At 53.5% G+C, this 69,935-nt stretch overlaps 3 protein-coding genes across 3 annotated transcripts; 2 read left to right on the top strand and 1 right to left on the bottom strand.

Moving 5' to 3' along the window:
• Positions 1-15,651: 15,651 nt before the first annotated feature.
• LOC148592458 (olfactory receptor 14C36-like) lies at positions 15,652-29,931 on the bottom strand. Its single transcript, XM_088534695.1, has 3 exons — positions 29,615-29,931; positions 27,767-27,774; positions 15,652-16,286 (listed from the first exon to the last, which is right to left on the bottom strand). Exons 1-3 carry the CDS (start codon positions 29,929-29,931, stop codon positions 15,652-15,654), a joined length of 960 nt encoding a protein of 319 aa, XP_088390821.1.
• LOC148592459 (uncharacterized) lies at positions 19,908-26,713 on the top strand. Its single transcript, XM_088534694.1, has 3 exons — positions 19,908-19,952; positions 25,609-26,304; positions 26,708-26,713. Exons 1-3 carry the CDS (start codon positions 19,908-19,910, stop codon positions 26,711-26,713), a joined length of 747 nt encoding a protein of 248 aa, XP_088390820.1.
• A 22,254-nt stretch (positions 29,932-52,185) lies between the features above and the next one.
• Positions 52,186-53,121, top strand: LOC148592457 (olfactory receptor 14C36-like). Its single transcript, XM_088534693.1, has one exon. The coding sequence runs from the start codon at positions 52,186-52,188 to the stop codon at positions 53,119-53,121; it is 936 nt and encodes a 311-aa protein (XP_088390819.1).
• Positions 53,122-69,935: the final 16,814 nt, after the last annotated feature.

The following is a 69,935-nucleotide window of genomic DNA, read 5'->3' as shown; positions in this document are numbered from 1 at the left end:
ATTAACGGCCATGGGGGCGTGGCTTCAGTGTGGGCGTGGCCTGGGATCGGATCACAATGGGGGGCGTGGTCTCCTGGTGGCGTGTCCTCATTGGGGTGTGTCCTGGGGGGGCGTGGCCTCATTGTGGGCGTGTCCCGGGATTGGGTCATAATGGGGGGGCGTGGCTTCAGTGGGGGAGTGTCCTGGTGGGCGTGTCCTCATTGGGGGCGTGTCCTGGGCATGTGTCATTATGGGAGGCGGGTCCTGGGGGGCGTGGCCTCAATGTGGGCGTGTCCTCACGTCATCACGGGGGGGGGCGTGTCCTGGGCACGTGTCATTGCAGGGGGCGTGGCCTCACGTCACCATGGGGGTGTGGCCCCGGGGGGGCGTGGCCTAATTGTGGGCGTGTCCCGGGAAGATTGGGTCATAATGGGGGGCGTGGTCTCCCGGGGGGCGTGTCCTGGGAATTGGCTCATAATGGGGGGCGTGGCTTCGGTGTGGGCGTGTCCTGAGGGCGTGGCCTCATTGTGGGCGTGCCCACGTCACCATGGGGGGGCGTGTCCTCACAATGGGCGTGTCCTGGGCATGAGCCATCATGGGGGGCGTGGCCTCATTGTGGGCGTGTCCGGAGGGGGGCGTGGCCTCGCTGACGCAGGCCCCGCCCCCCAGTGGCCTCGGCCGGGCTCCGTCGCCCTCCCGCTCCGACTCCGCCTCCAGCGGCGGCTCCGCCCCCCGGGGGAGGAGCCTCTCGCGGGGCTCCGACGCCTCCACCCCCCCCCGCTGAGCGCCGCCCCCAAAATCCCCCCGATTCGCCCCAAAACGGCCCCCGAGACCCCCAAATCCCCCCGATTCGCCCCAAAACCCCCTCCCAGGCCTCCCCAAATCCCCATTTTCCACCCCAAATCCCAAGTTTTCCCCCAAAATCCCCATTTTTCACCCCAAATCCCCATTTTTCACCCCAAATCCATTTTCCACCCCAAAACCCCGATCTTTTGCCCCAAATCACCATTTTCTGCCCCCAAATCCCGAGCTTTCACCACCGAATCCCAATTTTTCCCCCAAACCCCGATTTTCCACCCCAGAATCCCAAACGTTTGCCAAAAATCCCCATTTTCTCCCGAACCTCCATGTTTTCCCGCAAATCCCAATTTTGCCCTCCAAAATCCCCATTTTTCTGCCCCAAACCCCAATTTTTCACCCCCAAAACCGGAATTTTCACCCCCAAGCCCCGATTTGCCCCCCGATCCCGATTTTCACCCAAAACCCCGATTCCTCCCCAAATCCCTGTTTATCTCCCAAATCCCGAGTTTTCACGCCAAAAACCCCGATTTTTCACTCCAAAACCCCGATTTTTCACACCAAACCCCGATTTTTCACTTCAAAACCCGATTTTTCACGCCAAAACCCGATTTTGCACCCCCAAAACTCCGTTTTTTCACTCCAAATGCGATTTTTCACCCCAAACCCCATTTTTGCCCCAGAATTCCAATTTTCCACCCCAAACCCCGGATTTTCCTCCCCAACCCGCATTTTCCACCCCAATTCCCGCTGTTTCCGGGGGGACAATAAAAGCGGCGGCGCAACCGGCTCCGCTGTCTCCATGGCGATCGCGCCCCCCCCCCGCCCGGGAGAACAGCGCATGCGCAATGAGCTGCCGCGCTCCCCCCCGCCGCTCCAGCCCCTCCCGCCGCGCGTGCGCAGTGCCCCTAGAGCCCCCCCCCCGGCCCGGGAGAACAGCGCATGCGCAGTGCGCCGCGGCGCTCCCCCCGCCCGGAGAACCGCACATGCGCAGTGAGCAGGAGCCGCTCCCCCCCCACGCCGCGCGTGCGCAGTGCCCCTAGCGCTCCCCCACCCGGAGAACAGCGCATGCGCAGTGCGAAGGGGTCGCGCACCCCCCCCCGCCGCGCGTGCGCAGTGTCCCGCGCGCTCTCCCGCCCGGAGAACAGCGCATGCGCAGTGCCAAGGGGTCGCGCGCCCCCCCGCCGCGCGTGCGCAGTGCCGCGCGCCCCCGCAGAACCGCGCATGCGCACTGCCCTGCCGCGCTCCCCCCCACCCTCCCGCGCACGCGCAGTGCGCAGGAGCCGCTCCAGCCCCCCCCGCCGCGCGTGCGCAGTCCGCCGCCGCGCTCCGCCCCCCCCTCCCGCGCATGCGCAGTGCCGCCATTTGCCGTGAGGCGGCGGCCGCGCAGCCACGAGCCGAGAAGCGGCCCCTGAAAACGGCCGAAAAACGACCGAAAAACAGCCAAAAAACGGCCGAAAATGGCCGAAAATGGCCGAAAATGACCTCTTGAGGTCGTGAAACGCGTCGGAGGTGGCGCTGGCATCGGAGGTGGCGCTTTTGGTGCTTCAGTTTGCGGTCGTTTCCTCCTGACCTGATTGAGAAAGAATGAGAAGAGAGGGAGAAAGAGAGAAAAGGGGGAAGAGCCTTGATTGACCCCCTTTGGCTCCCCAGACCCCATTGAGCCCCATTGGCCCCGCTAGACCCCATTGGTCCCCATTGGCCCCCTAGACCCATTGATCCCCCATTGGCCCTGATCGACCCTCTTTGGCCCCCGTAGACCCCATTGACCCCCTTTGGCCTCTCCAGACCCCATTGCACCCCCATTGGCCCCCCTAGGGACCCATAGGGACCCATAGAGACCCATAGGGACCCATAGAGACCCATAGAGACCCATAGAGACCCATAGGGACCCATAGGGACCCATAGAGACCCATAGAGACCCATAGAGACCCATAGGGACCCATAGGGACCCATAGCGACCATAGAGACCCATAGGGACCCATAGAGACCATAGGGACCCATAGAGACCCATAGGGACCCATAGAGACCCATGGAGACCATAGGGACCATAGGGACCCATAGCGACCATAGAGACCCATAGGGACCCATAGAGACCATAGGGACCCATAGAGACCCATAGAGACCCATAGGGACCCATAGGGACCCATAGAGACCCATGGAGACCCATAGGGACCCCCAATACTGAGGTGCCCCAATCCCTTCACATCTAATATTGGGGTACCCTAGAGAATTTCACCCATAATTTTGGGGTATCTGGACTCGCCACCCCAGGTTTGGGTGCCCCCAGTCCCTTTTTCCCCAAATGGGGATGCGTAATTTCCCCCCCATATTGGGGTGCCCCAACTGACACTGCCCTAACCCCCCCAGTGACCTTTCCCTGCACAGGCTGCAGGAGGAGGACCATAGAAAGCTCATGGATTCTGGAGGAATCCCCAAAAAGTTGAAGCCCCAAGTGAAAAGCAGCCAAGAGGAGCTGACATCAGCCAGGTAACATAGAGAAACATAGAGAACCGAGGACATGAAGAACGCAGGACATTAGGAACACAGCAGGACCTCGAGGGGACAGGGGCATAGAATTCACATAAGACTTTGGGTGTGGGAATATATAGGATAAAAGGTTCATGAAGGGAACCTGTTGAAGATTGCAACTTGTACTTCTGCATGTTGAATGCCATTTTCTAATCAGAGGGGTGATACTGGGCATAGATGCACGACACTCCTGTTTGGTGGTAGCTGGGGGGGATTGACCATTGGGTTGAGTGTTGGGTTGGGTTGAGCGTTGGGTTAGGGTTGGGTTGGGTTGAGCGTTGGGTTGGGTTGAGAGTTGGGTTAGGGTTGGGTTGAGTGTTGGGTTGGGTTGAGAGTTGGGTTAGGGTTGGGTTGAGGGTTGAGTGTTGGGTTGACCATTGGGTTGAGTGTTGGGTTGAGTTGAGGATGGGGTTGGGTTGGGTTGAGGGTTTGGGTTGGCTTGAGCCACCACCAGAAAAACGCCCCAAAACCACCCCAAAAAACCCCAATGCGTCCAAAAAAAAGGAAGATATCCAAGGCTCAAAGGGCTGCTGGAGAGCAGGACCCCAGCTTGGCCAGGAGCACCGGGCTCTCCCAAGCACACACATGGCACGTTGCCTCCCGAGACGCGTCCCGATCCCGCCGGCAATGCCCCCGTGAACATCGTCTTCAACCGCATTGAGGTTGAAGGAAGGTTGAGGTTGAACCGCATTGAGGATTTGGAGGAAATCTCCGAAGAAGAAGCAGAAGAGCCCTGGGATCTGACACCCCCATCTCCTTCAGAAGCACCGGGCTCTCCCAAGCACACAGATGGCTCATGGGCTCACCAAACCGACCCCTTTCCAACAGGCAACAAGCCACTGAACATCCCTTCCTACTGCCATGAGGATTTGCAAGACATCTCCAAGGAAGAATTCAAAGATCCCTTGGAAAAGGAGGAGTTTGTCCAAATCTGCATTACAGATTTGACGCTCGCAACCTCCACCAAGAAGAGACCAACGCTGTTACCCCATGACTGGTGTTGTTTTCAAGTTACCCTCTCGCGTGTGTTCCTTCTCGGCTATCGGCTACGTAAAAACTGCTCCTAAACGAGCTCTTGGGGGAAGAGCTACAGGGAGGTTCTACTACACTCAGAAGTATGGTATTCCAATTGAATAATTAAGCCATTCTTCACGCTATGCTTAAATGACTATGAGGATTAGAGCGAATAATAGGAGAGCATGAATGAGAAGAGAACGCCGTGAAAAGCATTACACAAAATACTAGTTACTAGTGGAGCGGCTAGATTTAATGGATCTTCATTCAACGCTACTCCATCTGCCAAGGACAAAAATGCACTCTTAGTAGAAGGGGTAGAACTGTAATATCAGAATTGTTTTCTAAATGTCAAGATTAAATTAATTAGAATTATATTAATTTTCAAAATTAAGGTGCGGATTTTTAAATAACAGCTTAGTTTGATAAAAAGAACACTGTGCAATGATGCTTGGGTATAGGTAGGATTTCTACAAGCTTGGTATTCCCATATCTTCTAACCCCAATTTACAATCCTGATGCAATTAACTCATCCTAGATGTTCCCCTATTGGTTGGCCTCGGAAAAACCTTTATCCATCAAGCGATCAGGCCACTGTTTTCAGTGCTTTCGTGGCCAAAATCCAGCCTTGCTGTGGCAGCCGGACACAGGCTTTGCCCTCACCGCTTCTTTGGCTTCTCTTTTGCTTTTTCTCTTTCACACATCTCACCTACCTTTCTTCTCAGAGTGTCTAGGCACCCTACACACACCAACAGATACAGAAATCAAGAGCTTCTTCGTGGCCAAGGGACATCTGCATCCTCTTCCAAGTGCAATGGAAACAGGTTGCTTTGATGGAGATGCTCCTCTGTCTTTACTGCTCCTTTCACTTTACTCTTGTTACTTTACTTGATATTTTAGGAAGTATTAGACCAGTAATAAAATAATTCCAAGGGAGAATGCTCTCTTTAGCCTCGCTCCCTCACAAACAGGAGTTGCTGCCTGGCCTTGGCCTGCAGGGCCTGGCTGCCCTCGGGGGTTCCTTTTGAACAGACAGGAGAATAAGAGGAGCAGGGTCAGTACTCAGATACCTGCCCTGTTAAGAAGTTACCCAGAGAACCTTTTGACTTCTTCCCCTGTCATGAGCTGCTTCTAGACCCAGTACTCATGACAGCTGCTCCAGCCCTTCCGGAGCTCATATGGATTCTGAGTGCTGGGGAAACCTCTCCCGCACACAACAGAAAACCCCAGAATCACCCCAAAGCACTTCTGCGGGGGTTCTCACTTGGAAGAAGGCACTGCTTTCTTGGCCACCTCCCTTGCTTCTTCCTGGATGGTTGGCAGCCCAGGAGCTTGTGCCTTCTTTTGAGCATGAAGCCTCCTCTGGGTAATGAGGCACCTGGCAGGACTCCCTGAAAGGATGGATCAGGAGAAAGGGCCATTGCGCAGCTGAAGACAGTCGCACAGGGCTCCCTGCACCAAGGCCCTCTCCTCTGGAGGCTGAACAAACCCACACCTCCCAGCTTCTCCTTGACCAGCACATGTGCCTGTCCCCTGGGGACCTTAGTGGCAGTGCTCCCTTTTGTGGTGGCCTTTACCTTGCGCTGCTGCAGCGTGGAGGAGGCCAGATCTGGAGCCTGCTCTGTTCGGTGCCCTCTCAACCTCACACCTGCAAAGAGGACGCATATAAGGATGCTCAGAAAGGAGAGTCCCCCGGAAAGCTGCTCTGCGTTGCCTGCCCAGCACCAGGAAAAGCCAGGTCATGGTGACAAGGGGGCAACAACCTTCCAGAGCACAGGGAGACTCTGTGTCCCAGCGAAACATCTCAGCCCACGTACAAGCACAGCGTTGTCCAAGGCGCTCACCTCTCAGGAGACTCGTCTCTATAGGCAGTCTTGCCCATTTCCTCTGCCACCGCTCTCGCTCGCCGGGCCAGTTCCTCAGGTGTAATCCGCTTGCGAGCGAGGAGCCGCTTGCAGGCACGGGTTAGAGGGAGGCTCCCTGGCAGGGGGAAAGAAGAACACTCTTCAGAAAGCCAGGCCAGCTTGGACCAGCGTTTTGGGTTCATGTCCTGCCGAGGGTGCTGTGTCACCAAGGATGGCCCTTGCACTGCCTCTCCTGGCACCCTCATTAAGGGCTGAATCACGCCCCCGTGAATTTCCCTTGGAAGGGACCTTTGGAGATCACTGAGTCCAACCCTCCTGCACAGGCAGGGTCAGCTAGAGCACACTGCGCTCGATCGTGTCCACGCGGGTTTTGGTGCTCTTCCTAATGTACCCCAGGACACCACCGGCCGCCTTGGCCACAAGGGCGCATTACTGGCTCCTGGTCTACTTGTCAAGGCAGACAACATCCACTGCTCTCGCCTCATCTACACAGCCAGTCATTCCATCCTAGAAGGTTTGCGGGTTGAGGAAGGATCATTTCCCCTGGGTGAATCCATGCAGACTACTGATCACCTCCTTGTCCCCCACAGGCTTACAGACAACATCCAGGACGAGCTCTTCCATCCCCTTCGAAGGGATGGAGGGGAAATTCACACAAGATGCTGCTAAACACTTGCTATGCACAAGAAAACAGAGGTGGTGCACGGTGGAAGGGGGTAATAAGCTTTCCGAGTCAAGAAGGGCTCTGTGGCCCAGTGACACGTCTCTCTCCCACAGTCAGCCCGCTTGTTGCCTTCTCCCAGGTTCTCACCTCACCGCAGACTTGCTCTCCTCCCTCGCTCTGGACGTCTCCGTGAGCCCAGTTACGCTCCAGGAAGAGCGGCTGTGATGGGGCAAGAGGCGCTTCCCAGGACGGCTCCCTGAAATGGGGATTGGGAGAGAGACCATGGGCTGTTTTAGTCCAGGCATCCTATTTCCCTCTTGCCTACAATTCCCTAGCAAGAAGAACAAAGCGAAAGCGTACCAAATCTAAGGAAGGTCCTGACACGGGTTACTTTACCTTTCTCTAAATTGTCAACACCAGCCTCTTCCTCCACGGTCTTTTTTGGCCTGGGCGTAAGAGGCGGATGGGGCACTCTTGGTGGTGGAGGTCTTGGCACGAGCTTGTATTCGGAGCTGGAAAGAGGAGGAGAAAAATGAGCCTGACGAGAGGCTTGCAATTTCCAGCTACACACTGTTGTGCAGCAAAAAAGCAGCAGGCATGAAGGGAGGAGGGCAACCATCCTTCAGAGGTCACATTTGTGTCCGGGAAAACTATCTCCCTCCCACAAGTACCTGAGCACACGATCAGCCCAACTGCCTTCCCCCAGGCTCTCACCTTGCAGGAAACTTGCTGCTCCCTTCCCCTTCTGCTCGTGCTGCGATGCCACGAACCCTCCGTGCGCAACGTCTTTCACTGGGAAAGAGGCGCTTTTCCCCTGAAAACGGGGACCATGAGAGCTCATCAGCTCTACTAAGCCACACAGAAGCTCTGTGCCTTGGCTAGAATTCCCTAGCAAGAGGAACACAGTGTAGGCCAGCAAAGCTCCAGGAAAATTCCTGTCAGGTGCTTCCCAAGAGGACTCTCTGAAACGGGGAATGGGAGAGAGCTCATCAGCTTTACTGCTCCATACACCACCTTGGAGCTAGCAACAAGCAAAAGGACCAATAGACCTCTACGAAACTTCTGTTGGGTCTTAAATTACCTTTAGTGGTCTTCTCATTGCCACTCTCTTCTTGCCCGGTCACCTTTGGGCTGGGTCTTAGAGGTGCACGTGCCCCTCTTGGTGGGGGCCTCGGATAGAACTTGAACGCACCACTGAGAACAAGAAGAAGAGAAAAATGAGCCTGAGAAGAGGGTCACAAAAACCTGCTCCCTCCTTGCTGTGCAGCAAGGAAGCACAGGGCATGGTAGAAGGGGGCAACCACCATGTCTGAATTCGGAAAGTCTTTGTGTCCAGGAAACACAGCTCCCTCCCACAAGCAGCAGAGCACAGTATTCGCCCACGTGCTCGAACGCCTTCTCCCAGGCTCTCACCTCTCAGGAGACTTGGTCTTCAGGGCAAGAGCAAGTTCTTCCTCCTGGGATGTGGCCCCACTTATGCTGTGGGAAGAATTGCTGTCCTGGGGCAAGAGGCACTTCCCAGGAACACTCCCTGAATGCAGGATAGGAAAAATGTGATCAGAAGAGCAGCCCACGGTGAGTGTGAACACAACCCCCATTTTCATCTGCTCCCGGCTCCTAAAACACTGTGCCAGCAATCTGCGTTTCCCCACAGACATGCTTCCAAAGACGTTGTTGGTCTCCCTTTCACGTTGCCTGTAGTGACTCTGCCTCCTTTCCTCTTAATTTCTCCATGGCACTACTGCTAGAGTGCTATTACGTACCACAAGTATTTCCTGGGGAATGGACCTTTTCTGGAGCTCACATTCCCTGATGGCTCAGTGTGCGCCGGGGCCAGGGGCACCGTGATATCAGGGGCCTTGTGGCTATGACATGTGTGGCTATGACAGTTGCTTCCAATCCCTCCGCACAAGCCTTCCCCTGCATGAGGAGCAATGAGAAGACTTGGGGTGGCAGCTCTTTTTTGGGTTGCCCTTCAGTTGTTAGTTTTTGTCTTAAGTGGTCACAAAAACATATGGAGGAGTCCAAGGAAAGCTGAGATGGTTATGGGGGGCTGAACACCAACTTCCGCTGCCAGGTGCTCGTTTAGTGCAAGCAGGACACGACACTCACTTGCAGCCTCCAAGACACCCCTGGAGGGCTTCAGGACCCACTCCCATCCCACAGTATGGCAACACAGCACAAGAGACCCAAATGACACATGGAAATAACCTGCATGTGGCACATCATCTGATGATGTACAGCTCTCTCTGGGTACCTCTCCGTCACATAGGGGTCTCTAGCCCCAAGGCTCTAACCCGTGCTGCAGTAAGCAGAAGGGGGAAGCATGAAGAGAAAAGATCTCGTTCTCAGAAGTGTTCAGTTATGTGAACACAAGCTCAAGTTTTGCCCACTGTAACTGCAATGACAAGAGCCTGGAGGAGTCCACCTTCCCAGCCGGTGCTTAGCCTTCCCTTTGAACCCTGGTGCCTTAGAAGATGGCACTGCTGGTTGGTACTTAAGAGAATGGTCCCCCTGACAGCAGTCATGTAAGGTGTTTGAAATAAGAGGAAAAGAACTGTTTATTGCAGTCACCTGTTTATTGCTGGCACACAAGCTATGTGCTCATTCCACGTGCTGGGAAGGAAGCACGAGATGACCTTGGTGTCTCTGGGTGCTCTTTGGGTCCCTCTGTCGCTGCTGGGACATCCCAGAGGGATGAGAGGGGATCTAATCAGTGTCTATAAGTACCTCAAGGGAGGGAGTGCAGAGGACGGGGATGGTCTCTTTTCAGTGGTGGCCACTGATAGGACTAGAGGAAACGGCCGGAAACTGAAACACCAAAAATTCCACAGGAACTTAAGGAAAAATTTCTTAACAGTGAGGGTGACAGAGCGCTGGAACAGGCTGCCCAGAGAGGTTGTGGAGTCTCCTTCTCTGGAGATCTTCAAAACCCGCTTGGATGCAGTCCTGTGCCACGTGCTTTAGGTGTCCCTGCGTATGCAGGGGGGTTGGACTAGATGATCTCTAGAGGTCCCTTCCAACCCTAAGCATTCTATGATTCTATGATTCTATGATTCTATGTATCTGAGCGTGGTGACTGCCTCCCTCATCTTCTGCCCCACCAGCTTCTCAGAAAGAATGAACAGATGGAGATTCGCCAGGCATGAGAAGGTCACATCAGGTAAGAAAAAAAAAAAAAAAAGACTCCTACATATATTTTATGAGATGGGAATTGTATTAAAGCAGCTAATTCTGTGCTTGATCTTTAAGGAGGACCGGAGCAGATGGATTGTTATGATGAAGCACATCTCCAGAGCTGCTCTTGCATCTGCGGGGGCAGGAGCCTGCCCAGCCACGAGGGCATATGGCAACTTCTGGGGCCCCAAGAGAGGGCCTTCAGCTGGCACAGGTGGCCATGGCCTCCACACTGCAGAGTCCCCATGGCCTGAAGGGCCACAAGCAGAGCCCAGTCCTGCTGGGGACGGCACAAGAGGGGCACTTGGCGCTCCCCCGTCCCCCTCCCCGCTGCCACCCCACCCCATTGCCAAGGAGCTCCCAGTCACAGAGGAGCTGCTGCAGTCACAATGAAGGGGCTGCTGTGCTGTCGCCCTGGCTTGCGGCGCCTGCCAGTCTGCGTCTCCTGGCCACGGCGGCAGCATGGCGCACATGCGGAGGCCAGGCCGTGCTGCGGGCAGCGGAGCCAGGGATGCGTCCCAGGCGCTCCCCGAGCCCGCCAGGAACGGGCCGCGCACGCTTGCGCGGCGCCCGGCACCTCCCCTGCTGCGTGCGCCCGACTACCAGAGCCTGGAGCAGGGCGGGCAGCGCAGGAGGAAGCTGGGGGCTCCCCAGGACAGGTGAGCGCTGCTCGTGCTGCGCACCCAGCACAGGGCGCTGCCCTCGCGCAGCCTCCCGGCCCCCAGAGCCCCAGACGCCCCGGGCTGAGCGGCCACTTCAGCCTCTGCGGAGGGGCAGCTGCAGCCAGGAGCTGCCTGGGCCACCCCTTGGCCACCAGCTGCCCTTGAGCAGTGTCCCGGGCCCTGCCAAGGGAGCTGCCCGTGCCCGCGTGTGTCTGCCCCGCGCTGACCCTCTCCCCGGAGGGCAAAAAGCCCCTGGCAGCTCTCGCACAGCCCTGCTCCAGGGCCAGCCGCACGCTGCGTCGGGGAGCACTTGCCCGCCCAGCTGGGGCGAGCTCAGCAGGCAGCCGGGAGGCCAATGCCAGCCCAGGCTGCTGCTGCCGCCCAGGGCCTGGCTGCCTCTGGGGCCCTGCCAGGTGCCCGGGGCAGCTCTCAGCAAGGACGCTGCCGCCCAGCTGCACAACCTCGGGGCTCTCTCTGCTCTCTTGCAGCGTGGACACCTTCTCCCGCATCTTCCATCGGGAGAGAGAGCCGCGAAACGTCCTGGAGGCAGAGACACGCACTCCCAAGCCACCAGAAAGGCTCCCCGAGCTGCGCAACAGCCCCCATCCCCGCCACATCCGCAGGATCCCGGCCATTGGGCAGGGCGGCGCGCAGTGCGTTTTCCTAGTGGAAACAGAGGGCACCAAGGAAGAGCAGGTAGGAAGCGCTGCCTCGTGGGGCTGGGAGCGAGCAGGGGCCATGGGGAACAAGAGCCCTGGGCAGGCCACAAAGGGCAAGGAGAAGCAGTGGGCGCTCCGTGGCCTCCCATCCAGACCAGGGGCCCCTGCCTCCTGCACCCCCAAAGCCGCCTGCCCCGCGGAAGCCACACGAGCTCCTTCCGACCCTTCTCTTCCTCGGCAGGCTCGCTGGTGGCAGTGGGCGCGCACCTGCAGCCCCAGGGAGCGCTTCAGGAGGCCGGCGGGTAAGTTGTGTCCTCTGGGGGCCGGGGCTCCACGGTGCCACCTCCTTGCCCTACAGGGCCCCTCGCAGCTTGAACAGCAAGAGGGAAGCAGCCTGAGATGAGCCTGCTCAACAGGCCCCGCAGCGTTTCTCACCGCTTGCCTTCCTCTCTTTACCCAGGGCCACAGGAAGCCTCCGTGGAGGCCGTCAGGTTTCCCAGCCTCTCCTGAGCTGCACGTGTCGTGCAGCCCCTGCCCAGGGGAAGGCAGGAGTTTTGTGTTGTTTCCCAGGGAGCTCAGGCACAAAAGCATCCCCGCTGCAGCGATGTCTGTGCAGAGCCGTCTTCTCGGGCTCCAGGTGCAGGGAAGAGCTTGGCCACATCCTCTTTACATTCTCCCTCAGCTATTTGGGCCTGTCGATAAAACCTCCTCTCAATCTCTTCTCCACCCAAAACAGGCCTGTTTAGTCTTTCCTCATAAGAGGGATAATGTCTCCCTCAATCACAAATGCTCACCATTGGGATGGAACTTGTCGGCTGTATGCTGCTGGCTCCGGAGAGCCCAGGAGAGGTGAAACGGCCTCTCCTATTCTCCTATTCTCTCTCCTATTCTCCTGAATGCAAGAGAGGACAAGCTGATCCTCAGGAGAGCGCACACTGCTCTCTGCATGGGAAGGGAGCTCCCAAGGCCCTGCCTGAAAAGCAACAACGTCACCAGCGTTTCCTTTGTAGCCAAGTGGATCCATCGCACAGAGGGGCAGTAGAAGGACTCGCTGGGGTCGGGAGATGGGATGGGCGTCACTGCGGGCAACGCTGCAGCGACCACCCCTCGGGAACCAGCTGGCCCCGTTCTTGCTGGACTCGTTCAGCCCTCTCTTCAGCTTCCCACAACGAAGCTGCCGTGGTTCTTCGGCCTCTGTGCGTGTCTCTTGCTTATGGATTCAGGCCCAGAGGGCAGCCTGACATCCTCCAAAAGCCACATTGTCCTGATGAGGGGCAGGATGTTCTCTCCTTCCAGCAGCCTGGAACACAGGAATAAGGGGCCAGGGAAAGGAGACAGAGGAGAGGATGGGGGCAGCTTTGGCCCAAAGCACGCTCTCTTGAGATACCCCAGGGCAAGAAAAGGACCCTACGCTCTGCAAAGCTCCAGCCCCAGCTGCGCTTCAGCTGTGGGTGGATTTTGTGCACACTTGTGCTAGTTTGCCCATGGGCTCCAACCTGGGGTTCTATTTCCTTCCCGGTTAAGAGCTTCCCATCCACAAAGCCATTGTGTGGCACCAGCCCAGACAGCCTAGGAGCCTACACAGACAACCTTGCTCCATTTCGTGTAGCTAAAACTACTGCTCTTAACTCTCCTACTTGGGCACTGCCTTCACTTTCTTCTATTACTTCTTCACCAGTGGTAATATTTAATGCAACAGCCTTTTATAGCCATTTACCATTGAAACTTGTGCAATTCCTTCTGGGGGAGCAGTCCCCTTTAGGATTGCTTCTAGTAAATGAAACGGTTCTCTAGTTTGCACAGGTTGTCTTTGATGTGTTTTCTCAACCTCTTTAACTGCTCAGACTAAGGATAAAAGTCCTTTTTCTCCCATTCAGAATGTTGTAGTTCCCTTTCTTTAAACGCAGTCAAGCTAAACAATAAATATCTTTTTGTTCCATCAGGGCTAGCCTCTAAGTAACTTACAGTAAGTAACAGTAAGTTACTGTGCCTCAGTAACAGTAAGTTATTTATTACTTTACTTTATTACTTTATTACTACTATTACTTACAGTAAGTAGCATGTTCAGGGAAACCCCATTCAGCTGTAAGAGGGTTGTGGGGGTGTTCTGGTCGCAGTGACCGAAATGTTTCTAGTTCTCCACTGGGAGTTTTGACTGTCTCTTTGTGTTCTAATTCCCGCTTCCAAGGTTTGTCTTTCCTTAAGAGCGAATATAATGGACGGGCAATGATAGAAAATCCAGGTAGGTGCCTTCTCCACTATCCTAAAGTTCCCATCTATTGTTGTAATTCGCCTCTGGTTAAGAGGTTTTGCCACTCTGGACATTCCGAAAGGAATTCAAGTTGATGCTGGTCCTGCTAATGTTTCACAAACAGTTTCTGTCTTCCTACAAGACTGGAGTATAGAACACATTACAGGTATACCGCATTCCCCCACTGGACAAGCCATTACTGAACGTGTCCATGGGACTCTCAAGGCTATGTTAAATAAACAAAAAAAGAGGAAATCCTATGGACAGTGTTACCCCAGTGCAAGGTCCTGCACCTGGGGAGGAATAACCCCAGACACCAGTACAGGTTGGGGACTGACCTTCTGGAGAGCAGCTCTGCGGAGAAAGACCTGGGTGTCATGGTGGATGACAAGGTGACCATGAGGCAGCAGGGTGCCCTCGTGGCCAAGAAGGCCAATGGGGTCCTGGGCTGCATTAAGAAGAGCATCTCTAGCAGGTCGAGGGAGGTGATCCTGCCCCTCTACTCAGCCCTGGTGAGGCCGCATCTGGAGTATTGTGTCCAGTTCTGGGCTCCACAGTACAAGAGGGATGTGGAGCTGCTGGAGAGAGTCCAGCGCAGGGCCACAAGGATGATCAGGGGCCTGGAACATCTGCCCTATGAGGAGAGGCTGAGGGAGCTGGGCCAGTTCAGCCTGGAGAAGAGAAGGCTGAGAGGGGATCTAATTAGTGTCCATAAGTACCTCAAGGGAGGGAGTGCAGAGGATGGTGCTGGTCTCTTTTCAGTGGTGGCCACTGATAGGACTAGAGGAAATGGCTGGAAACTGAAGCACCAAAAGTTCCACAGGAACTTAAGGAAAAATTTCCTGACAGTGAGGGTGGCAGAGCGCTGGAACAGGCTGCCCAGAGAGGTTGTGGAGTCTCCTTCTCTGGAGATCTTCAAACCCGCTTGGACGCAGTCCTGTGCCACGTGCTCTAGGTGACCCTGCGTGTGCAGGGGGTTGGACTAGGTGACCTCTAGAGGTCCCTTCCAACCTTAAGCATTCTATGATTCTATGATTCTATGATTGGGTCTTGGAGCTTGCTGTAGTGCACCAGTATTATATTGGAGTGATTGTCATCATTTTTCCCTCCAAGGCCCCTTCACATTCAGTTCCACTTCCTTGTCATTTCAGACAATCCCTCCTCTTATTCTGTTGCCTGTTCCCACCATTCCCTTCCCTGTTCTCCCCACAAGACCCTGAGCTCACGGTGCTGCTTCCTGGAGCAAAGGGGCAGTTGAGCACACAGGGATCAGGAGGTGTCTCCACTGTTGCTGTTCTGCTCAGGGAGGGAAGCAGACTCAACCAAAGGGGGTTTGTGGCCTCGATTCCCCCCAGGAGTCTACGGATGTGTCAGGTGCTGGGAGGAACTACGGGCATTTCTGAGGGTACTGGCTGTGTCCAGGTACACCTCTGGATCCTGAGGTCTGCCTTGCCCCCCAGATACCTGGGTTTAGTGTGTTACCTTTAGGTGCCTCCACCTTACAGGACCTCTCCCCTTGTGAGGCTCCACGCCCTGCTCTCCTGGCATCTCCAGCTTCCCCTCCAGAAAGACAGGAATCTCACACTGTGCTTTAACATGTGTCACAGCTCTGGCCATGTAAATGCAGCACCATTCAACCTCTACACTGTTCCTGGACACTGATAAGTGCTTCCCAAATCCACCCCTTGATCTCTGTAGAGATCATTACAAGATGATGAGTTTTTGATGCTGAACCCATGGAGCAAGCAGCTCAGCAGGCCCTCCTGGTATGCAGTTTCTTGAGCTTATTATTGACACCAGCTTTAAAGGAAGTCCAGCCTTCAGGCAGTGCACTGGACAGAACCTTTTCTATTATATAGGAGTCACTGAGGGAGCCTGTCCTGATCCAGCATTCGACACAATTTAATGGATTAGGTGAGCAGTCTCAGACTAAATACCACGAATCCAAGAACTTGTGTAGCAACATGATAACCATTATTATTACAAATGAAAGACACAATAAAATTAACACGACGAAACAGTACTCAATCTGGTTGGGATACAGAAAGAGTCATTTGTGGAGAGATGTGGCAATTTTACCACTGCTGAAAAATGTCCATGAAATCACTTTCCTTAAGGCATTCTTGAGCTCCTTGTTCCTCATGCTGTAGATGAGGGGGTTCACTGCTGGAGGCACCGCTGAGTACAGAACGGCCACCACCAGATCTAGAGTTGGGGACGAGATGGAGGGGGGCTTCAGGTAGGCAAAAAATGCAGTGCTGAGAAACAGGGAGACCACGGCCAGGTGCGGGAGGCACATGGAAAAGGCTTTGTGCCGGCCCTGCTCAGAGGGGATCCTCAGCACAGCTCTCAAGATCTGCACGTAGGACACCACAATGAAAGTGAAACACCCAAACCCTAAACAGACACTAACCACAAGAAGCCCAGCTTCCCTGAGGTAGGAGTGTGAGCAGGAGAGCTTGAGGATCTGGGGGATCTCACAGAAGAACTGCTCCACCACATTGCCTTGGCAGAGTGGGATTGATAATGTGTTCCCAGTGTGCAGGAGAGCATTGAGAAAGCTACTGGCCCACACAGCTGCTGTCATTTTGACACAAGCTCTGCTGCCCAGGAGGGTCCTGTAGTGTAGGGGTCTGCAGATGGCAACGTAGCGGTCACAGGCCATGACTGTGAGGAGATAGTACTCTGCAGATACAAAAAAAAAAGAAGAAAAAGACCTGCCCAGCACATTCCAAGTATGAAATGACCCTGATGTTCCACAGAGAATTGTGCATGGATTTTGGGATAGTTGTGGAGATGGATCCAAGGTCGAGGAGGGAGAGGTTGAGAAGGAAGAAGTACATGGGGGAGTGGAGGCGGTGGTCGCAGGCTACGGCTGTGATGATGAGGCTGTTGACCAGGAGGGCAGCCAGGTAGATGGCCAGGAAGAGCGAGAAGTGCAAGAGCTGCAGCTCCCGCGTGTCTGAGAATGGCAGGAGGAGGAACTCGTTGAGGGAGCTGCTGTTGGACATTTTTCTCCCTCGTGTCATTGGGGACTGTCCAAAAAAGAGAAGACATTGAGAAGTTAGGATTAACTTTTCAAGGAAAAAAAAAAAACTCTCTAGTTGCTCATTTTTCATACATCCTCCCCCCATGCACTCTCACACTGCCTCTGTCTTTACTGAGAGGATCTTTTTCTCAGTCCTTTGCTTGAGTTCTGCTTTGCACTGGCTGAGTGTGCTGCGAGGAGCAGGGACCTCAGCCCCTGAACTCCAGGGGGTCTGCCCTGCTGTGCAGCACTCGGAATCAGGGAACAGAGGTGATGAGCTTGACCATTCACCATTTCTGTCAGGTGAAGTCCACTCAAGACATCAACGAGCCCTTCAGCATCTTCCCTCCCAAATATAAAGAGGGTGGCTTGAGGAACAGAGTTTCATGGAATTGTTCAATATTTTTATTTGATTGGAGCTGTGCTTGTCACCCCTGGGGTGTGTTCCTCAAAATAGACCTCTTTGGCATTTCTACTGAGTCCAGAGATGAAATCATCCACTGTTGCTCTGTGCAGATTAGGGACATCTCATTTGTCTCTTAGACTATTTCCCAGCTGTTCTATGCTGGAGGATGATCACACTCCTCTACTATCCTAACAGGAGATCAGACCTTGCAGAGGGCAGAGGAGTCCCATTTCACAACGCAGATTTTCAATTTCTCGCTCTTTCCCCATACACCTAAGAGAGTCTCCTCACTCCCCTTCTTGCCAAGAGCACACAGGGCTCTCTTCAGCAGCCCGTAGACAGATTCTCCCCACCACTTCCATACCCTCAGCATCTCTGCAGCTTCCTCACGGGTCTCTCTTAGCAGTGAGGATGGGCTCTCCTTAAGGGAGATAAGCTCATTTCCCAGCCCTGTGCACTGCATTTCATGGAGCTGCACAGGACTGAAGGGGGATGGAAAAGCTCCTTCCCTGCAGACCCCTCTGTTCCACAGCTTGCAACATCAGCGCCTGAACTGCAGCGGAAAACATCCAACCCCAGAAAGCTGAGAGCAGGAACAGGAGCATCCTGGACAGGAGGGTAAACAAGGAGCTAGACCATGACACTGCTACCAAGGCAGGCAAGGAGAAGCACAGAGAGACATCCTGGAGAGCCTTCACTGTACGCAGCTGGACATGCAACCTCACAAAGGGTGATATTACAGAGCAGTGACTCTGAGCCCCTTGGTGGGGCAGCAGGAAATGGGCCCGTGGCAGGAGAGATGCCCCTGGATATGGATGGAGATCTGGCTGCAGAGGAGGCAGCTCCTGCCCTGCACTTCCTGCCCCTTCCCTGCCCTTCTCTGCTGCCTGAAGCTGTCCCTGCCGGCAGCTCTTCCCCTGTCCCTGTGTCTTGTCCCTGCCATTGCTCACAGATCCCGTATCACCCTCTATGTGTTCAGCTCTGCCCTGCAGAAACCTCCTGGCTCTGTGGCCGCAGGTTGTAATGACTAGGTCACATAAAGTCCTCCGAAGCCACAATGATGATGGTGATGCTATCTGCAATCTAAGGTGGGGATGAAGTGGCTTGCTGAGGTTTCTCCAGACCTCTTAATCCCTCACTGCCCTAATCCCTGCCAGGTGTCTCTCCTCTCATGCAGAGCTTCTCCCAGGAGGCCCATGGGGAGCTCCCCAGGCAGGCTGAGCGCTGCCCCTCGCAGGCTGCAGAGTCACTGCCCCGGGCACACAGCAGGCGCAGGGACACTGCTCTGAAGAACAGACCTGGCTGCACTCCCTGCCTTCACCCCCTGCAACGTCCCTGCGAGAAGGAAGCAGGATGCTCTGTCCCTGTGACAGTGGCAGGGAACGCCTGCCCTGGAGCATCTCCTCAGCCTGCTCTGCCCTCAATAATCCAGGAGAGAGACTATTAAAAACCCAGTGCATAATGGCATGGACTGAGAGCAGAAGTCCCCTCCAGAAAGCTCAAAAACATTGTCCTGCAGCCAGACACTCACCATGTAAATGGCTGTGAAGATTTTGCCATGCACTGAGTTCTGCTCTGTTCCCCTTGCTCCAAACCACCGTTCATCCCTCGCTGCCTTCTCTCCTCTGCTGTCTGCAGCAGCAGGCAGTGCCCGCAGCCCTGCTGCTCTTGGCACAGGAGCTGCTCCTGCACTCGGCTGTCTCTGGGCAGTGCTGCCAGGCTGCCACGAGCTGCCTCCATCCCAGGAGCCTGGCCCCGCTCAGGAGCAGAGGAACAGCTGAACTCACCAATTTCTCTGTCCCTTGTGCCCCCTCCTCCTGGGAAAAGTGCACTTCAATAAACTGAAATAATCACCTGTTGTCCTTTGCTAATGATTGGAGAGACATTATTCCAACATGGCAATTTATTGCATCAAAGGATGACTATCTATGAAAGTTGGAAATACCCCACTCTGGAAGCCTCATTTCACATCCCTTAACTAGACAGGAGACTGAGGAGTGGACAAATAGGAGTTAATTGGCAGATGGTCCAGGTGCTGATTCAGAAATATCAATCTGGGCAGTACCCGTCTAGGCCTGGACCTGAGCTTGTATTCGGATCCCTCCTCTAAACTCCTCAAATACAGCAATGGTGGGATTCCCCTTGCCAAAACTGAAGTGAGCAGAGCACAGAGATCTGCCCACGAGCTCCTTGTCAAAGCTCCACCACAGTCACTGGAGATGCAGGGTGAGAGTCAGCAGTTCCCACAGAAACACCTGGTGACAGCAGAAGAGACTGAGGAGGTGCAAGGCGTGTGTCAGTGCCTGCTTGCTCTGATGGAGCTACTCGGAGACCTGCATCATCCTACAGCACGAGTTGGGAAATTGGCTGTCTTGGCCATCTGAAATGATCCCAGATGCCAACTACGACAACAGCGACACTCCCTGTGAAGTTGAGGAATGGGAAGATTCCAGGATTAACCAACAGCTCTTGTAATTCAATGCAGAGTCTTGATTTGATGTCACAGAAAAGCGCTGGCAGGGCCTTGTCTGATGCCTGGGGTGTCCAGCACAACCACATGTCTCTAGCAGATACAGCAGGTCACCTACAGGAAAACCATGTCCCTTGGAGTGATTGCTGGGCAAGTGCCCCAGGGCATCCTGGTTTCCATCCTGTACCCAAACACAGACATTCCAGCACTGGCTGTAGGGAAGGCCCATCCTGTCTACACCCAGGGTGATGCATAAATGGGAGGCACTCCGGCCCCACCATGTCTCTCCTCCAGGTTCTGCACTCTCAAACCCTTCTAGCTCTCCTCTCCTGAATTCCTCTTCATCTCATCACTTGACTAATGAGGATCTCTGGGTGGCTTCATCGATGGCTGTCAAGGCCCATGAACATCTTCAGTGGCTCCTTGTTCTTCCTGAACCAGCGTCAGGTACATAGAGAGAGTGCCCGTTGGGCTGCTTTGTGTGAGAGGAAATGCCATGGCATTTCTCTTGCTGGAGAAGCTCCTGCCAGGCTGTCTTGGCCCAGGTCTCCTTTCCTACCATCCTCGTGCTCTCCGTGCAGGTCCCATCCCTGCTGCCGCCTCTCCCTTCAGCCTCACCGCTCACCTGCCTTGTGCGCTCCTGCGCTCCAGGGATCCCGTCCATGGATGGGGAGCAGCCATTCGCCTGCTGCTCCTTCTCCATCTCCAGGACTCGCTCTGGGGACAGCCCTGCATGGCCAGCGCATTTTCGGCCTGTCCTCCTTGCAGACAGACACGTCCTCACAGTCCATGTCACAGCCCCGTCCTCTGATCAGCTCCTCACACTGAGGGGACCTCACAGGCCCTTGGCTGGGGCTGGTTCTGCTGCTGGCCAATCCCGCACAGCGGCAGCAGTGACCTCACAATGTGCCCTGGAACCTTCAGCTGGCTCTGGCCTAACAGCAGCAGGGACAGAGGTGACGTCACAAGAAACCTCAGCAACCCAGAGCCTCTTGATGACGTCAAGTCTACAGAGAAGGATGTGACCTCACAGTCACCCTAAGAGCCACATCCCTGCTTTTGGGCTATCAAGGACTGGCCCAGCAGTGACCTCACTACCAATATCCAGGCCATGTCCCTGCTGCTAACCTATCAGGGACTGGCACAGCAGTGACCTCACTAACAAACATCCAGGCCCTTTCCCTGCTGCTGGCCTACCAGGTCCTGAGGCAGAAAGGCCAACACAACCAACATCCAAACCATGGGCCTTTTCTGCCTTGTCACCACTGGACACTGAGGTAACATCACAACAGCCTGTGGGAGCTAAGAGCCCCCTCTGGACTATCCAGAGCAATAAGTGTCCTCAGAGTCACAAGTTTGGGTCTATCAGCTACTCAGGCAGAAAGGACCTCCGAGTACGAACAGCAGCCATGGCCTTGCTGCTGGCATGTCACGTTCTCACACAGAAGGGACCCTGTCATTGGTCCCAGGGACATCGGCAAGGTTGTTCTCCAGGGTGTGCTTGCTCCTGCAGTGCTTTCCCAGGAGAGGGTCTAGGGAAGAGCAGTGCCCTGGCCCCAGACACAAGTCACCACCTGTGGAGGTCAGCCTAAGGTCAGTAGCAAAGAATGTCCCCTCGGCAGATGGGGGGCTGAGCAGGAGAGGCGGGAGCTGCAGCCACCTGGCCAGCACATGATCAAGGAACTCACTGGACAGCCTCACATGTGATCAGCGCGTGATCATCTGGTTGATGGGTTGGTTGGGTTTGGGGCTTAACGTGCTGCCAGGCAGGGCGGGGGCTGTCTCCGGGGTCAGAAGCTCTATAAATTGTGTTTAAATAAAGGTCTTTGGTTTCACAACACCGAAGACCACGATTGCTTCAGACACTGCAAATGTCGCCCAAAGTTGGGGCAAGAACACAGGGGAAGCTCACAAAGCCCGAACCCGGCAGCGTACCCCAGCTGAACCAGGAACGGAGCAGGAAGAACTCCGGTGTGCACCCGTCGCCTAATTAGAGGACAGCATCCTGGGAACCACGTGAGGTAGAATATCTCAAGGGCAGAAACACAGCCTGGATGCACTGCAGCGCGTGGTGCACGAAGAGAACCGGCAGGTTTCTGGGAAGGATTTAGTCACTCTACTAGAGTGGATTCGGGAGAAGGTACCTACTTTCCCGAAGGAAGGCACACTCCAGCGAGAGGTGTAGGAAGAACTCGGAAAGCGCCTTAAGGAGACGATGGTGGATGGTGATACAGTCATAGTAAAACATGTGAGCATCTGGTGGCAGATCATGGTTGCCCTGAAAACGGCCTGGGATCTTCAGGGGGACAAAAGCAATCAGCCACGTGCAGCAGCACCGTCAGCACCACCGTACGCTGGGGCGGCTGATCCTTCATGCGACCATCCGTTCGACCCAGGCCTCAGGGACCCGGAGAAGGAACATGATTTACAGCCCCAGACCCACATAACGAGACTACAAAAGGGGATCAAGGGTCGAATAGCTGGAAATGTTTAGCAGAGAGGCAGTTCAGCGGGGGAACTTAGAAATATTAACAGCTATGCCAGTCATGTATGCATCGGCGGTGCATTTCACTGAGAAAAAACAAATCCCGCCTTAAAAGGAAGAGGAAGGGAAGTGTTTTCAATGCGAGAGAATGGCCATCTCAAGAAAAACTGCCCCAAAGGCCGAGAGGCGGAGGCAAGCCAGCTCCAGCTCGCTTATTCACGCGCCGTATGGGTCATTGACAGATCCACTTTGAGTGCTGGAATGGATCTTTTTACCTCATGGACAGTCAAAAAGAAATTATCACCCCAACAGAAGAATATGCACAGTTAATTCAGAAAGCAAGAATGCACTTAAGAATATTAAAAAGCAGCGATCCAAGGTTCATTTATCTTCCTGCAACCAAGGAAAATTTGCAATGATTATTAGCAGAACATTTAATCATGCAGATGGCTTTAGCAGACTTTGCAGAACAGATGAACATTCACTATCCCCTGCATATGTTGTGGTCAGAACTTCCTAACATTCCCTTATTAGCAAGGTCTCTTTGGCAGCAAACTCCCCTTTCAGGTATTACTGTCTTCACAGATGGATCAGGACAAACTAAAAAGGCTGCCATTGCCTGGAAAACGTCAGCGGACGCAGAGCGGCAAACTGAGGTTCAAGTACCAGGCTCCACACAGCTGGTGGAGCTGGTAGCTGCAACCGTGGCTTTTTAAAAATTCACAACTCTAAATCTTAATGTTGGAACAGATTCCTTAAATGTCGAAGGCCTGGTGAAGCGCTTGGAGGGAGCTACACTTTGAGAGGTTGCCAATCCTTTGCTGATGGCCCAATTGTGAAATTTATGGACTTTGTTAAATCGCTGAGCCAAACCCTGCTTTATTACTCACGCATGGTCACATACTGGGGAGAAAAGTCGGGATGTGTGTAAGCACTGGTTAAGATGTTTTGCGGTCATGGATGTTCCAAAAATGATAAAAGCAGACAACGAGCCTGTGTATGGCGCTATGCAAACCCAGGACTTCCTTAAACAATGGGGCGTTCAACATATCTTCGATATTCCTCATTCTCCTACTGGGCAGGCAGTTATTGAACACTCGCACCAGACCCTAAAAAATATGTTCATTAAACAGAGAGGGGGAGCTCAGAGAGATGGCCCCCAAGAAAGATTGGATAAAGCTTTATATGTATTTAATTTTTTTAAATCGTAACATAGCAGGTGAGCAGATGAGCAGGTGAGTTACTCAACACTTTGGCCAACCATCAGAAAATTTACAGCCGAGATCACAAGTTACCATAAAAGATCTAGTTACAGGGAAGTGGGAAGGTCCAAAAGACTTAGTAACTTGGGGAAGGGGTTATGATTTTGTTTTGACACACAGGAAACCAAGATGGGTCCCATCACGATGTGTACGGCCCTGGCTTTCCTCAGCAGTTGTGCAGCCTTTGTCCCAAACTGGGTCAAACAGCCAAGAAACATATGGGTAACGTTAGCCATGTCAACACCAGACAATCCCTTTCAAACATGTTTAATAGGAATATTTTCTTGGTTAAGACAGTTTGGGCTTTGGAAGACGCAAATTGTAAAGTTTTTGATTATTGAGTTAATTGTATTTTGCTTGTTGTTAATTGTCTACCTTGTCTGTTATCATGTGTACAATGGTTAATTGTATGATCAATCAATCAAGTGATGACCGCTCAAATAAAAACTAAATAAGGAAGGGGGAGATGTGGAGGTCAGCCCTAAGGTCAGTAGCAAAGAATGTCTTGTGGGCAGGTGGGGGGCTGAGCAGGAAAGAGCGGGAGCTGCAGCCCCATGGCCAGCGCATGATCAAGAAGCTCTCTGGACGGCTCTGTGCATGACCAGTGCGTGATCATCTGGATGGTTTGTCGGGTTTCCGGGCTCCACGTGCTGCCAGGCAGGGATGGCGGGGCTGTCTCTGGAGGTCAGGAGCTTCTACAAGTTGCGTTTAACTCTAAAGGTCTTTGGTTTCACAACACCGGAAGTCTTGTGAATCCTGTCATACGCTGCAGATTTTCCATTGTCCACCCTTTCCCTGCTGTCTCTCCATGCAATTAATGTTGCCTTCCAAGAAAATCCCACTGCTCTGTGCCCTCCACAAAGTATTTGTGCCACAGCATGGACGATCTCTCCTGGCCTACTCTGGTCTAGGCTGAACAAACATCCCTCTTTCAGGTCTCCTACCTCGCCCCATGCTCCAGCCCCTGACCAACTTGTTGTCCCCTGTGGCTGAACTCCCTCCCGTTTGTTCATTTCTTCCAGAATTGGAGAGCTCCAAGTGGGATCGCGGTATAGAGCATGGTGTCCACTGTGCCAAAAAGAGCAGATAGAACACGCATGTGGTCCCCCAAATAAAAATCCGTGAGGATGGCCAAACTATGGCACAGGGACCCAAAAGGCCTCCCCTTGCTGACCACTAAGGCACTGAGATGAGATGTGGGTGCCCTTGGCCACCACCAGGACATACTCCTGGGAGTCCCTATGGCAACGGCCAGGGCTTTGTGATGGGGGTGGCATCATGTCCCCAAGGCCATTGTGATGGGGCAGTGCCCATGGCAACCAAGGCTGTGTTGGGCCAGAGCATCACCCTCGGGGTCGCACTCTGAGGACAGCAGCTCCAGCAGAAGGAGCAGCTCGTGTTGGTCCCAGAGCAGCAAGTCCCCAGGTGCAGCGAGTGCCCTGGAGATGGAGAAGGAGAGGCAGGCGAACGCCTGCTCCCAGCCCAGCAATGGGCGTCCTGCCAGGAGCAAGCGCACAAGGAAGGTGAGTGCTGGGGCTGGAGGGGGAGGCTGGCAGCAGGGATGGGAGCTGCATGGAGAGCACAAGGATGGTGGGCCAAGCCAGCCAGACCTCACCTCCTTTGGCCAGGGGCTGCTTCTTGCTGGCTGTGGGGATTTTCTCGAACACAAAGCATGACTGGGATGCTCCAAAGCCCATATGGATCCTTGGGAGCCCTGTGCGAAGGATCAGAGACCCTCTTTGAATCACGTGTAGCTGGGCTGTGCTTGACCATGAGCTTCCCTTCGACATGGGCCTGGGGCTTCCCAGGCCGCAGCGGCTGCTTGTAGCAACACAACCCTCTCCATCATGTGCCTCCTTCTCCCTGCAGGTGGGCAAGCAGGAGCCGCACGCAGCGAGGCGACGCAGGCGGACCCTGACTTCGTCCCCACAAAAGGACAGGCGGCCTTTGCTGTCTGACACCCAGGCTTTTGAAGATGCTGATCAGGCCATTGCAAAGGTACAGAGCTGAGCAGCGAGGCCAGCAAAGGCCCTGCCTGACTGCGTGGAGCTGCCGGGAAGCAGGCGGGAAGTGGAGGGAAGAGCAGCAGCAGCGCGTGCTCTGCACGGCACTCTGCAAGGCCAAGCTTCACGCTGGGTCATGGTGCTGCTCCATGTGCCCATCTTCTGCCTGCCCCACAGTGACGAGCCCTCTCCAGAGGCCTCTCTCAGCCTTTGGCAACAGGCTCCAGCTGCCCGTGTGCATGGGAGAGCACTGCGGTCATGAAGGGCAGGAGGGGCCACAGGAAGGTTCCATGTGGAAGGCTGGAGAGTGGAGCAAAGGCCATCGGGAATTCTCCTGTGCGCTTTCATTGCAGATGGCAGAGGACACTGTCAATGATGTTCTTTCCACCCTGCAAGCTGTTCATCCCTCTGCTGCCCTTCTGAAGATGACTCCTGTGAGGCTCAGGGAGACCCTGCCCAGCAGAGCTGGGCTAAGAGCGGAGGTGCCACATCTGCCTCCCAAACCACCGCGCACTGCCAGGGCAGCCAGCCAGGCACATGGAGGCCTGGAAGCTCCTGCATGTAAAACACCAGGGTCTACAGGGAAAAAGAAGCTGCCTGCTCCAGAAAAGCCTTGCAGAGCTTCTGCCAGGTGCAAGACCAATGCCATTGATATGGAAGATGTGGCCAGGAGACTGGTGGACGTGGTGATGGAGGGATTAGAGACAGTGGCAATAACTTGCAGGGAAACTGCTGCCAGGGAACCCTCAGGGGCTGTTGGGGGTGCTGTGATGTCTCTGAAGTGCGGGAAGAGACTGGAAGAGTCCATGCCTCTTGATTTGCCTGCCCTTCAAAAAGCCAAGCGAGATGCTGGTGTTCCCCACCGGGCAGTTCCAGAGCATGACCACTGCTTGCTTGAGGCCAGACTTCGGTCTTCTGTGCTGGGAAAACCAAGGATGGTGCCAGAAGATGGTGTCAGGAAGAAAACTCTTCCTATGAAAAGCCAGCAGCTCCCAGGACACTCCTTCTCTGTGCTGGGAACACAGGTTCTGCCTCAGTCCTTAAGTAAGGTATCAGTGGCCCATGCTGGAAACCTGCAGCCTCCTGAATGGCAAGTGGCCACCTCTGAGAATGTCCAAGGAGGAACATCCTCCTCTGGCCTCGAGCAGCTCCTATGCTGGGAGACAATGGCTAGAGGGGGTTCAGAGGCGTTGAAAGATCCAAAGATGAGCAGCCCCCACATTGCAGAGGGACCAGCCAGCTCTGCCAGAGCCATCGCTGTCAGCTCCCAACAGGCAATGGCCTCATTGGAGTCCACATCAGCTTTCCAGCCTCAGCTCGCTGCCCTGGCTGACAACATTCTCGCAGAGGTCTGCACAGAAATGAGTGCCGAGAGACACAGCCCTGCCCTGCACAGCTGTGTATCCCCTGCCGCAGCATGGCTGGACGCACTGCTGGCACTCGTGTCCGCAGCCTTGAGGCCTTCTGAGGACACAAGTGCGGCCCATGGCCGGGAGCTGAGGGGAGCAGTGCTGCAGAGGACACTGGCGCACACCATGGCGCGAGCAGCACTGGCAAGCACAGCCCAGAGGGAGAGCGCAGAGTGTGGTGAGAGCAGTGTCTGCCGTGGAGAAAGGAAGGTCCTGGCGGCCGGTACACAACGTTCCTGGGGCAGTGGCTATGGGCCGGTGCCACTGCGGGGGCAACCTGCATGGCGGGCCTCAAAACAGCAGCCTTTGGGAATCCTCTGCTGCATTCGAGACGCGCCGCAGCGCATACACAGAGACAACCCTGCAAAGTACCTGTCCGTGCTCTCAGTCACAACGGAGCCGCTGGAGGAGCTCGAGAGGAGCTGCCTGGCACGCACTGGACAGAGCTTGGCACAACTGCGAGAAGCCAGCCTTGAAAGGAAGGAGCTGAGCCCAAAGGAGAGCGAGGGCCAGGAACTGGAGGCCAAGGGGAAACGTTTCTCGCTGACAGTGTCAGGATGCCTCAATGTTCGACCTAAGGAGGTGAGTGCAAGGCATGGGCTGGGCACCTGGAAACACTCCCTGTGCTGAGGCCAGCCACTGTGCCCTGCTGCAACAGCCACATTGTCCCAGGGCTGACATGGCCACAGGGGCATTTTCTGGTGGAAAACCAGCTCCCTTCACCAGTCCCCCTCTCTCCCTTCAGCTGTGCGCCAGAAACTCCTTCCACAACCTGTGGCAACCGGAGCTGACGCGAGTGGAGCTCCTCAAGGACGCGAGTTCCAAGTGGGAGGTGCTGGAGCGGCTGTGCGCCCATGCCCCCAAGGGCCATCATGAGGTGGGAGCACAGCAGCATGAGCGAGTGGAGTGGAGCGATGAGGAAGAGGAGGCTGAGGAAGAGCTCTTGCAATGGGACCAGACGGAGAGTAACAACCGCATGTGCATGCACTGGGTCACACCGAGCCTCAGGAGCCTTTTGGCAGACCCGCCAATGTGCCACACGGAGCTGTCTGGCTCCAACAGCATCCAGGAACAAGATGCTGCCAGGGAGGCAGCCGGTGACCTGCAGAGCTCGCCTCTCACCCCAGCACTGCCCCAGGGAGCCGAGGCAGCAGCATTTCCTCTGGCTGGAGAGTTGCAGAATGCGGGAGAAAATGCATCGGTCGCTCCATCAGACACCAGCAGAACAACGGCCGACGCTCCCCTGGCACTCAAAGAGCCCCAGGACACTGTGGAAAATGCAGCTGCCAGTCCAGCACTTCCCACAGAGCAGGAGGCAGAGGCCTCTCCCCTGGCCGCGGGCCCTTGTGCTGGGAGCGACAGCCCCCCTGTCAGAACACGGCTGCCTGAAGGTGCCGGGTCAGACGGCTCTGCCTTGCCCGGAGGGCGTCCTCAGCAGGTGAGCGGGGAGCTTGTCGTCAGCAGCCAACCCCAAAGGGAGCCGCCACACGAGCAGTGCTGGGGGGCTGCAGGGGGGCTGTGCAGAGCTGCCCCCGGCCACGTGTCCCCCTGCATGTGGTTGGAAGCTGCCACCCCCAGCCCTTTACCCATGGGCCTGTCTGCCGCGGGGAAACTGCCTGCTGTCCCTTTGCAGGAGCCAAAGGCGCAGGGCTGCCGTGCCCTCTGCCCCCTGCATCCTGGGGCACAGACGCGGAGCCAGGAGGGAAGGGGCAGCCCCAGCAGCAGCCCCTTCCACACCCACCCGCCCAGCCCCCTTGTGCCACACGCCAGCCACCTCCACTCCCGGCGCCCATCGGAGCCCGCACCGCGGCCCTGCTGCTACAGCCCCAAGACAACCTTGTCCCCTTGCCGAACAGCCCCCGCTCCCTCCCGTGGGGACTCGCGTTCGTTCGCAGCAGCCCCCGCAGCAAACCCTTCCCCCGGCCATCCCGGGCAGCAGCACCCTGAGCATGGCCAGCTCATATCACACAGCTCTGTGTCCTCCCTCTCCCCACGCAGGCTGCCCCCGAGCCCCAGGAGCAGGAGACGCCGCCGTCTTCCTTCAGGCACTCGCCAGAGGTAGAGGCAGGTACGGAGCCAAGGGCAGAGCCCTCCTGGGCATGGGGAGCCCGTGCTGGGACAGCGATCGGCGCTGAGGCCGGCAGCAGGCAGCGCCCTGGGGCTGCCATGCCCAGGCCAGGAGCCTCGGGAAAGCCCTGGGTGGGGGACAGGCAGGCGCTCGCCCTGCCCTGCGCAGCCCCTCGCCCACGGCTCTCCTTCCCCCACAGGCACCAGCGCTCTCCCGCCCGCTGCGGCTCCCCCGCGACGGCTGGGGCGGCTCAGGACAGCGCTGCGAGCCCTGCGCAGAGCCTTCTGCTGCTGCCGAGCCGCGGGGCACTGAGAGCTGCCCTGAGACGGGGCCGGCGCCGAGCAGAGAGCCAGAGCGACGGGGATGCTCTGCGGGCGGCTACAGCAGCGCGGCCGCACCATGTCCTACAGCTCTGTTACTCCAGGGGAAATCTAAAACGGGAGTAATAAAAGCTTGCAGGCATATTTTGGAGAGCTGAAACAGTACTACTGCATACGCCTGTTGTTTAGTTTGTGTGTGGTAAATACACTTTGTCCCTCGGTCCAGAGCCCCGGACAGCACAATGAAAGTGAAACACCCAAAGGCTAAACAGCCAGTAATCACAAGAAGCCCGACTTCCCTGAGGTAGGAATCTGAGCAGGAGAGCTTGAGGATCTGGGGGATCTCACAAAAGAACTGCTCTACCACATTGCCTTGGCAGCGGGGTAGGGAAAATGTGTTCCCAGTTTGCAGGAGAGCATGGAGAAACCCACTGGCCAAGGCAGCTGCTGCCATTTTGACACAAGCTCTGCTGCCCAGCAGGGTCTCATAGTGCAGGGGTCTGCAAATGGCAACATAGCGGTCATAGGCCATGACTGTGAGGAGAAAATACTCTGCTGTTACTAAAAAAAAAAGAAGAAAAAGACCTGGGCAGCACATTCTAAGTAGGAAATGTCTGTTGAGTCCCTCAGGGAATTGGCCGTGGATGTGGGCATGGTTATGGAGATAGAGCCTAGGTCAAGGACAGACAGGTTGAGGAGGAAGAAGTACATGGGGGTGTGGAGGTGGTGGTCGCAGGCTACAGCTGTGATGATGAGGCTGTTGGTCAGGAGGGCAGCCAGGTAGATGGCCAGGAAGAGCGAGAAGTGCAAGAGCTGCAGCTCCCGTGTGTCTGCGAATGGCAGGAGGAGGAACTCGTTGAGGGAGCTGCTGTTGGACATTAGCTCCCTGCAGTTATGTGGGTCTGTGTAAGGAACAGAAAACAATGAAAAGTTAGGAGGGACTTTACAAGAAATAAAATTCCAAAGTCATTTCTTTTATGACACTGCCCACCACTGCCTCTCTTTAGTAAGAGTGTCTTAGTGCAGTTCCTTTGCTTGAGCTCCATTTTCACTGGTTGAGTGTGCTGTGAGGAGCAGAGACCTCAACTCGAGAGCTGTCTGTGCTGAACGGTAGTAGAAAGTGGGGAACGGAGGCCACACTTTTGGATGTTTTACCTTTTCTGGCAGGTGAGATCCATTCAAAATGTAGATGAAATTTTCAGCATCTTTACTCCCAAGTAAGCAAAGAGGTTTGAGGAACAGTAGTTTTTAGTTTCTTTGAGATGTCCTTGTCACTCCTCGGGAGTGTTCCCCAAAGGACAAATCCTTCACATTTCAAGTCTGAGTCCTTAGAGGAATGCATCCACAGTCACTTATGCGCAGAGTCGGGACATCTCATTTGTCTGTTATGTTTTGTTCCCAGATTTCCTGTGCACCGGTCTCCTTGAGCTAGAGCGTGATCGTGCTCATATGGTGCCCTAAAAGGAGGCAGGCCCTGCTGAGAGCAGAGCAGTGCAGTTTCTAAGTGCCCATCTCCACCTTTCTCACCCTGTCTCCATACAGCTAAGGGAGGGCTCCACACTCCTGGCCAAAGACACACAGGGCCCATTTCATCTGCTCCTGGACAGCCTCCCACCACCACCTCCATACCCTCAGCATCTCTGCAGCTTCCTCACGGGTCACCCAGGTATCACAGAATGGCCGTGAGACAGCAGAGCCTTTCTGGAGGGAAGGGGGCAGCCTGGCAGGGGTGACACCACAGGGCAAGAGCCAAAGGACTGGCAACACTGAAGATGGGCTCTCCTTAAGGGAGAGTCAGCTCAATTCCCAGACCCAGGGACTGCTTTTCCTGCAGCTCTACAGGGTAGGCTTGGGAAGAACCTCATTCCCATTCAGACCCCTCTGTTCCACACCTTGCAGCATCAGTCTCTGAATTGTAGCTGAAAACACTCAACCACGGAAAGCTGAGAACAAGAACAGGAGCAGCATGGACAGGAGAAGAATTAAGGAGCAAGACCTTCAATGTGCTGGATGGAGGAAGGGAGAGGGACAGGGAGGCATTCTGGAAAACCTTCACCTTACCAGATGGGTACGTCACCTCACAGAGGGGGACACCTTAGTCCCTTGGTGGGGAGGCTGGAGATGGTCCCATGGCAGGAGACATCGCCCAGGTCTGGCTGCAGAGGAGGCGGCTCCTGCCCTGCACTTCCTGCCCCTTCCCTGCCCATCTCTGCTGCCTGCAGCTGTCCCTGCCGGCAGCCCTTCCTCTATCTCTGGGTCTTGTCCCTGCAACTGCTCACAGACCCCATATCTGTGCTCAACTCTGCCCTGCACAAACCTCTGGGCAATTTCCAAAGGCAGCTGTGCGGTTGCAGGTCATAAGAAATAGGTCACATAAAGTCCTAGGAGGCCACAAAGATGATATTGATGCTGCCTCTAGGCTAAGATGGGGATTAAGCAGCTTGCTGGAGTTTCTCACCTCTCTATTAATTCTCTCTTAATCTTTCAGAGTGAAGGTTTAGGACTCCCAGTTCCTTATCAAATTAGAAAACTTGTTCCTTCCTTCTCCCAGCCATAATAAGGAGGCTGAAAGAGCAGAGACCTGAAGGAAAGCTCCTTCCCTTTCAAGTAGCCCTTCTCTTGCTCTTCTCCAGTAAAGGACAGATTTGCCCCGCTCACCGTGTCAAGGGCTGGAAAGGTTTCTCCCACAACAAGCTCTCCTCTCTCCTTCACACTGCCGTTCCCCTCTCGCTGCCTTCTCTCCTCTGCTGTCCGCAGCAGCAGGCAGTGCCCGCAGCCCTGCTGCTCTTGGCACAGGAGCTGCTCCTGCACTCGGCTGTCTCTGGGCAGTGCTGACAGGCTGCCATGAGCTGCCTCCGTCCCAGGAGCCTGGCCCCGCTCAGGAGCAGAGGCCCAGCTGAACTCACCAATTTCTCTGTCCCTTGTGCTCCCTCCTCCTGGGGAATGTGCATGAAGTAACCTAAAAGAATCACACTTGTTGTCCTTTCCTAATTAATGGGGAAAAAAGAATTCCAAAATTGACGTCTGTTTCATCAGAGGATGACTATCTATGAAAGTTGGAAGTGTCCCACTCTGGAAGGCCCTAGTTATGAAGCCCCTAATAGGCAGGACACCCAGAAAGGGGCAAGAAGGGGGCACTATGTGAGCACCATGTAGTATAATGTAGAGACCCCGGCAGATCATTACAGTCCAAAAAGTTCATGTATTTCAGTGCAGACATTTAATTCAGTGACATAGAAATAGGCTGCAGGGCCAAGATAGATGCCTGGCTTGTCCAGCATAACCAGATGTCTCCTCTAGGAGGCACAGCCTGGGATCTATGGCAAACCATGTCCAATCCCTCCTGCAGCTGAGCGTGCTTCATCAGTGGGAGAGGCACCTCACACCAAGGGGTCTGCACTGGTCTCTGCTCTCCTAAAAGCTTCTCGCTTTGTTCCCACACAACCTCTTTGCACCCTGGAAAACATGATGGGGCTAATGATGATCCCAGGATTGGTGGATCACAGTTGGGTCAAGCCCAAGGACATCTTCAGGGGCACCTTCTCCTGCCTGGACATGGGCTCACCTCTGTCCCAGGCCCCAAGGTGCTACAAATCAACTCGGGCAACAAAACCCTCTCCTGTCGTTCCCTCACAGCCCAGCTCTGTTTCTCCCTGGTCTTGGGCACTGCAGCCTTGACTCTCTTAGTGGGAACCTCCTCTCACCATTGCATTGACCCCTGCTCTCCATGCCAGCATGGCTCTGCTCTCAAGTGGGGCCACTGCACACAGTGTCTTTGGCTCTTGGTAACAGGTTCACAAGGACCAATCTGTCTTCTGTGCCACATCCTGATGTTTTGCAGCCCAAATATATGCAAATGCCTGTAGCCTGGCATGGAGACAGAAGCACAAGCTGTCACAGGACCTCAACATCATTGCAATAACTGAGATGCATTATCACCACTCACACAACTGGAGGCCTGCGCTGCTGGGGTAAAAGCTCTTCAGGGGAGGCTGTGAGGGAAGAGGAGGAGGGGGCAGGTCCTTTGTGTGGAGGGGCAGCTTGGATGGACAAAGAGCTTCCATGGCATGGACAAGGTTTGGGTATGTGCTTGTGGGTGAGCATCAGATGAAGGGTGACATCATGCTGGGAGCTACAGACCATGCAGTCAGGCTGATGGAGTGGATGGCATCTTTAAGCAACATGACAAAGTCTGTGGATCATAGGCCGTGGTTCTTACTGGCAGAACAGGTTGGAAGGCTCTTGAATCCCCTAACATTCCCTGGAAAGGCAAAGACCAGGATGTAAACAGGCTGTGAGGTTTCTGGAGTGTGGAGACCAAATGCAACAGAGAAGTCTCAGTGAAGGTGGAAGATATGCAACAGTTTGGGTAGCAACAGGATATAAAATACTCCTTCCATTAATAAAAAATGAAGTGAAAAAATATTTAAAAAGTAATATAAATATTAGAAAAAGTAGTGAAGAAACAATGTTCAGCATTGGTATGAGATGCTGAGGGAGTCATTTTTTAGAGAGCAATGGCAATTTCTCAAGGCTGAAAAATATCTGTGAAATTGTTTTCCTCAGCCTCCTCGAGTGCCTTGTTCCTCGTGCTGTAGATGAGGGGGGTTCAGTGCTGCAGGCACCACCGTGTACAGAACAGCCACTACCAGATCCAGAGCAGGAGAGGGGACATAGGGGACCTCAGGTAGGCAAACATGCCGGTGCTAAGAGAAAAACAGACAATGGGCAGGTGCAGGAGGCACATGGAAAAGGCTCTGTGCTGGCCCTGCTCTCAGCACAACAGCAAAGATCTGCTCGTAGGATAAGACTGTGGAAATGAAACAATCAAACATTAAACTGGCACTAATAATAAGATGCCTAACTTGGCTGAGGTAGGAGTGTGAGCAGGAGAGCTTGAGGGTCTGAAGGATTTCACACAAGAACTGTCCACAGAGTTCTCTCTACAGAAAGAAAACAGGAAAGCGTTAGCAGTGGGGACAGGAACAGGTACAGTAGGGCACCTGTAGGAAAACCATGTCCCACTGCAGCGCTTGCTGGGCAAGTGCCCCAGGTTGTGCTGGGTTTCCTACTTCTACGCTAATAAATGAATTCCAACACTGACTGTAGGGAAAATCCATCCCGCCGGCACGTAGTGTGCTGCAAAAATAGGAGACACATCACACTGAGCTCTGTGCTCTGGTCTCTGAACTCTCACACCCTTCTAGCTCTCCTGCCCTGCATTTCTGCTCACTCTGCCAGATGATATGAACAGGGACTGGGCTAATGAGGGCCTCAGGGTGGATGGACCGCTGGCTACCCAGGCCTAGGGACTTCTGCAGTAGCACCTTTGCTTTCCCAGAGATTGCTTCAAGAAATCTGCCATCCTGCCCTGTCCCGCAGGCTAGGCAGCTGTGATAGTCACAAGTGGCCCCTGTGCCCACCTGCAACCCCTGCACATGCACACCCATGGTCCCTACGGCACCAGCATGGCCCTTGGGTGCCTAGTATCCCTTCGTTATCTCCTTAACCCTGCTTCGTGGACTCAGGGGGCCAGCAAAGGGGCTGCTGGTGCTGTCCATGGGCCAGAGTGGGCAAAGGCCCTTCTGGAGCTTCCTCACAACCTGCTGGTCTCTCCATGGGCTTTGGAGATGTCAGTCAGTTCCCTTGGGGTGGCCTTCGCTCTGGCACAGTGATGCACAGAACATGCCTCCAGCAGCAGCATCCCTGCACATCTGGGCATGCACTGATGCAAGAAGGAGAAACATGTCCTAAGCATTCATGGTTTAATTCTGCATTTCAGATACCCTAATTCATATTGCTTTCATGTACCCTCATACCGGTTTATTACAAGATGAAATTGGAGAGGATATATAGCACGGGTCTTTCCAGTTCTCTCCCCCTTTTTTTTTCCTCTTCTTTTTCAGTTTATTTTTTCAGTAGGAGTTGGAGGAGGACCTGGAGCTGAGCCCACAGCAGGGCACCAAGACTGCAGGTTGTCACATGTCCTTTGGATGGAGGCTCTTCCCATCTGCTGGCCTGATGGTCATCAACCAGGTGGCCAAGCCGGTGATGAGAGCCTTAAACTGGGAGTGACTCAGGGGAGAAGACTCCAGCAAGAGTGAGGAATTGATGGCCTGGGTTGGCAGGGAAAGGTGCAAGTGATGTGGACAAAGGAACACCTGGAGAGAGCAGTGGGATGCAGGGAGCTCTGCTTAGGGACAGAGAGAGAGCCTGCCAGGATTGTGTAGGGATGAGGATTAGTGGGCAGAGCAACAGAGCTGGCCTTGTGTAGATCTCTACTATGGATCTCTAGAAAGACATCATAATGGGATCCCCATGGTTTTCACCAAGACATTGTGATGACGTCTTTCTCCATGGTCTCCACCAAGGAATCATGATGGGACCTCCATAGTACCCACAAAGGCATCATGATGGGGTCTGCCATGGTGTCCAGCAGGGCGCGATTATAGGGTCCCCATGGAAACCACCAGGGCTTTGTGATGGCAGTGGTAGCCTGCCCATAAGGCCATTGTGAGTGGGTGGTCCCCATGGTGACCATGTTCTTGTTGGGGGCCAAGGCCCCAGGTTCCCCACTCTGAGGAGAGCAGCTCCAAGCAGCTCTGAAGGGTGGAGGACCTCAGGAAAGGCAGCCATTAAGTGGGCATCTGTTAAGAAGAATGCTCCATACAAACAGTTGTTAAAATTAGGGAACATCACTGGAGCCCAGCTTGACTAAAGAGGGAACTGGCATGTGGCCTTCAAGTCAGTAAGGCAGCATGTGGAAAGGGGAAGAAGGGAGGGGCTGCAAAGGAGGAAGTCAGAAATATTGTCCCGCAAAGTAAGGATGGTTTGGGGAAAGCCAAATCTCCCTGCTCCTGCTTCAGTGACAGGAAAAGAATGAAGAAGGAAAATGTGGCCTCACTGCTGAATGGGACTGGGATTTTAGCAAGTGCAGCCCTGCTTGGCTTCAGTCAACCTTCACCAACAAGGTGAAGCCTGAGAAATGTCTGAAAGGGGCAACTGGAGAGGTCACTTCTCTGTCCCTGCCCTGGCAAGTGTGTGCCCTGGGCAGACCTGTGGGATTGCCTGGGGTTGGGGCTTGGTTTGGAGGTTTGGCATTTGGCAAGACAGGATCAAAGTCCTGTGGGATGAAAGAGCACAAAGTCTGAGCACAGGCTGAGATGAGGGTGAGCCTCAGCTCCATGACAACTGCTGTGGGCTGCTCTTTGGGTAGCAGTGGGATGGAGGACAGTCTGTGACAGAAGACAGTCTTCCTCCTGGAGGCACCAAAGCAGGCTCGTTGTTCTTCAGTTCCTCAGCAGGGTTTCATGCACTATGCTGATTACGATAGAAGTGATAGGCCAGAAAAGAGCAAAGGTGCCCTTAACACAGATCCTCCTGAGAACTTTATCTAGGAATCTGCTTCCTGCCTTACTTCATTGCCATGGTCAGTGTTGTGCACCAACATGGTGCTGCCAAATTAGAAGAATGAAAATGTATTTCATAATGTTAAAAATGGCGCAAAGTTTTGGAAGGGTTAATTTTTGTTATTCTATGAGAATGTTCTGACTTATGACTAAAATCTGCTGTAGGAGTTGGATTCGATTTGATCACATAGAGAGGCTGGCACTGCTGGAGATGCCCTGGGCTCGTTGTGTTCCCCTGTAGTGCTGAAAATTTTGGAGGCGGTTCCTGCAGGAAACCTTAGCTTGTCATTAGGAAATACATCTGAAATCAAAAGTCTGTTAAGAGTGCTTATTTCCCTCCATTGACTAGAAAGGGAAATCCAGGCAACTGGATTTGACAGACATCTGCACGGATAGGGTCAGACATGAGGGGGAATCTGCCTCCTCATATACACCCTTTCACCAATCCCTCACATATCTCTGCAAGCCTGATTAAGCTGAACTTTTGGAAAGACAGCTTTGATTCAGATGATCTGCACATCTGCACTTCCCTTTTATTTTTATTTTTATTTTTATTTTTTTTAAGTCTTCCTCCTCCCCTTGCTCTTTATCATTCTCAGACACCTCTCAACTCTTCCCTTGCTGCTTTGAGCTTCAGAGAGTCTTTCAGGAGACTCTTGTTGTCTCTTAACCAGCTCCTTCACCATGTGTCTATCCAGCCTTTACCTATCTGTTTGTGAAAAGCGGTTCAAAGAAGGTTATTTCTTGTAGACTGTGAAGCTCCTTGGAGGCAACTCAGGATTCAACCTACAGTTGAGGTTTGGATTTTGTTTCCTATTGACATAGGATCCAGGTTATTTTGTTTTATCATACTTAATACTTTTACATGTTTGCAGCTAGTTCAGGTGGGAATTGGTGCACATGAGCTGTAACATTCATCTACGGAGTGAGAAAAACAGTTTGATTTTAGCCAGAGTGATCCAAGGCCCCAGTGGCTGATGAGGGAACTGGCAGGGCTGGGGAGCTGAGCAAGAAGGTTCTTCATACAGGTCTCCCCTCAAAAACACTGCTTTTCACACATGTCCAGACTTCATTGGAGACATTCTAGGAAGTGGAGAAAGTGTGTATGGCTGATTCAGAAAATGGAAGAATAAGGAAAGCTCAAAAAAAAATAGCCATGTTTCTTTCCCAGGTGCTCATTGTAATCAGTCTAATGTTAAGACACTCCTTTCCAATTAGCTATAGAAGATTTGAAAACTGAAGAAAATTATGGCAAGAATCATGGCTCCTCAGGGGTTTTGCATTTGACTGACCTCTTGGGAGTAGTTGATGCTGAGCCCATGAAACACCAATGCTGAGAGGAGACTGAAGAAACTTCTCCAGAAGTTCAAGTCAGAAGCACATCCCCAAGTTTCTTGGAGGGTTAATGGGTCCCACTGTGGTTCATTACCAAGCAAAGCCTCCCCAGGGACTGATTAGAGCAGAGAGTTGGAAGTCATGATTAAACATAGGAAAAATGCAAAGTGCAGGTGCCTCTGGTGCCAAGTCAACCCTACATGTGCGTTATCAAGCAGATTGACCAGAGGAGTCCAGTCCCTGAGTAGGGACATCCTTTCCATCAGGCTTTGCCCAAGGCTTTTGGTTGGAGCAGTGTGTAGGTGGGAGTGTTCAAGGCCTAGGGCAGGACACCTTGTGTGCCTGGGGGAAAGCAGGCAAGGAGGCCCTGTTGCCAGAAGGAAGAAGTTTCTTCTCCTAGACCTCAATGGCAGAGACACCAGCCATGGCCAAGAGGACATAGACGTAGTTTTTCAGAGGTTTTGGCACCACCCTCAGCTGTCTCTCCCTTGGGCTCTCCTACACTTTCCCATGCCTGTGCCTGTTTCCCTGCAGCTTGTAGACACCCAGGCTGCTTCCCCACCTTGTTCTCACCCCAGCATCTCTCCATCCTTTCCCATGTCTCTCTGTCCTTAGTGACTCTTTTTTGAAACAATAAGGCATGGTTTGATCTCAGGTCCCCTCCAGGTGACATGATGCACCACAGCACTGCTCTTAAGTGACATTTCTCTTTTCTTCAAGTCAAGTCTGTACCTCAAGCTTCCGTTTGTGACTCTTTCTCCTTCTCTGTTTCTTTCCCACTACCTGAACAACTTCCATCATCCCTGAAACCACCCTGCAGGCAGTCACAGGCTCCTGCTCTCTTTCCATTAGCTGTAGCACTTCAGCAGGCTAAAGAAGGTCATGATCTTCAGCTTCTCCATGCAGGTCTTGTGCTGCCCAGGCCTGAAAAAGCAACCTCACCCCAGCAGAAGGGCCTGACTCTGGGGCAGCCAGGTCAGGTATTGACTCATAGGCCAAAAAAAAAAAAAAAAAAAAAAAAAGTCAGGAGAAGCCTTAACTTTGCACTGAACAAACACAAACCCTCTCCTCACAGGGGGGTAAGTGGTACTCCAGCCCCCAGCCACTTTGGAGGCCTGACACTGAACTCACTTCATGTGATGAGCAGAGTTCTTCTACAGAGGGTCCTAAATGCATGCAGTTTCTAGAGGTACTCTAACAAGTACAGAGTAGGGGGACTCCAGTTCATGCAGTCGAGGACACGGTGGCCTCCAGAGCACGTTTCTGGCTCACATGCAACTCTTTGCCCACAAAGGTCCTTCTCCAAAGAGCTGCTGCCCAGCCGGACACTGCCCAGTCCATATCACTGCAAGGGTTGGTCTGTGCCAAGGGCAGGACCTGTTTTTTGTCCTTATTGGAACACCATCCCTACAAAGTAGACAATACTATCCTGTGTAGCCAAGCTGATCTCCCAAGGCGTGTTCTACTTTTAATGAGCATCGGAATGGACCATCCTTGTGCTGGGTGGCTGTGCTCCTTAAAGACCTGCTGGCTTTCCTAAGCTCCACCACCCTTCAGATTGACGGATTCCCCCAGCAGGAGGGAGCCTACACAAGATCTCACCCAGACCTTGATCCATCCCATGCAAGAGCTGCTTCCATCTGAGCTGTCCCTTCACATGAAGGACATCCACCCCATCCTGCTCTTCCCCCCTAACCTTTCTTCCTGCGGGGCTTGTCCTCTGCCATCACAGCCCTCTTGTCATGTGAGTGGTCTCAAAGCATCTCAATTATTCCAATCGTGTTTCCGTGCAGTGACAGCTTGTGCCTCTCCATCTGTCCTCCTCTGTGCCCGAGACTACATGCACTTGTGTATGATATTGGGTTGGAGAGCCTCAGTTGTGGTACAAAGAAGAGGTCTGCAGTGGAGAAACGTGTTACCAAGAGCCAAGGACACTGTGTGTGCAATGGCCCCACTTGACAACAGCGACTTGCTCGTGTAGAGAGCACTTGTCAGGGTTATGCTGAAAGGAGGTTCCCACAAAGAGAGCAAAGTCTGGAATGCCCAAGGCCAGGGAGAAACAGGAGAGGGATTTGCCTCCTAGGGGTAATTAATGGCAACTTGGGCCTGTGACAGAGGGGAACCTCTCTCGAGGAAGGACTATGTGCCACTGAAGAAGCCCCTGGACCTGGGCAGGCTGTGATTTACCACACGGAGGTCATCGTTAGCCCATTTCCTTCATGTAAGGGTGTGAAGAGTTTCCAGAGAAGGAGAGCTACAAGATTTTAAGGGTGAGGCTACTAGAGCAGAGACCTCTTTCCACCATTGGATGACAGGAGCAAGGGCAGTGTTAGTGATGTTCACAGGGTCTCAGGGTGGCAGTCCAAGCCAGGACCTTCTTCACTGGTGCATTGTCCTTCAGGGAGGTCAATTCAGCTCTGTCCCAGGCACCAAGGTGCTGCAGAGGGAGCTCAGGCAGCAAAACCCTCTCCTTCCAGGGCTGGGCAACCCAGCTCTGTTTCCCCCTGGCCCTGGGCTCTGCAGGCTTTGCTCTCCTAGTGGGACCCTCCTGTCACCATCACGTTGCCACCTGCTCTCCATGACAGCATTCCCGTGCTCTGAAGTGCAGCCACCAGAAATGCTGTGTCCTTGGCCCTTGGTAGAACAAGTTTCACCATCACCAATCTGTTCTCTGCGCCACAGCTGAGGCTTTGCAATGGAAACATGCATAAGTGCATAAAGCCTGGGGCAGAGAGAGGAGCAGATGGAGATGCCCATCTAACTGAGAAATATTGCTGAGGTGTGGTGGAATCTCACACATGATTCTACATCTCATACAGTAGCAGGGTATGAGATCTTCAGGAGTGAGCGGAGGAAGATGAGCAAATGGGCTGCCCCTAGTCTGAAGGGGCAGCTCAGATGTGTGGAGCTCTTTGAACATGAGGGCTAGGGCCTGAGTTCAAGCTTGTAGGTGACAAGGGTGAGACCACAATGGGAGTGACCAAGCACCCAGGCAGGGTGAGGAGGTGGGTGCAGTCTCCTTTAAGCAATGTGAACAAGTGTGTGGCTCAAAGGGCACCCCACGTGCACACAGTGTCCCAGCACTGGCTGCAAAGTTGTGGGAATAGCTGTTCTTGGGGACTGGCTGGCTCCTGCAATGAGCTCCCAGGAGCTGGGAGAGGGCCAAGGAGGCAGCAGTGCCCTGGTCTCTGCCACATGTCAGCACCTTCACCTCGCAAACCACAGGAGGACTCACGTCCTTCCTCCCCGCACTCCTCCCAGTGGACAACTCCTCCCCAAAAGGCTGAGGGAGCCTGAGGCCTCCTTGTCCACCCAGAGGGCATGTCCCGACTCCCATCAACACTGCCAGCTGCTTGTTCCCAAGTGGCTGTCCCAAGAATCGTTCTCTGGAGGGGACTGCTCACTTGTCACAGTCACAGGTAGTGCAGTGCCAAGAGGATGGTGCCAGGCCTGTTCTTCCAGCATTGCCTTGAACAAGCAGTTTGTGAGGAGCAGGAATGGCCAGACCCCATGGCTGTCCCTGCAGCCAGCTGTAGGGAGCAGCTTGGGAACGTGGTTGAGTTCAGCACCAAGAAAGTGTGGGTGCAGCAGCAGGGCTGGTCATCACTGGTGCTGGTGGGGCAGGGCTGGGAGAGCTCCTGGCAGGTTCCCTTCTCCCAAGCGGAACATGGGGGCTTCCATGTGTGCCCATCCCTGCACCCGCACACAGCTCCCTGGCTCCACTGTGCAGACAGCACCCAGGGCAGGGTGCTCAGCCCTGGGGAAATGTCCCTCTGACATGGTCCCCATGACAGCCCGCACTGCCCTGTCCCCCACAAACCCTGCTGGCCCCAGCCTTGCACCACGTGGGGTTGGTGCAGAGTCGTCCTTGGCCTCTGAGCTGGGAGGGAGGCTGGGCAGGGCCGGCTGGTCCTCTGGCTACAGGCACCGAGGCCGGCAGGAAGGAGCTGCCCAGGCAGCCAAACACTGACGCTGAAGGTGACCTCAGTGACTCTCCAGGCTCCCTTCCCTGGGCCTCCTGGGTCCCCACTGCCTCTTGTAGCACTGCAGAGCTCTCCCTAGCGTAGACATTCATTGCTTTTGCCTCTTCCATTTGGGTGGCTCCCCTTGAGTTCCTGAAGCTCCATTCGCTCCCAGGAACACAGTGCCCTTGAAGATGCCCTGTGCTCCCCTGGAAGCTCCATATCCATCTCCAGCCCTGTCATATGACAGATATGGCTTGACCATTCACTACCTGCCGGAGCTCTGAGCACCCACAGCTGGAAACTGAATCCAACCCACATTACCTAACACACCATTGCCAGGGGGCCCTGGAGAGTCCCAGAAGAGCAACAGACTCTGTGAAGGTTAAAGTCCTTGAGCACATTATGGACTCCGGCTTTGGAAGGAGAGGCCAACCTTTAAGCATCGTCCTGAGGAAATCCATTTTTATTTGAGTGAAGCCACGACTGACACAGAGACACAAGGACAGACATATTTACAGCAGATATGGCAATTAGACTGAGTGGGTTCACCCCTCTGGCAAAGTAGCATGAATTAAAAACCTTATGTTAAAATATATATATATATAAACACAGAGAGAATTCCCAAAGCACAGAACACTCTGAAACGCATTAGAAACCCCTTGTTAGGAAGGATGGGGAGCTTATTTCTAGCACCGACTGTACTAATTGCTTCAATGCATTCTTGAGACTCTTGTTGCTCATGCTATAGATGAGGGGGTTGATCATTGGAGGCACCGCTGAGTACAGAACAGAGAGCACCAGATCCAGAGCTGGGGAGGAGATGGAGGGGGGCTTCAGGCAGGCAAAAACTGTGGTGCTGGTCAAGAGGGAAACCAGGTGTGGGAGACACATGGAAAAGGTTTTCTGCCAGCCCTGCTCAGAGGGGATCCTCACCACAGCAGTGAAGATCTGCACGTAGGGCACAACAATGAAAATGAAACACCCAAAGCCCAAAGAGACAGTAACCCCAATGAGCCCAATTTCCCTGAGGTAGGAGTGTGAGCAGGAGAGCTTGAGGATCTGGGGGATCTCACAGAAGAACTGCTCCACCACATTGCCTTGGCAGAGGGGTAGGGAAAATGTGTTCCCAGTGTGCACGAGAGCATTGAGGAAACCACTGGCCCAGGCAGCTGCTGCCATTTTGACACAAGCTCTGCTGCCCAGGAGGGTCCTGTAGTGCAGGGGTCTGCAGATGGCAATGTAGCGGTCATAGGCCATGACTGTGAGGAGAGAAAACTCTGCTGAAAACAAAAATGCAACCAGGAAAACCTATGCGGCACATCCTGAGTAGGAAATAGCTCTGCTGTTCCACACACAATTGGCCATGGATTTGGGGAGAGAAATCCTTTCAGTTTCTCAAGGAAACACCCATATTTCCTCTCTCTCCCTTATTTCACCTCCCTTTTCTGCAACTCTGCTCTGCCCTGGTTGGATGTGCCATGTGCAGAAGGGACCCCTGCCCATGGCTCCAAAGCAGTTTTTTCTGCTGTGCTGCAGGTGTAAATGAATGTGTCAAATGACTCTTTCAGGAAATGCCTGCCCTGCCTTTCCTTTTGAAAAGTGCCTTCTGAAATGCACTCATAGTTAGACCCGTGAGCAGACCTGAGCCATGTAGCACCCTCCCAGCAGGAGAAGGAGCCTGGTAGAGGATGATCTTCCCACACAGAACTTCCCCCCTCAATCCTGTGGGAAGCTTCGTGTCCTGCTGGGCAGGGCGGGGGCTGTCTCTGGGGTCAGAAGCTCTATAAGTTGTGTATAAAGATTTTCAGTTTCACAACACCAAAGTCTGTGAATCCTTCATATGCTGCAAATTTCCCATTGCCCATCTTTTCCTTGCTGCCTCCCATGCAATTAGCATGTCCTTCCAAGAAAAACCTGCTGCTCTGTGCTCTCCACAAGGTATTTGTGCACAGCATGAAGATCTCTCCTGGCCTTCTCTGGTCTAAGCTGAACAAAACCCCCTCTTCCAACTTCTCCTTACCTGCCCCGTGCTCCAGCCCCTGGCCAACTTGTTGTCCTTGTGCTGAACTCCCTCCCGTTTGTTTGTCTCCTTGCAGAACTGGAGAGCCCAAGTGGGATCTGGTATAGAGGCATGGTGTCCACTGTGACAAAAAGAGCGGTAGAACACGCATGTGGCCCCACTGGCCGTGCTCTCCAAAATAGAGATCCATGAGGGTGGCCAAACTATGGCACAGGGACCCAAAGGGCCTCCCCTTGCTGACCACTAAGGCACTGAGATGAGATGTGGGTGCCCTTGGCCACCACCAGGATATACCCCGTGGGAGTCCCTATGGCAACGGCCAGGGCTTTGTGATGGGGGTGGCATCATGTCCCCAAGGCCATTGTGATGGGGCAGTGCCCATGGCAACCAAGGCTGTGTTGGGCCAGAGCACCACCCTCAGGGTCGCACTCTGAGGAGAGCAGCTCCAGCAGAAGGAGCAGCTCGCGTTGGTCCCCAGAGCAGCAAGTCCCCGGGTGCAGTGAGTGCCCTGGAGATGGAGAAGGAGAGGCAGGCGAACGCCTGCTCCCAGCCCAGCAATGGGCGTCCTGCCAGGAACAAGCGCACAAGGAAGGTGAGTGCTGGGGCTGGAGGGGGAGGCTGACAGCAGGGATGGGAGCTGCATGGAGAGCACAAGCATGGGGGGCCAAGCCAGGCAGGCCTCACCTCCTCTGGCCAGGGGCTGCTTCTTGCTGTCTGTGGGGATTTTCTCGAACACAAAGCATGACTGGGATGCTCCAAAGCCCATATGGATCCTGGGAGCCCTGTGTGAAGGATCAGAGAGCCTCTTTGGACCACGTGTAGCTGGGCTGTGCTCGACCATGAGCTTCCCTTTGACATGGGGCTGGGGCTTCCCGTGCCTCAGGGGCTGCTTGTAGCAACACAACCCTCTCCATCAGGTGCCTCCTTCTCCCTGCAGGTGGGCAAGCAGGAGCCGCACGCAGCGAGGCGACGCAGGCGGATGCCAACTTTGTCCCCACGAAAGGACAGGTGGCCTTTGCTGTCTGACCCCCAGGGCTTTGAAGATGCTGATCAGGTCATCGCAAAGGTACAGAGCTGAGCAGTGAGGCCGGCAAAGGCCCTGCCTGACCGCTGCACTTCTCAAGATGACTCCTGTGATGCTCAGGGAGACCCTGCCCAGCAGAGCTGGGCTAAGAGCGGAGGTGCCACATCTGCCTCCCAAACCACCGCGCACTGCCAGGGCAGCCAGCCAGGCACGTGGAGGCCTGGAGGCTCCTGCATGTAAAACACCAGGGTCTACAGGGAAAAAGAAGCTGCCTGCTCCAGAAAAGCCTTGCAGAGCTTCTGCCAGGTGCAGGACCAATGCCATCGATACGGAAGATGTGGCTGGACTGGTGGACATAGTGATGGAGGGATTAGAGACAGTGGCAATAACTTGCAGGGAAGTTGCTGCCAGAGAACCCTCGGGGGCTGCTGGGGGTGCTGTGATGTCTCTGGAGTGCAGGAAGAGACTGGAAGAGTCCATGTCTCTTGATTTGCCTGCCCTTCAAAAAGCCAAGCGAGATGCTTGTGTTCCCCACCAGGCAGTTCCAGAGCATGGCCACTGCTTGCCTGAGGCCGGACCTGGGCCTTGTGCGCTGGGAAAAACAAGGATGGCACCAGAAGTGTGGTGCTTATCCCAGAGTGTCCTTGATGCAGAGGCAGGTGTAGGCTGAGGACCCTCTGTTTAGGTGTGCAGGTAGTGGCGTGCTGCAGTGCTCTGCTCCAGAGCCCAGCCTGCCACCCCAGGGTCCTGCTGGGAGAGCAGAGGGAGGACTGTTGCTTTCCCTGTTCTCTCCTTGGAGCATCCTGGTGCGACCCAGGGGTTCTCACAGTTTCATGGTTTCTGTCAGCTAATGTTCAGGCTTGTAGTTTCTGATCATCTTGATGATTACCTGAGTCTTTTGGATTTGAGTCACTCTGGTGGAGTAAGTTATCTTCTCACTCTTTTTAAGGCTTTCTGTTGAAGCTGGACCCTCATTACATCTTCCCGTCGCAGACCCTAATCCATTGTGATCCCTCATACAAACTGGTAGTTAAACAAAGCAGAACCATTTCTGCACTTTGTGGATATGCAGACACTTGCAGACAGAGAGATGCCCCCTCACAAGAATCAGGCCTCTCAGGGTGATGGATGGCTCTGCGATACCTGTTCTTGGTCAGTGGTGGAGGCAGCAGCTTGAAATCCACAGGTCCCTTTGGAAAGGGTCTCCGAATAGCAGATTCCTTGAGCCTGCTTTTAGGGAGCCATCTGGAGGTAGGGATCCAACACCCTGCTGAAGACACTTCCCAGTAGAGGTGTTGTCTTTAGGCCTTTTCCATTGAAATTTACATTATCTCTGAGGATAGGAGGACTTCTGAGAACCTCTCCGGGTCCCCGTGCCATATTTTGCCCACGATCCTGGATTTGTATTTGGGAGAACACAACCAGGAGGGCCACTGACACATGCTACCTCTGTTTTTGGCACAGTGGGGACCAAGTCTGCTTACCAGATCCCATTTGGTCTCTCCAGTTCTGCACAGGCACTAACAAGTGAGAGGGAGTCCAGCACAGGGACAAGAAGATGGTCAGGGGCTGGAGTGTGCAGCAGAAAAGGAGATGGTGGGAGAGAAAGGTTTGTTCAGCGTAGACCAGAGAAGTCCAAGGGGGATCTTCATGCTGTGCAAATCTCCCTTGTGGAGGGCACAGAGCAGTTGGATTTTCTTGGAGGGTCACACAAATGGCGTGTGAGGCAACAGTGAGAGAAAAAGAAATGAACAATGGGAAATGCTTCTTAGATGTTAAGAACCAATCTTTTTCTCTATGAGCATGACCAAACTCTGGCACAGGATCCAGAGAGATTCTCAGATCTCCATCCTCGGAGATAACCCAAAGTTCACTGGAAAAGGCCCCAAGGACCTGTGTGCTGGGACCTGCCTTCAGCAGGATCCCCTGCTGCAACCTCAAGGAATCTACTCTTCTGAAAAAGGGTCTACATGCTCTTTGCTTTTAAAAGTCCTCAGGAAGGTTTCTTGATCTGTGATAAGATAGAGATGATATGTCAGAAAAGAGCAAACATGTCCTTAACACATGTCTTCCCTCCAGAGGGCTTGAGATGGGACATTGATTCCTGCTAGGCTCCAGAACCATGGGTCAGGCCAAGTAGAAAATCTGAGGAAGTTTCTCCAAATCCTGTGAATTTTGCCCAGCTTTCTTTCATCTGACCCTGAGGAAAGCTATTTCCCTTTTTCACCTTACTTATGCTTTGGGGTTTGCCATTACACCTCCAAGTAGTGTTTCTCCCCTGGGTATAGTTCTTGGCACCTGCCTCTCTTTGGGACCTGTAGAGCCCTGGCACCCTGCATCTGCCACACTTTGACCCTGGGTGTCTCAGGACAGGCCCACACACTGCATCCCTCTGTCCAGGCTTCTGTATGGAGCCTGTAAGGCACTGCCGTGCCTCAGGAGCTGCATTTTGGCTTGTTCACAAGTTGGTGAGATGACCATCTCCCAGCTCCCCTACTGCTGAAGCTTCCAACAACCAACATCCTCTTTCCATAGTGTTGGCACAGTCCTGGAGCAAGTATTGAAGAAGGGAGACTGCATCCCTCTTGAAGCTTCCAGATATGTGGCATTCCAGACACTGAAAAGCAAAGCACGCCTTTCCTCCTTTCTTTCGGTTGCATGTTGAGCCTCTAGCATCCTGTCTTTGGCACAGGAAGGTGCACTCTGCACCCTGGGGTCTTTCCCCATTCTCTCTCCTGTCTCCTCTGTGTCTGCTCAGTCTGCTCGATGCACTAGTGTCGTGGGAAGTATTGGTTTAGGGAGCTCCCCTGAAGCCATGAGAAGCTGCAGAGCTGAAGGCCTGATGAAGTCTGGGACGTGGCCGTTTCCCCTGCCCGCTCCTGCTCCCATCTTAAGGGTCCAGGAGGGTCCAGTGCTTTTGGTATTGGGGGATTGAGTTTCCTTTGACATCCCCAAGTCCTTCTTTGGGTTGCTCTGAGCAGCCAGGAAAATCCCTCTTCTCTAGGGTCTTTTCCCTACTTTTGTAGAGAAGCGCAGGCAGGTCTGGGATCTCCAAAAGCAGCATGGCCCACATCATGACCCAGGACCCCCAGGAGTTTTGTGGCTCTCCCATTCCCACATATCCTGCTTAAATTGACAATTTCTAACACCATCTTTACAGGCCACGAGTTGGCCATTGTAGAACCGCAGTATTGTGACTCCCCCTGTTACTCTTTGTTCACTCCGGGACCCAGCTGCTGGTTTGCACTTCAGGAGTTTAAAGGTTGGTTTTTATTTCAGGAAGGCTGTCCCTTGTGGCAAGGCGACCTCATTGTTGACATGTTGGACTTAGCCTACACTCAAAGAGCACAATTATTATTTATGAAATTATTTCATGCTGTATTTCTGTTTCTTTGCAGTTAAGAAAAATCCTGTGTTTATTTGCAGCTGGTTCTCTAAGGAACTCTCTAAGAAAAGCAGTTGGGAGTTACAGCAGATGAGCTCTAACTTTCAGTTGCTGATTTCAGTAGAACAGAGAAACTTCTAACAAGAGTGATGGAAGTCCCAGGTGGCTGATGTGAGAAATGGCAGGTTGGGGAGGGAAAGAAGAGTGTCCATACAGTGCTTGAGGTCTGGGACATTGGTTTTCCTGCATATCCAGACTTCATTAGGAGTCATTCTGGATTGATTCAAATTCCAGAATATTGCTGTCAGTTACTTGGAAAGCTGAATATTTATAGTAACAGTAAAAAAAAAAACTTTAAAATCAGAAATGCTTTTATATTATTGATGTCTCCACCTTTCAGCTACAGTCCCCAAACTCTCCAATTAGTCATGCAAGCCTAGACAAAAATTGCAGGGGGAGACATAGTTTGTGAGAGCTTTTTGCATTTTAATGAGCCCCATGGTATATTTGGTGCTGAATCCATGAACCTCAGTTACTGAGAGGAGAATTCAGAGTCAAGATCAACCCCCAACATTTTGTTGAGTTTTAATGGATCCCACTGATATTTGTTAGCAGTAAAGTGTCTCCAGGGGCTGATTAGAGCAGAAAATTGTCATCACTGATAGCAGAAAGGCAGAGGAAACGTGCAGGTGGCTCTGATGCCACATTAACCCTTGAGGTGTTTTATCAGTCGAAATGTCCAAGCTCGGCCACTGAGCTTCTGGGAAAGGAGATCCTTTCTCCCAAATGTTTTCCAGGTCCTCTTGGGGACAGTGTGTGGCTGGGAGTGTGCAGTGCTCAGTGCAGGACAATGATATGACACCTTTCGGGGGACACTGAGGCCCAGTGTCTCCTGACAGGCCTTGGTGGCAGAGACAACAGCCATAGCCAAGAAGATGCTGACCTGCTCTGGTGTCTTTGAGCCTTGGCAGTGCCTTTGTCTGTCTCCAGCAGAGCCTGTCCTATGCTGTCTCATGTCTGCAGTCGTGTCCATGCAGCCTGTAGACACCCACCCTGCTTCCCCACTTTGCTCTCACACGGGATCTCCTTCCCTTCACTGTTGTCTCTGCATCCCCACTGGCTGTTCCTTCCCAAAGCCATGGGATGATCCTTGAATCTTCCTGGGTGTCCTGTTGCACCACAGCACCAGCCTTCAGGTGTCATTTCTTCATCCTTATGTCCAGTCTGAAATTCTCTAAACTGGGGATTTTTTGGGTTATTTTGGCTATTCATACTGCCTCGCACTACCAAGTAAAGCTCCTGGCAGTACCACAGTGTGAGGAAGAATATAACCTTGTCTGTCAGGACAGATAGAAACTTGAGGAACTGAGGACAGGGCTGAGGGGAAGGGCCTTGGTGCTACGAGGGATGCCATATGAGGCAGTGGTGCATGGTCATGTGAATAATGCCAGATGCCTGTGGGGCTGCATTAGTAGTAGCATGGCTAACCAGAGGAGGGGAGTTGTTATCTGTCACCAAGGGGGACTTTTCCTGAAGGCAGTGGTGGCACTCAACTTTGGGGGAGCATGTATGAAACCCAGGTGTCCTAGGTGGTTGCCAACTAATTCGAAGGGCCCGATTTTCCTGTTGGTTCCCTCTTAAATATGGTAGGAATGTGGTGGTTTTGCTGGATACCTCAGGCATCTGACACGGCCGAGTAGACCTGTTTTCCTTGCATGAAATCAAGTGTCTGCACAGAATCATGCAAGCTCTTTGCAATGGACAAGGATCTCCTCATTGCTCTGTCAGAACAAGTGGACATTTGTACCTGTCTTGGACCAGCTGTGTCCAATGTGGACTCCCTCCCCCTTGGAAGAAGTCCAAAGGGGCGAGTGTGTGTGCACAGCTGATTCACTTCTCCTAGTGACTGCAGTGGGAGCTCAGAAAACCAGCTCCCATACAGGCAGCCGTTTTGTGCACCCCAGCAGCTGGACAAAGGGAATCCTCCTCTGAGTTTGTGGAGTGCACAAGAGCAAACTGAATCCTCCTGCGCTCCTGGAGCTTCTCAATGGGCATTAGCTGTACTGCTGAACTGCTCTAAATCACCTCCTGAAGCATGAGGGTGTTAACTCCCTTCTTGCCCCTGTGCAAGTGTTCTGAGTTCTTATGGGATGGAAGCAGAGGCTTCAACAGCAGGACATGTCCACTCTCCTAGACAACCATCCTCTGATGAGGCCAGCTGCATGCTGGATTCATTCCATGGACTCTCTTTACATCAGTGGACCTTTGCCAGGGATGACCTTGCTGCCTTGCAGGAACTGTCAGCCCTGGAGCCTCAGAAAGGCCTGGAGGCTGCACAGGGGACAGAAAATGTCCCCTCTGCAGCTGGGTCCCTGCTTCTGAGCTGGGCCTGGCTCCTGGGACTGCGGGAGCCCATGGCAACCTGGCAGGCGCTGCAGAGAGACAGCTCTGCCCAGGAGCAGCTCCTCATAAAGGAGCACCAAGACTCAGGGCACTGCCCGCAGGCACCAGGCTGGGATGAGTCGCTCCTAAGTGAAAGACAGTTGGGAATGGGAGGGCGGCTGAGCTCACTGCAGGCAGAAACCTCCCCAGCCCTTGACACGGTAAGTCTCTGGCTGCAGGGCTACATTGCTGCGGTTCCTGGAGGGATCTTCTGAACCTGGCGCCTTCAGCAGCTGATTGGATTTGTCAGGGTGGCTCTCCCAGCTTCTCCTGTTTGGAGCTGGTCGTGCTTTAGAGCAGGGACTCCCAGCCACACACTCAGAGGGATCACGGCTGCCTTTGCCCACCGCTCTGCCTGCAGACACAGCCAACATCCCCTCCCCGGCCTCAGCAAGGTTTGTCTCACCTGCTCTTTTGCATCTGCAAACACGGAGGTGCCCTGGGCAGGGTCCTGCTCCTGGTAGGTGTCTACAGGGCAGAGCTGAGCACCCAGCGGGTGCGATGGGGTCTGGAACATGGACAGGGCAGAGATGTGGGGACAGAGAAGCAGCTCCTGCAGGGACAGCTCCAGGCTATGGAATCATGGTGAGAGGGTGAGAGGAAACTGCCTCCTGCAGCGCCCCTTCCCACCAGCACAGCCGTCTGCACTCCAGGCCATGGGGGCCAGGGCAGGAGTTGTCCCAGAGCAGCCAGATGTCCAGGAGAGGAGACACATCTGAGTGCCCCTCTGTCCCTGCCAGGCCCTGCCTCCCTCGGCACAGCTATCATGGTGTTACTCCATGATCCCACCTGCCCACGCTGCCCTTCTCCTTCCCTTGGACTCTGTGAACAGGGGGTTTCTGATGCAGGTCAGACACTGGCCCTGTGGGTCCTGCCATGCAGATGGGTCCTGGACTGTGAGGTGCCCAAGTGCCCTCTAAGCTGTGGGGCTCAGGGCAGTGCAGTTGCAGGAGCTTGGAATGAGCCACCTCTCTCATCAGGACACCCCATCCTCAGGACGTCCTGCCATCTCCCTGGGTGCCCATCTGGGCTGCAAGCTGCCCTCCGGAAGAGCTCAGCTCACCCGTTACAGCAGGTGCTGTCTGGGTGCCCCAGGGAGAAGCCTCCTGGAATCTGAGGTCACAGAATCACTGCAGGGAGGTGGATGTGGGCAGCTGGCAGGAGCCCAAGGTGTTGCTGGCTCCAAGGGAAGGGCGGAAACCTGCCTGACATCCCCTCCAAAAGAGTGCTGGTGGGCATGATGTAAAGGAATCCTCTGCTCTCCATGGTGTCATTTAATTGAGGGGTAACATGAGTGCAAGCATCCTACACCTCCAAGGTGAGAGCACAGGGCAATTGGGACCAAGGCAGATGGAGAGGGCAGCTCTGCTTCCCCAGCATCAAGGCCAAGAGCTGAAGCCATAGAGTTCAAGGATGGTCCTCCTAAAATGAGGGGGGAGGCAATTACTGTGTGTTTGGGCAAGGATATGAGCAAGTTTTGCTCAGAGAAGTTTTCTCTAACTTGTCCATGTCTTTTCTTCCTCAGATATTGCCCCTATGCTGCAAAGGAACAAATGTCCAACGGCAGCTCCCTCAGTGAGTTCCTCCTCCTGCCATTCTCAGACACACGGGAGCTGCAGCTCTTGCACTTCTCGCTCTTCCTGGCCATCTACCTGGCTGCCCTCCTGGCCAACGGCCTCATCATCACAGCTGTAGCCTGCGACCACCGCCTCCATACCCCCATGTACTTCCTCCTCCTCAACCTCTCTCTCCTCGACCTGGGCTCCATCTCCACCACTGTCCCCAAATCCATGGCCAATTCCTTTTGGGACACCAGGGCCATTTCCTACTGGGGATGTGCTGCACAGGTCTTAACTTTTAACTTTTTCATTTCAGCAGAGTATTCTCTCCTCACAGTCATGGCCTATGATCGCTACGTTGCCATCTGCAGACCCCTGCACTATGGGACCCTCCTGGGCAGCAGAGCTTGTGTTAAAATGGCAGCAGCTGCCTGGGCCACTACTTGGCTCTATGCTCTCCTGCACACTGGCAACACATTTTCCATTCCACTGTGCCAAGGCAATGTGGTGGAGCAGTTCTTCTGTGAAATCCCCCAGCTCCTCAAGCTCTCCTGCTCAGAATTCTACCTCAGGGAAGCTGGTGTTATTGTGGTTAGCGTTTGTTTAGCCTTTGGGTGTTTCATTTTCATTGTGGTGTCCTACGTGCAGATCTTCAGAGCTGTATTGAGGATCCCCTCTGAGCAGGGCCGGCACAAAGCCTTTTCCATGTGCCTCCCGCACCTCGCCGTGGTGTCTCTGTTTGTCATTACTGTATTGTTTGCCTACCTGAAGCCCCCCTCCATCTCCTCCCCAACTCTAGATCTGACACTGGCCGTTCTATATTCGATATTGCCTCCAACAATGAACCCTGTCATCTATAGCTTGAGGAATAAGGAGCTCAAGGAGGCACTGCAGAAAATTGTTCAGTCTGTACAATATCCCAACCAGTAACTTTTCCATGTGTATCCACTTATCATTCCCATATACTTGGCATACAGGCTGGGTCCTTCCTTCCTTCCTTCCTCCCTCCCTCCCTCCCTCCCTCCCTTCCTCCCTCCCTTTTCTCTCTTACACTCTTGATAAAATAAATAATATCAAAAATTCAGTTCATGCCATTTCTCTTCAGGTATCTCTCTTCCGATTCTGATCCAGAGACCATGTTGATGCAGGAAGCCAGGTTTCCCCCTACATCAGCAGGGAGGGGGGATCCTCAGAGCCTGCCCACCTGAAGTTTCTCAGATGCCCCAAGTCCCATGAGGACAGTTTGTTTTTGGCATTCCCCTTGTCACTTTGGATTCCCCTTGGCACTACCACAGCAGGTGTTTAATCGCTACAGCCATCGCATGGGGGCTTCAGCCCTCCTGGGGACGTGTCCAGCCGCAGCAGCAGCACATTCTATTTCCAGAGATGCTCTCCATCCTTCCAAACTGTCTTGCTGTGCTTGGATGCATGTAGAGAGCTGAAGTGCTCTCCCAACACGGTGCTGGTAGGGTTGTGCTTCATGTGCATTCCCGGAGCACAGGCAGAAGCAGGCATGGGGCACCCTTAGGCCAGACCTGGCCTCCAGAATGGCATTTCTCTCATAAAAGGAGATCCCCTCTGTTTTGTGCCTGAAGTCTGGTCTTTCTTCAAAGGTTGAGTCAAGAATGTGCCCAAGGGATTGCAGCACAAAAGGGACTGCTGCTCCCTGCCAAGCATGAAACCCTGCCATTCCTAGCATAGAGCTGGCATCAAAGCAGTACCTGGAGCCTGGCTGGCTGCAGAGGCATTGCCTGGCCCGTGGTCTGACTGTGCAGCTGAGGGAAGGGCTCTTCACTGCTACTGCCATGCACCTTGCCCTGCCCCTGATCCCAGCACTGCTGCTGCTGTGCCCATGTCAAATCCAAATGGAAAAGGCACAAAACTTTTTTTCCATTTGCCTGCCAAACATGGCCAGTTGTCTCCTTGTTTATCAGCACTGCAATATTTGCCTACCTGACGCCCCCAGATCTCTTCCCCAGTTCTGGATCTGGTGCTGGCTGGTGCTCCCTGTTCAGTGAACCCCCTCACCTGCAGCATGAAGAACAAGGCTCTCAAGGAGACACTGACAAAACTTCTGCACATGTTAAATAGCAATGAGCTGCCCATCTCTCTTCGCAAATGATTTCTAATGTTTCTCAGGCAACCCTTTTGTTTCATGTGTTTTATCTGTGATGCACATGATTGCGAACAAACATTTGTATTTATCCCCCTTCTCCAAAGGCACAAACTCAGTCTGTCTGATCTAGAGGCCAACTGTCAATCTGCCCTCACTGTGTCACAGCTGGTCTCCTGAGTCACATCTTTGTAATAAAAGGGTTTTTCTCTGCACTGTGCCTGAAGGCTGAGCTCTTCTTCCCAAGTTGGAGCCAAGAAGGTGCTCAGGGAACTGCACCCATAAAGGCCCACTGGCCGTGCCTGGGTTGTACCTGGGCCAAGGGGCATCAGCTTGTAGAGTGATGGGAATGAGGCTGGATTCATAGAATCATAGAATCATAGAATGCTTAGGGTTGGAAGGGACCTCTAGAGATCATCTAGTCCAACCCCCCTGCATACGCAGGGACACCTAGAGCACGTGGCACAGGACTGCATCCAAGCGGGTTTTGAAGATCTCCAGAGAAGGAGACTCCACAACCTCTCTGGGCAGCCTGTTCCAGTGCTCTGTCACCCTCACTGTTAAGAAATTTTTCCTTAAGTTCCTATGGAATTTTTGATGTTTCAGTTTCCGGCCATTTCCTCTAGTCCTATCAGTGGCCACCACTGAAAAGAGACCATCCCCGTCCTCTGCACTCCCTCCCTTGAGGTATTTATATACACTGATTAGATCCCCTCTCAGCCTTCTCTTCTCCAGGCTGAACAGGCCTGGAGATTCAGCTGCCACTTGTGGGTGCCCAGTGCCCTGGAGAGGATGAGTGCTCAAGAATTATCTCCCAGAGACTGTCCCAAATAAATAGTAACAGACTGGTGACAGAGGTCCATTCTTCCAGAAGGAATATGGAGCCACCTGCAGAGCAGAAGAGGTCTCCAGGGATAGCACATGCCTGGAACAGATTTTGTGTTGAAATTCAAAATTACATTGAGTTACCTGCATTGAAGGGCCAAACTGAGCACTACCCCAAATCAGGGCTTTCAAGAGTGGCAGCGGGCTGGGTCTAATGACACATTCAAACACATCCTGAGCAATGTGAAATGCCCTGGGATTGCTCCAAGCACCCTCCACAGCCACAGATCCTGGGGAGAGGGTGGTCAGCTGTAGTGATGCTGGTCCAGCAGGTCTGTCCTGACCATCATGGCCAGTGCGGAGTCACCCTGTGTCCCCACAGCTGCTCACCCTGCAGAGCAGCACTGCCAGCCCAGTGCCCTTTGGGGTACCCAGAGGAGGGGTGCAGGGATGGCCAGGCTAGCAAGGACACAGTGACCTGAGGAAAGATTCCCTGGGGAGTTGGGATATCTGCAGAGAAGAGCAAAGGAGCAGTGGTGTGCTTGAGGTGGCAAAAAATGCAAAACTCTATGGGTTCCTATGGGTTTCAGTTTGGGGCAGGCTGCTTTGTCACTGGAGACGCTGAGGAACCCCAGGACTAGGACTCGTGTGTCGTCCTAGGGAGAGGACAGGAATGAGACCCTGAGATGAGGCTGGTCACTCTTTGTCTCCCCTGCTCTGGTGCCCAGCAGATCTCCTCCTATCTGCCTGCAGCCCCTCCATGCCGACCCTACTGTCCAGCACAGCACAAGAGCCCTGGCCCTACAGTCCTCCAGCAGCCCCTACTGTACTGGGGACAGATCCGCCTGCTCCAAGCTGGGGCACAGAGAAATCTGGTTTTCCTTCATATTTTCTCTCTCTGGAGGCTCCCTTGCTCCTTCCTTGGGACCTCCTGCTCCCCAGAGAGCTCTTCCCCAAGTCAGTGTGTCCATGCTGGCCTGACCATTCCTGCACCCTGCGCTGAGGTCCCCATAGGGTCGCAGGCTGCTGTGCTGCTCTGCAGAGTGAGTGGATGTGAGACATGGTCCATGTTGGTCAGAGAGAGAAGCAGACCCAGCTGGACTGGGATCACCACCACTAACACTGCTGGCAGATGTCTGTGCTCATGGACGGTGCTCAGAGTGACCACAGGGTGTTCGCAATGGCAGGAGACATGTTTGGGGGGGGGCGGGGACACTACCCCCCGCCTGTGGTGGTTCACTGAGGATGCAGGAATGACTCTCCAGTGCCCCTTCCCTGGGCTTCCTGGGTCCCCACAGCCTCTCCGGGGGTTGCAGAGGCATGATTTCCCCATGTGCACCTGGATTTGGTGCTCTGCCTTCTAGTCACTGCACTGTGCATCGTTCCTCATTCTGTGAAGCTCCACTCCCTGCCCACCCCCAGGCACACACTGTCCATGCAGATCCCCTGAAGTGTCTCCTCCCCATTCCCCTCCAGAAGCATCTGTCATCAGCACTGTCCCCTGTGGGAACAGCCCCAGGCAGGAAATGCAGAGATTAATCCCCATCTTCACTGGTCACTGAAAGATGAACCCTGAATCCACGCTAACAGATCACCTAGGAATGCTGAGCTCATCCCCTGGATCCCGTGGAGTTTGCAATCAGAAGAGCAGGCCCTTTTGTGGTTGCACCCCCTTGGGCATATGTTTGACTCCAGCTTCTGAAGACAGGTCAGATTCAGGCACATCGCAGGGCAGATCCCCTTTTATTGTGGAAACGTTATTCTGAAGGCCAGCTCTGGCATAAGGCTGCCCAATGACTGGTCCCCTCCTACTAACAGGACACTTGCACATAGGAATACAGCCCTGTGGCTATAAGAGCTCCTGGGGCACACCCACAGAACAGAGCATGGAAGGACAGCGTGGAAGAGAAGAGAAAAACTTTAAAAAGAGAAGCCCTGCTGCTCTGTTGGGACATGTCTCCAGGAAAACTGCAACTCCTGCGGGAAGGCTGCAGTGAGTAAATGTCTGCTGCGGCGCTATGGGGGTGATATATTGACAAGCAGCGGGTCTGTGCCCACAAGGTGCCTCAGCCTCCTCCCCTCCACAGCCCCTCCATTACAGTGCTGGAGCTCTGTGGAGGGAAGGCATGAGGCCATGGTGACGCCTAAGCTGAGCTCTTCTAATGGACACGGGACCCATGGTGTCACACACCTGCTATCATCTGAGCCTGACTGTGCCCCTGAGCTGCCTTGGTGTCAGGGCAGGAAGAGACTGCAAAGGGAAACTCTGCATTGCACTGGGTACATCTGATGGAGCTCAGAGCAGTGGGCTTTGAGGTTCCTCCTTTGTTGGTGAAGGGGAAGGCCCGGCTTGAAGAGAACTTCAACATGGCCTCCAATCTTTGGTCCAAATGAGAGATCCCTGAGGATAAAAGGCACAAGACAAGAAATATTCTTTGCACAAAGATGCACCATAGAAAAATAAGTAAGAAGGAAATACCCTGAATATGAAGATTAGATGTCTATGCAACAGTTACTGGTGCTGGCATTGCATCCACTTCCTCAGATTCTTCAGAGCATCTTTGAGATCCTTGCTCCATATGCTATAGATAAGAGGGTTCGCTTCTGGAGGCACCAAAGAGTATAGAACAGCCACCAACAGATCCAGAGCTGGGGAGGAGATGGAAGGGACGTCAGATAGACAAATGCCCCAGTGCTAGGAAAAAGGAGACCACAGCCAGTTGCAGGAGGCACATGGAAAAGGCTTTGTGCCGACCCTGCTCAGAGGAGATCCTCAACACAGCTGTGAAGATCTGCGCATAGGACACCACAATGAAAAGGAAACAGCCAAAGGCTACAGAAAGAGTAGCTGCAAATAAATCAACTTCCCTGATGTAGGAATCAGAGCAGGAGAACTTGAGGAGCTGGGGAACTTCACAGAAAAACAGTTTCATGACATTGCCTTGGCAGAGTGGTAGGGGAAATGTGTTCCCAGTGTTCAGGACAGAATAGAGAATGCCAGTGGCCCAGGCAGCTGCTGCCATTTTGACACAAGCTCTGCTGTCCATGAGGGTCCCATAGTGCAGGGGTGTGCAGATGACTACAAAGTGTTTGTAGGCCATGACTGTGAGGAAGGAATACTCTGCTGAATATAAGAAAAAAAGACCTGCGCAGCATCTCCAAAGAAGGAAACTGCTCTTGCATTCCAGAGGGAATTGGCAGAAGGGAACACAGCATCACAGAATCACAGATTGGTTGAGGTTGGAAGGGACCTTTAGAGATCATCTAGTCCAATCCCTCCCCTTTCAAGCAGGGACACTTACAGAACATGACACAGGATTGCATTCATGTGGATTTGGAAGATCTTCTTAGAAGGAGACTCCACAACCTCTTGAGGCAGCCTCTTCCAATGCCCTGTGATCCTAACAGTAAAGAAGTTCTTCCTGATATGCGGATGAAACTTCCTGTGTTTCAGGTTTCAGTTTGTTACCATTACCCCTTGTCCTTTCTCTGGCTACCACCGAGAAGAGTTTGGCCCCATCCTCTTTACATCCTCCTCACATCCTCCTCTCAGGTTTTCGTATATGTTGATAAGATCCCCTTTCAGTCTTCTCTTCTCCAGACTAAACAGGTCCAGCTCCCTTAGTCTTTCCTTATAAGATAGATACTCTAGTCCCTTAATCATCTTTGTCACTCTGTGCTGGTCCTTCTCTATGCGTTCCACTTCCCTCTTGTCCTGGGGAGCCCAGAACTGCACACAATACTCCAGGTGTGGTCTCACCAGAGCTGAATAGAGGGGAAGGATAACAAACAGAGTGGGAGGATCACATGGCTCTTCCATGGATCCTCCATCAAGTGGATGGAGGAAATGGCCTCAAGTTAAGCCAGGGGAGGTTCAGGTTAAGACATGAGGAAAAATTTCTACATGGAAAGAGAGTGGTGAAGTGTTGGAACAGGCTGCCAATGAAGTGGGGGAGTCATCATGTCTGTCAGTGTTCAAGAAATGTGTGGATGAGGCATTTAGGGACTGTCTAGTAGGCCGGATGGTGATGGGCTTACAGATAGACTTGGATCCTGAAGGTCTTTTCCAACCATAATGATTCTGTGATTCTATGTCTCTGTAATTTCAAGGAGATCATGGCCTGTGACCACACACAAATCTCCTATTTCTCCTCTTTATTTTCCATGCTGTATGCATTAATGTTCAGGCATTTTTAGGAGATTCAAAATATTAGTAATAAAAAATCCTTTACTTCAACCACTGCAATGTGTGCATTGCCACTATTATGTTTACCTCTTATCCCCATCCAAAGCCCTGTCCATTTCTTTCTTTCTTTATTTTTTCATTTTCATACTTCTTCTGCTTATAATTTTTACATTTTCTGCAGTTTCTATGTGCTGCCCTTTTCACCCAGGAGCTCCTGGCCTGGCAGCAGCACTGGGAGCAGCCACCTTCGCGGCCCTGGGGGCTCTGAACACTCCCGCTGTGGGAGCTCATGGTGCCATTCGGGAGCTCGCGGGGCTTCAGTGCCCTGGGCGCTGGCTCCAGGCTGCCGTTTCTGCGGCCCCGGGGCAGCTCCTCCTGCCTCCCCTCCAGGACGCCCGGCTGCAGCTGCCTCCAGCCCTGGGCCTGGCCGTGCCGAGTGTCAGCCCAGGGCAGGCGCTGCCAGCAGCGGCTGTGTGACCCGTGACACCAAGGCCAACCAGGGCCAGCAGGGCCAGGACACACAGTCAGGTCACCTTTATCACCACACAGGTGACACGTCAGCACTCAGCCAGGACTTGTTGCCATGGACCCTCCTGGCCCCAACTCTCCGGCTTGTGAGATTTCACTTCTGGTCTTGGGATCCTGGTTATTCCCATACAACTCCACCCAAAAAATGGTCCACACTAGTTGGAGGATATAGTTTAATTCAAGAGATTAAAACTTGCTGTTTGTGGTCATCATGAACAATTTTCTTCTTCTTCTTGGCTGCCTTGCCAGGGCTGAGGAGAGAGAAAGGAAGAGGCGGTGTGATGCACAGGGACAAAGGCAGAGAAATAGCGCACAGTAGCTCAGGACATGTATGCTTGGATGTGCTTCTGATGGCATCTCCCCACTCACCGTCATGTAACACAGGCCCTTGTGTTCAAACAAGGCCCCCTTGCAGCACATCAGCCTGTGGCTGAGCCTGCTGGGGGGTGATCCTGGCTCTGGGATCCCCCTTTGGGGAGCAGTTGGAAAAGGTGCAGGCAAACCCTGGAGGGGACCCTTTGTGCTCAGCTGTTCCAGACTTGTCAGTCCCAAAGCTGCAGCCTGTGTTGAGTGATGAAAGGGAAGTCTCATCCTAGGCCAGCATGACTTGTTCAAGGTGAAAACAGGATGCAGCAGCACTGACAACTCTCATTCTGAGACCCCTCCTGCTTCTGTCCTTCCCCAGCTCCTCCACCCTGGTCCCATTTGCACTCTCCAGCAGAGCACTTGGCATTTGCTTGGGGCTGGAAAGAGGTGCTTAGTGTCTGCGTGGAACGCAGATCCATCCCATGTTGTGAGAACTCTCAGGGTGCTCTGTCCAACCCAGTGCCTTTGGGATTGGGAGACTGACCCCTTGTAGGACCTCTGCTACTCAGCGGTCTCAGGCTTTTCCTGGCGCTGGCACATACGTACCCTTTCGGTTCAGTCCCCTGTTGCTGGGCCTCAGTTTTCACCTCCTGCATTATGCCGGACAAGGAATATGTCACAGAAAAACCCTCATCTTCTCCCAGGTAGCATTCAAACACTTTCTGAAGAACAGGCGGTTCTTTAGGCAGCTTCTCAACTGTTGTCTGCATCTGCAAGACAATTCCCAAAGGATTAGTGCTCTGCTTCCAAGTCCACTCAGCTTCTCTCAGCATGCACAAGTAACAGATGCATTAAAAAAGTAGAAGACAAGTGGTGTCTTTGAAAACAAGCCGCTGGCAAAGAGAGTGAGGGCTCAAAGGAACACATTGGAGGGGTCTTGTACAGCTACTGCCCATCGGCTGATGCCTTTGCGTAATTCACACTGGCACAAGAAGTGCCTCATACATCAGGAGCACCTACCTCTTCTGCCTCCTGAGGCCCTTCCTTGTCCGGCCTCGCAGCTGGTGGTCGGGTGGCAATGGTTCTTCTCCAACCTTGTGCTGCCACCCGAGTGCAGGGCCTCGGGATACGCGGGAGCACACTGCAAATACACAACGTGAGGAGTTGCATGAGCACAGGGGGAGCTGGAAAACCAGCCCTTGCTCACACGCTGGGCATCTGCTTCTGCAGCAGAAGGCAGTTCTGCAGAAGCTCGAGGTTTGCCTGGATGAGGTGGAATCAATGGACAGAGAAATCCCCCCACACCAAAACACCCAGGGGTGCACCACATGCCCAGAGGAAAGCTCCAGGTGCCCACTTTGAGGCTTCCTCTCCATGCAGCATGGAGAGCAGCAGGGTCATTTACAAGCACACGTTCCAAGACACACCGTTAGGCTCTGTCCTGCCAAGTGCTTTAGCCACTGCTAAGGCAAAGAAAGAGCTCCTCAGTGTTTAATCCCATCTCACTACAGCCTCTCTGGCCTCTGGGAAGAGCCCCCATGGTGGGGCAAGCCCAATACACACCTCTCCTCCTTCAGAGGCCTTGCAAGAACACAGAATGTTTCTCAGCCTCACTACATAGCCTTAGTCCCCCAGCCCTATGAACACTCCCCCACATCCACTGACCCAAACCACTCACCTGCCAGCAGGCTTCTTCTCCACTTTCTCCTCCTTTCCTTCTCCCGCATTTTGAGGCACTATTTGGAGGGGTGGCTGGGGCTCCCGTGAGACGCGGTGCAGGGCAGGAAGCTTTTCTGCAAGCAGGAGACAGGAAAACACTTCAGAGCAGAATCACAGTCACCACTGGGACAGGAGTGTCATGCAGATCTGCTCTGGTCTGGAACGGAATTGCAAGACCTCAATGGGAGACCTTTAAAGCCAGGTCTCCTAGGCTGTCTGCGACCTGTCCTTCACATTGGCTGCTGTCCAATTCTTTGCCTTTTCTCTCTGCAACATCATTTCCTGACATGAGGCATTGCTTCTGCTCTATCAAGTCCCCGCTATGATAAGGAGACTTTTCATAGCTCACAGTGTTGTGTTAGTGTCTTAAGAGAGCCTCTTTAGGGCAATAACTTCTTCACAAATGGGAAACGCTTGCCGGGATCCCTCTACAGGTCTCACAGGCCTGCGTTGCCTCTGGTCACACAGTCAACCGAAAGGCAGTGCTTAGGGAACGTGTAGCAGAAACTCACAAGGAAAGGGCAGAGCTACTTGTTTTGGAAATCCAGTAAAGTCTTGGCACCCATTACCACCCTCCTGACCTTCCTGAGCAGTTTACTTGGGTTCCATGAGATAGGTCAGGATATAGGGCACTCTTCCCATTACCATTCTGTTCCAGGCAGAATGGGTGATTGACAATAATTGTCCTCAACTCTGTCTCTCTCCTTCCCAATCTCCTCAAATGGAAGAGCGGTTTGACTGCTGGTACACTGGTCATGGACTCCAGTGGGAAAGCTTAACTCAGAGGGACCAACTGCATGCGGGAGTGCTGGGCTGGCTTGAGCTCTTTCTCCCTCAGGCCCTCACTTGACATTTGCCATCAGGGATGAGAAGCAGCACATCTCATGTCTCAAGGCATCCAACATATCACAGTGGAGCCTTGGCTCCAACACCCAACACCAAGGAGGAGAGGAGGATAAGACACAACTCCCAACCAGGATTTAAATGCTCCATTACCTTTCTCAACTGAAGTTCCCCTTTCCTTTTCCAAAGCTGGCTTTGCCACATCCACGATGAGAACTCTCACCCTTCGATGTCGAAGAGGTGGACCTCTGCCAGTGGGAGGTCTCCCAGGTGGAGGTCTCACCAGTGGGTGGTTGTTGGAAGCCTCCAGACCCAGCCTGCAAACAGCAAAAGGACAGTGTTCTGAAGGAAGGACTCCACATTTCCTCTGTAGCATATGCTTACTCTGGGGACCAGGACACACATCGGAGCCACTCTAAAGGTCATTCTTTTCCAGAGCAGAATATGCAGAATAGAACCGATCCTGCAGGACTGTCTTAGGAAGTGGAGTGACACAGCACAGAACTCCAGCATGTGAGTTTCCTCCCTAGGCTGCTCCATGGCTTCCAATCCCCACCCTAGGAGAAAACTTTTCCAAAGCTTTCCCAGCCATATGACCCAGGCTGCCTCTGGAGATCAGCTCCCAGCAGCTCTCCATGCTGCTGTCCAGGCAGGACAGACTGGCCTCCTTTCCTTTCCTCCTGCTTGCCACCACCATTTGAATCCCAGTCTTGCCCTGCACATCCCTGGTAGTCCCTCCTACACATGCATTGCTGCACATGGAAAGAACAACCTCCAGGTCACTAAGGGAACAAACCCTCCACAACCTGGGAGCCAGCACAGAGCTCTCCAGAAGCCCCTGCACAGAGCTCTGCAGAGCCTGAACAAAGCCAGAAAAGGCTGGAGTTCACTGGTTTCCAACCACTGGAAGGAGTTACTCCAAAGTCACTTCCAGAGCGCCTTCACAAGCCCTGGCAATGCAACACTACCAAACACGTGCTGAGAGGATGCACACATGGTCAACCAGCAAGCAAACATACTCACTTTGGAAAGCGCATGTCAGAGCCGGCTCTTTGAGTGCCTGAAAGCACTGAATCTTTCTTTGTTGACATCTGCAAAGGAGAGAGAGACATGTGAGATGCTGCCAAGAAAAGCCTCTTGTTGCCCACAAGGGCCACCAACGCTTCCACTCTTCATACAAGCCACTGCCTTTCAGAAGCTCTGAAACAGTCTTTGCTGTTCTGCACAGCAGCTCCCCCTTTTCACAGAAGAGGAGCTGCAGGGGAACACAGCAGAACGGGTAGTAACACTGCAGGGCTTTCGGCAAGGGCAAGGATCAAGAGCCTCCCTGGGCAGGACAGCAATTCTTTCCTAAGGGACAAGCCCCTGCAGGAGAGCACAGCTGACGGCATTCCCCCAAAACGTAAGGAATGGGCAAGGCAGTCCTGCTAGGGAGGGAGAAGAAGGACGGGGACAGAAGGTTTGTTATTCCCTGAAGTGAACACCATTCCCCACATTCTCCTCTGACCGCGCTCTTGACACTGCCTGTCAGCACCATTGTGCCCCTCAGTGAATCCTGGCAAGACTGAACCTCCCTTTTCTGTTATGATCAGTCATGTAAATGATCACAGAGATGAACGGGAAATCTCTGTCTTAGGACAAGGAAGAAGCAGCAGTGATATTTCCACCAGAATCAGGACCCAAGAGATACTTTAGATGCTTGGGTGGAGAATGTGGCAGCAACAGATGCACTGCAAAAGCAGAGCACAAGGAGTGTCTTTGAAAGCAAGCTCATGGCAGAGGCAGTGAGAGCTCAAGGGAACACATTGGAGGGGTCTTGTACAGCCTCTACCCATTCTCTGATGCTGTTGCATAATTCAGGCTGGCGCAAGAAGCACCTCATACATCAGGAGCACCTACCTCTTCTGCCTCCTGAGGCTCTTCATTGCCTGGCCTCGCAGCTGGTGGTTGGGTGGCAATGGATGTTCTTCTCCCACCCTGTGATGCCACCTGTGTGCAGGGCCTTGGGATACATGGGAGCACACTGCAAATACACAACACAAGGAGTCGCATGAGCACAGGGGGAGCTGGATCTCCAGACCTTTCTCACATGCTGGGCACCTGCTTCTGCAGCAGAAGGCAGCTCTACAGGAGAGGTTCCAGGCTTGCCTGGATGTGGTAGAATTAATGGAGAGAGCAATCCTCCCTCACCAAAATGCCCAGGGGTACACCACATGCGCAGAGGAAAGCTCCAGGTGCCCACTTTGAGGCTTCCTCTCCATGCAGCATGGAGAGCAGCAGGGTCATTTACAAGGACACGTTCCAAGACACACCGTTAGCCTCTGTCCTGCCAAGTGCTTTAGCCACTGCTAAGGCAAAGAAAGAGCTCCTCAGTGTTTAATCCTGCCTCACTACAGACTCACTGGCCTCTGGGAAGAGCCCCCATGGCGGAGCAAGCCCAACACACACCTCTCCCCTGTCTTGAAGAACACAGATTTTACCTCAACTTCACAAAAGGGTCTTAGGCCCCAGCCCTATGGACACTCCCTCACTTCCATTCACCCCAGACACTCACCTTCCAGGATGCTTCTTCCCCTCCTCTTTCTCCTCCTTTCCTTCTCCCACATTCCCAGGCTCTACTTTGAGGGCTGCTTGGGGCTCTCGTAAGAGGCAGCACATGGCAGGAAGCTTTTCTGTAAGCAGGAGATAAAAAAACAAAGCACTTCAGAACTGAACCACAGTCACCATTGGGACAGAAGTGACATGTAGATCTGCTCCCTGCTTTCTCTGAAAATCCAGTGAAGTCTTGGCACTCATTACCACCCTCCTGACCAATCTGAGCAGGTTCCATGAGATACGTTAGGACATAGGGCACTCTTCCAATTACCATTCTGCTCCAGGCAAAATGAGTGATTCCCAATAATTGTCCTCAACTCTGTCTCTCTCCTTCCTGACCTCCTCAAATGGAAGAGCAGTTTGACTGCTGCTGCACTGGTGCATGGAGTCCAGTGGGAAAACTTAACTCAGAGGGACCAGCTGTATGCAGGAATGCTGGGCTGCCTGAGCTCTTCCTCCTTCGGGAGTCGTTTGACATTTCCCATCAGGGCTGAGAGGCAGCACATCTAGTGCCTCATGGCATCTCATACATCCCATTGGATCTTTGGCTCCAACACCCAAAAACAAGGACAAGGAGAAGGCGCAACCCTGCACCAAATTTCAACTGCTCCATTACCTTTCTCAACAGTCTTTCCTCTTTCCTCTTCCAAAGCAGGATTTGCTTCCTCCATGGTGAGAGCTCTCACCCTTCGATGTTTCAGAACTGGTCCTCTCCCAGTGGGAGGTCTCCCAGGCGGAGGTCTCACCAGCGGCTGGCTGGGAAAAGTCTCCAGCTCCTGCCTGCAAACAGCAAAAGGACAGTGTTCTGAAGGAAGGACTCCACATTTCCTTTGCAGCACATGCTAACTATGGGCAGACACACACGTCAGAGCCATTCTCAAGACCATCCTTTTCCAGAGCAGAATACGCAGAATAGGCCCAATCCTGCAGAACACTCTACAGACCATCACTCACTTTGGAAAGACCATCACTGATCCTGAATGGGTCAGTGAAACAGCTCTGGTATTTTCCGAGATGATTGTACCCTTCATCTTCGGCATCTGCAAAGGAGAGGGACGCATGTGAGATGCTGCCAAGAAAAGGGTCCTGTTGCTCACAAGGGCAGTCAATGTGCTTCCACTGGTGACAGCAGACCCTGCATTCAACAGAATCGTAGCTGAGGGCCCGGTATTGAGACCCACTGCAAAATAAAAAAATAAACAAGCAAGCAAACAAACAAACAAACAAACAAAAACACAAAGAAAGGGCAGAAGAAAGCTCACTGGCCTAGAGAATGGCCTGATAGGGCACCAAGGACTAGGGCAGAAAAAAAAGACAGCTGGTCTGGGCTACAGGCTGCTTACAGTGGGGTAAGCCCTGCCAGCTGCTCTGGCCCTAGCACCACTAAGGAGGATGTGCTCAGGCAACCTCAGGAATGCTGGCTGCTCATCCACAAGCTGCAGCTGCCTGGTGTCACAGCAGAAGGACAGGGAATTATAGCAAACTGCTCCTTCCAACAGCACCAAGGGCAGTCAAAGGTACCATGGCCCCCTGCCACACAGGAGGGATGAAAAACACTGATGACTTCTATCCTCAGAGAGAGAGGGCTGAGATCACCAGAGAGCTGGCAGAGATGTCTGATACCCCCAGCAGTGCAGGGAAGGGCAGGAGGGGTCACTGTGCAGGAACCGGCCATTCCTCTAGTTCAGGAGTGACCCCATGCCCAGACACATTGTGGCAGCCCAGGAGAAATCCATTCACTTGGGCTTGGTTAGGGATGCCAAAAAGCAAGAGGTAGCACTGCAGAAATGCAGAACTTACCCCAAGAAGAGCTGTTATCACCTTGTCAGACTCATTCATCCTTTCAAGAAGGCTTCTGTAAAACTTCATTTTCACAACTTTGTCTTCAATGACTAGGATGCCAATGTCCCTCAGAACAAGGGCAATATTAGTCCCAGTCTGAAGACAGGAAGAGAGCTGGTTCATGGTCTCTCGTATGCAACTCAGCACTACGTTGGAAGGAAAGCTGGTGTAATACGCTATGCGATCGTACTGCAGGCGCACACATCCGGTACGACCTAGGCAGCAACAAAAGAGTAAGAGTAACACAGTCACCAATGGAGCTCTTCAGCAGGCAAAAAAGAAAAAAAAAAAAAAGAGAGAGTGAGTGTGTCTGCAGCTGGAAGGTCTTCCAGCAAGACAGTACTACAGAGCTGTCATCTTTAACCCTCTGGAAATCCATAAAGGAGGCCGATGCATCCTTCCTGTGGGAGAAATTGCTGGTAATCCACAGCCTCAACGCTTCCTTCCTGCACAAAGAAAGGCTTCTGGCTAACTCGCATGACCGTGAGGCAGGACGGTAGCACAAGGAGAGGAAAAAGGGAGCCAGTTCCCAGGAGAAGGCACTGCTGAATCTTCATTCATACTCCCTAGTAAAGAATATTAAGTAATCGTCATTTTTACCTCACTCCTTCTGGCCACCCCCAGGCCCTCAGAATTGCTGAATGCACAGCCCTGCTTTGGGTGCCCGAGGCCCATCCCCAAGGGATGCCAGACTGATGTTATAGTACTATAGCCCCAACAAGGTAGAGTCACTGGAAAGGAAAGGCCCACTGGAAACACAGCCCAGAGCTCCTGCTGCCCACGGCCATCACCCCCGTCACACTGCAGCTGCACTGCTGCCAGCACTGCCCAGCAATCACGGCACAGCTGGCCTCCGAGGGGTTTTCCTGCACAATAGTGATCCCATCACTGTTTCACTCTGCCAGAGAACACTATGAGTGTCTTCAATCCACTTTGAAGCAGAAGTGGCTTGGAAGAGCCAGCAGCAGTGCTGACCTTCGCCCTTGCAAGGCCTGCTGAGGCAGCAATAAGGAACAGGAGTTTTAACTACATTGGATTAAAAGCAGCAGCTCCAAAATACTTGATTGGAGACAGCTGTAAAAGCAAGTCCAAGATGGAGACAGAGAGGACCCTGCAGTTCTGCATTATAATGTCATCACAATACAAATGAAAATAAATAAATAAATAAATAAGACCTGAAGCTCTTCTTAGCACCCAATGGAGGAACTACAGATTTCAAACAGCCTATACAGAACAGCAGTTATCCACATCCCACTGATGTTGCAAGGCAGAGCAAAAGTTTCAACCTGTCTTCTTACCAGCATCATCCTCCTCCTCTTGGTCAAGACCATGACGCTCTGCAAGCTCCTCAGCGATGCAAAACACGGGTCTGTAGGCTGTCACACGAGCAGTCTTGCCACGTTTTCCAATGACAGAGACTTTTTCTCTGACAGCCCTGAAGACCCCAAGTGGACAAATTTTCACATCCTGCAAACAGAAGAGAAGAGAAGAATTCTAAGCAGGTGAAGGGAACAAAGAGACCCAGGTCTTGTGAGAACATGTCCATGGTGTGATGGGCTCTGCTCGCTCCTGGCATACAAAGGGACAAGACGGAGCCCTCTGGGAAGCCTTGGAGAGCTCCTTTGGAAGAACATTCCAGAAGGTCTCCTCTCCATCCTCCCCCCACTCTCAAAAGTATATGTAGAACCTCCAACCACTCCCAAGAACAAAATTGGACTGGAGATTTGCCGTCTCTCTTTAGGGAGACATTATCCATGGCACTGTTGCTGTTTAGAGCATCGTTCTCCACAGGATTTTCTTTTGGTTTCGATGAGAGGCAGAACGATTGCATCCAATGGCACAGAGATGCCAGGACTGCTGGAACCATCAGAGCTGGAGGGGAGGGACAGACGGGCAGACCCACCGTGTTCTGCACCAGCTTCTCCACGACATATTCAGCAGCACCGTCCCAGATGAGCACAGCCGCTGGAAAAGCAAGGGAAAGGGCTGCCTGTCAGGCTCCAGGTTGGGCAGCTCACAGCCGTCCAGCACACGCCTCACCAAGGAGATGTCAGGAGCAGGCACCAACAAACAGCACCCCCTCCCCAAAATGACCCCCCTGCTGCGAGGGGCCGCAGCGCTGAGGTGGGCACTGCCTTCAGGCTGGAACCTGTGCCCTGAGCCCAACAGCGCTCGGCACCTGGCACAGGCGCGAGAACGCGGCGATGCTGCCGGGACAGCCACGCTGTGTCCAGCTCACAGCCTGCACTGCCAGCCTGGAGGCACGGGCAGCGCGGAGGGAAGGAGCAGAGGCAGCGCCCGGGGTGCCGCACAGAGATCCCTGCGGAGCTGCGGAGCAGCGCGAGGATTCTTCTGCAGCGCATGCGGGGCCGGCAGCCTCTGCAGAGCCCAGCAGGAGCTGCGGGAGCCCTCGGCCTTCCTCAAACAGCTCTCCTTGCCTCGCACAAGCAGCTCTCGCAGGGTGAGCCTCTCCCTAGGGAGGTGGTGGTGGATTTTACCCAGCGAGGGGATGGAGATGCTCGCGGCAGTGTGGGGACTCAGGGCATTCCTGAGGGACTCCCCTGCATGGGCAGTTTCCCCAAACAGGATCCCTGCACACACACGGCCACCGGAGCTGCTCCAGCTGCTTTCCCCACCAGGAGCTTGGGTGGATGATCCCCACTGCGAGGCCAGCAGGGACCCTCGGGAAAGGGACGTCTGCCCAGGGGCCCCAGGACAGCAGGGGCAGCGTCAGGGCTGGACCCAGGAGTCCTGGCGGTCACACTGGCACCACAGCTAGAGGGAACC

Source organism: Tinamus guttatus, unplaced genomic scaffold, assembly GCF_059628265.1.
Source record: "Tinamus guttatus ecotype Peru unplaced genomic scaffold, ASM5962826v1 Tinamus_guttatus_pri_ptg000588l, whole genome shotgun sequence".
NCBI classification, from domain to species: Eukaryota; Metazoa; Chordata; class Aves; order Tinamiformes; family Tinamidae; genus Tinamus; species Tinamus guttatus.
The sequence above is the reverse complement of the archived record's forward strand: the minus strand, read 5'-3'. Positions and strand labels throughout refer to the sequence as shown.

Coding starts and splice junctions, on each gene's coding strand:
- LOC148592459 (XM_088534694.1), top strand. CDS start 19,908: ATGAACATCTTCAGTGGCTCCTTGTTCTTCCTGAACCAGCGTCAG. Junction 19,953..25,608: donor TCTTCCTGAACCAGCGTCAG/GTACATAGAGAG, acceptor CTTTCATTGCAG/ATGGCAGAGGACACTGTCAA.
- LOC148592458 (XM_088534695.1), bottom strand. CDS start 29,931: ATGTCCAACAGCAGCTCCCTCAACGAGTTCCTCCTCCTGCCATTCGCA.
- LOC148592457 (XM_088534693.1), top strand. CDS start 52,186: ATGTCCAACGGCAGCTCCCTCAGTGAGTTCCTCCTCCTGCCATTCTCA.